Genomic DNA, 61,335 nt, shown 5'->3' on the forward strand with positions numbered 1-61,335 from the left:
AAATCATTATGTAAGTTCATCGAGAAGTAAAGCCTTACACTTCTCATAACTAAAGAAACAGAATAAAATTTAATGTTATCTTATAATTGTCCTTAAAGTATAAGACTGGGTATTTTCTCCTCTCATAGCTCTTATACATTTTGCTAAAGGTATGAAAGCTGAAGCTCACTGTGAAAAGTACCAGTCTTTTAGGATATAGATACTTGATAGTTCAAAGGCTTTTCCAGTTACTCACTGTAGGGGGGTGAGGCAGTTACAGGGTTGTCTTTCAAACATTCAATCCAATGCATAGTATTTTATGCTAAATCTCTACTTTTCATAAGTTATTCTTATTTGTGCCCAAAGTATTATTTCCAAAGTTGTTATTATTCATTTCTACTTTGTGTTTTTCCCAAGATATGCTAGATATACTGCTCTTCATAATTAATTTTATTTTACAATCACATAAACCAGTCGTACCCCCAATATATACAGTCTTTGCCCAGAAGCTGTAACCCAACAGAGTAGCCACCATAAATGCTTTAAAAAAAAGAGGGTATTAACTTGACTCTCACTGGGATTAAACATGACAATAGGTCTGATCTGATTTCATCATCATTTAAAAAATCATTTATTATTTTTCACTTTATGTTTCTGTGTGGGAGCAAACTGTTGAAATCTTTACTTAATGTATGCTAAACTGATCTTCTGTATATAAAGAAAATCGAAAATGAATCTTGATGTGAATGGAAGGGGAGAGGGAGTGGGAGAGGGGAGGGTTGCGGGTGGGAGGGACGTTATGGGGGGGAAGCCATTGTAATCCATAAGCCGTACTTTGGAAATTTATATTCATTAAATAAAAGTTAAAAAAAAGAGATGTAACATTCTTAATACTCTTACATCTCATCATATTAAGATCTGAGTTGATCATTACTCATTGAATATATGTATAAAATTATCACACCTTATTCCATAAATATGTACAATTAAAATAATAAAAATATTGTGGTGCACACCAAGCAATTTTAAAAGGATTATCAATGATCTTTGTATTTTATAAGAAACTGTAAGAAAAAAAGTGTTTCCAAAAATCAAATAAATAAAAATTTGAAAGCCAAAAAAGGGTATTTTTAAGGCAACAGAAAATAACAAATGAGAGAGAATAAAAAAAAACCATGTCCTCTGACATCACAAAGCTGTAGATACTGACTGTGTCTTTTCAGTGTGTCTATCACATGTTAAACAAGATATAAATGCACTACCATACAAATCAAATTACTGTTAAAAGCTATGAAGAAAGTCAAATATAGAAGAACAGAAAATTAATTGTAATTATGGCTAGAAAAGATCTATGGCAGAGGAATCAGGATATACAGGTTATGTTTTCTGCATAAAACAGCTAAGACATACACTATTCTGGCTTTTTAGAAAAGTATCTGAGGGACAGAGAGACAGAGACAGAGATGCCACCCACTGATTCACTCCCCAAATGCCTGGAAAAGCTGAGGCTGAAGCCAGGATCTCAATCTAGCTCTCCTTCCTGCATGGCAGGAACCCAGTCACTTGGGCCATCTCTGTTGCCTCACAGGGTATAGCATTGGTGGGAACCTGGAGTAAGAATCAGGAGCTGAATCCAGGAAGCAAACCCAGGCACTCTGATGCAGGATGTGGGCCTCTTAATCACTAAGATAAAGGCCCGCTCCATAGAGAAAATGACAAAAGAAGAATATGAAAAGCATGTCAAGTGGCACAAGCAAGAACCAAGCATTTCAAAAAGGAAACACAACCACTGACATCTTAGTAACATGCTTCTATTAGGGGGTCAGAGTTGTGGCAGAGTTGGTTAAGGGGCCACTGGGACACCTGCATTCCTCCCCAGAGCACTGCTTCCTATCCAGCTCTCTGCTAGTGCACTTAGGAAGGCAGCAGAAGTCAACCCTACCACCTGGGCCCCTAGCTCCCACACGGGAGATCAGGTGCAAGTTCCTGGCTATAGGATTCGGCCTTGACTAGACCCAGCTGCTGTAGGCACTTGAGGAGTCAGTCAGCAGGATCTCTCTCTTTCCAGCCCTTTCTCTTGGCCACTGTGCCTTTTAAATAAAGCTAAAAAAAAAGTGTGTGTTTTTTGCCCACTGCCTCATTTTAACAATGATTTGTTATTTTTCAGTTATTCTCTCAAAATTTGTTTTGCTCCAATTCTCCACTTTCAAACATTCATATTTTACTTCTTTCTAGGGAGAATCAGCTCATCAAATACAAAACAAATTTCTAAATATGGAAAACAGACCCAGTATAAACTGTGTATGTCAAGTTAGTACAGCTGGGTTTGATAAGGTTTCAGATAATTATCATGTTGCTTCCCTTGCACTGCTACTGATTTTTCTCTTTCAAGGAAACACTGAATGCCTCATTTTAGGGCACTGTCTCAACAGACCATCAAAGCCTCACATATACTGAAATTTTTTTCCATCAGAAATAGGAGCTTTGGGGGTAAAAAATTAATTTGAGATTCTCATACACAAAAATTCCTAAAAAAAAAAAAAAAACAAAAACTAGCACCTCTGATGAGATGAAGACCCAACATGGGCAAACTTTTTTCATTCAGGACTGGAGTGGAAGGCAAGAAAAGCATTTTCAATCTGTTGAAATCTTTACTTAATGTATGCTAAACTGATCTTCTGTATATAAAGAGAATAGAAAATGAATCTTGATGTGAATGGAAGGGGAGAGGGAGTGGATAAGGGGAGGGTTGCGGGTTGGAGGGACGTTATGGGGGGAAGCCATTGTAATCCATATCCTGTACTTTGGAAATTTATATTCATTAAATAAAAGTTTAAAAAAAAAGAAAATAAAGCATTTTCCTCATGGATTTACACTTTTCTCATCCCCAAACCTGGCAGAACCAGGAGGTTTAGGCACAACCCGCGGACCCCTCCCAGAGGACTAAGGGACCTGCATGGAGCAGGCCTGGGGACACTGTCCACTCGCACCCCACCCCGGCCTGCGAAGCCCACCGAGTAAGGTGCGGTTGCTGGTGACGGGCCCACTGGGCCTCTCAGAGCCCGAGCCGTCGCCACTCACGCTTGCGGTGGGCGGCGGGCACGATGGCGGGCAGCGCAGCAGACACTGCATTACCGCACAGACACCTACTCTGCGACTTTGCTTTGGAAGCAGAAGGGAGAAGAGCGCCAGACCCGCGCCAGCCAAATCTGCCGGCCTTCTGGTGGCCACGCCTCCCTCTCTGCGCGCGCCGCCCCCCTGTCTGCGGACGTCACAATACAGGAGTTTCTCCCTCCTCCGGGTTGGCTGTGGCCCCAGCGCCCCAACTCTTCCCCCGACACCTCTCGAGGGCACAGGGAGACGTTGCATCCCGCTGGGCGTCGCGGCGGACCAAAGTGACAGCGCTCTCCATCCCAGCCTGGCAGCTGCTGCCTGAAGCCCGGCTCCGTCTTCGGCTCACCAGGCTCTGCAGTGAGAGGAGCGCTCCCAAGGCCAGTGCCAGGTGCTCCTCTTGTGGGAGTCCTGAGCGCTGGACTGGGAAGGAGGGTCGGGCTGGTGCTGTGTTCGCCTTTTGGTCCACACCAGGGTGCAGATTTGGGGTCCGCTCTCTGTCTCTTTAAACAGTTGGAATGGAGAACACTGATTTCTGCCCGAAAGCCTCCAGTTGGCGGTGTGTTGGCACTGATTTCAGCACCGGGCTTGTAAACCCTCTGTTGCCCAAGTGGCTCGAACGTTTAAAATTTATTCTGCAGATCATTGCCGATCTAATACGTGGTACAGTGGCAGAGTGGACAGGAGACAGAAACGCAGCCCGAATGCCCGACCTTGAGAATGTAGGACTAAGTGCAGGCACCTAAAGGAGTTGATCTTGGGGGAGATCTGTGTCAGATGGGGAGGGGCTGGGGAGCAGAAATCGCTGTTTTCATTCAGGGTGCGTAGGGATCTGGGGACTCCTGCTGAGATGTTTGGGGTCTTATTCCTAGTTTTTTTTTTTTTTTTTTTTTTTTTTTTTTTTTTTTTAATCATTGTTTGGATTTAAATGGTGAGAATTTTAAGGACTCAAAAATGTTACATTGATTTATGGAAAGTGATCATGGTAGGACTCATTTGCTAGCCTCTCCTATACATTTATGTTAGCATTTTTAGTAATTTCGTTGTGATATTAATAGAGAAAACTATTTTTAGTTCTTACTATGAACACCTCTCTATTGTGAATTTTCCTGTAGTGTAATATCCGTATTTCCAGGGACAAACATTCATTCCATCAGTTTACTTCAGTAAGTGGTGGGGGGGTCAGCTCAAGTTCAGAAGTCTTAGCTGCCTACCTGTGCTTCCCACACCAAATGTTCCAGTTCCCATATGATTCAGTGAAGTCCCACATCTCCTAGACGCCTTTTTTTAGTTTTTATTTTTGGTTTTACTGTTTGAATTAAATGTTCTTTCTCTTCCCAGGTAAGGGAATGAAATACATATATACACATATATATACGTACATATGTGTGTGCATATATAATAATTGAAAAATATTTCAGATCATACGATAGTACAGAAGGATAGCAATATGGCCTGTTTAAAACTTAATAACAAGAGGAGTGGATAAATAGTTAGTAGCTAAGCGACTGGTTGGAATGCCCATGTTCCATATCATAGTGCCAGAGTGTCTTTTTTTTGGCCAAAATTAGGTCCAGGCTGCTCACCATTAGACATGCAATTCACCAGAAATGGAGTCAGTGAAAGGCAACAGGTTCCTTAATAAGCTAGCACTCTTGGGAAAGAGCATATTTGGGATCAAAGAGGTCTGCTTTTTCTCTAAGAATGCTGGCTTCTTAAATAAAGCTGTCTCCTTGCACCAGTTCTCATTTCTGGTGAATTGGCTGTTCAGTGGGGAGCAGCCTGGGCCTAATTTTGAATGTAACAGATGGCGAGCCAGCCAGGAATGGGGTCTGGTCCTCACATGTTACTGGGAAAGGTGAGCACTGCTGTGTCCACCAGGCTGTTGTTGGTGAGCTGACCCATGGCAGGGATTCAGGGAGATCCCAGATGCTGCTGAGTCCATTTTCCTGGATGTCTTCCCTTCTGTCCTTGCTGTGACATCAGCTGCCTGTTATCACTTTTTTTTTGTACAAGTTAATGGTCCTTTTGGGAGTCCTGGGATTCCATGACTTGGAAGTTCAACTGGGTACACACTGGGAATCCTCTTCCACTGCCATTTGTTTGGGCTTCCTGACAGTGCAAGTTCCTTCTAAAAGCCTACTGAGCCCCATTCCAGCTCATTGGGGCAGCTTATAATTATCCTTCTATGACTGAGAACAAAATTGGCAATACTATATGGCCTTATATATGCACCAGATTCAAAAGATTGAGGCCCAGGGATTCCCCTTATTGTCTTTTTCTTTTAAAGAAAAAATAGATTTTTAAAAATTTATGTGAGAGAGGGAGAGACAGATAGAGAGAGGTCTTCCATCCTCTGGTTCACTCACCAAATGGCTTCAATGGCCGGTGCTGAGCCAGTCTGAGGCAAGAGCCACAGCCAGGATCTTCCTCTGGGTCTCCCATATGCGTGTGAGGGCCCAATTCCTGGACCTTATTCTACTACTTATCCAGGCCATAGCAGAGAGCTGGATCCAAAGAGGAGCAGCCGGGACAGGACCTGGCACCCATACGGGATGCCGACACCACAGGTGGAATCAGCCTATTTTGCCACAGCACCAGTCCCTCCCTTGTTCTCTTAAAGTGAGTTTGAAGTTGCCACAGAAGTCTCTGATGCAATTTCTGAGGTATCTCTGAACTGTCTTCAATAGTGGCTTTACCAGTTTGGAGATACCTCAGAAATCTGAATATAGCCCTACCAGATGACCCAGCCTTCCCACTCCTCGGACTTTACTCAAGGTAAATTAAATCGGTAAATCAAAGAGCTATCTGCACCTCCATGTTTATTGCAGCTCAATTCACAATAGCTAAGACATGGAATCAATCTAAATGCCCATCAACGGAAGACTGGATAAAGAAATTACGGGATATGTACCCCATGGAATACTACACAGTGGTAAAAAAAATGAAATCAAGTCATTTGCAACTAAATGGAGGAATATGGAAAACATCATGCTGAGTGAAATAAGCCAGTCCCGAAGGGACAAATATCACATGTTCTCCCTGATCTGTGACAACTACCTAACAGGAAACCTGGAAGCGAAACTGACACTATGAGAAGCAATGACTTGATCAGCCCTTGTCCTGTCAGGGAACAGCTTACTATTTTATTCTTCTTAGTATTTTCTTTTTATACTTAATACCATTGGTTGAAATCTTAACAAAAAATTATTCTTAGGTGTTTACTCCCAATCGAAAAATGATCCTTGTAAAGAAAATAAGAATGGGAATAAGTTCCACACATGTTCCCACGAACTGAACCTAAGGGTAAAGCTAAAAACTTGCCCTGGGACTCCAAATCCCATTAAGTTGGCAGGTGCTAATGCCATTGTAGTAGTAAAAGTGATCATTATAATGGAATGGGAGAGGGAGCAGGAGATGGGAGGGTTGTGGGTAGGAGGGAAGTTATGGGGGCGGAAAAAGCCACTGTAATCCAAAAGCTGTACTTTGGAAATTTATATTTATTAAATAAAAGTTGAAAAAAGTGATCATTTTAAGTGCATAATGGATCATAAAGTTATGAATATGTGTCAAAGGCCACACAGCAGGCTGATAGAATGACAAACGCCCAAAGCAGTGCTCTGCCACCAGAATCAGCCCTTAAGGCATTTGGATCTCGCTAAAAAACCCATGAGAACATTTCAGGCATGGAAAGCCAAGACACTCTGGCAAAAAATGGCCTACCTTAAAATCTCTGTGAGTGAGATCCCAGTGGAAACAAAGGATCAAAGAAGGAGGTATCTTTCACAGAAGGGAGGAGTGAACTTCTGCTTTGATTATGGCCCTGTCTAAATAATGTCGGAGTTTGTGGACTCAGAAGACTTCCATAGCCTTGGCAGCTCATGAAAAGCGAGCCTCAGGTGATCACTGATATCATAAATACAAGTGCCAATTGTTAAGTCAACAACATGAGTCACTGTGCCCTTCTACCTATGTAGGACCTCTGTCCTTAATATGTTGGACTATGAGAAGTAATGATAAAACTAGTCTTCAAACAGTACTTTATACTTTGTGTGTCTGTATGGGTGCAAACTCTTGAAATCTTTACTTAGTATAGAGTTGATCTTCCCTATAAAAAGATAATTTAAAATGAATCTTAATTAAGAATGGCTGGGAGAGGGAGTAGCATATGGGAAGGGAGTCAGAGTGGGAACCTGGTAAGGGGGGAAGAACCGCTACATTCCAAAAGCTGTACCTATGAAATTTATATTAATTAAATAAAAGCTGTCTTAAAAAAAGATGTCTCTGGTGCAATTGACAGTGGAGAATAATAATAATCATAATTCTAATGCCATAGAAAGCATCTCTCTTTAGAGTCTCAATTAAAGGCTCTGAAATTCAGGTCTTATTTTTGTTGCATGAGAAAATATTCAACTCCTTTCCTGGGATTATAATTATGACATAACTGATAAAATTACCTTTTTTTCCCTGCTGGTTCTAGCTGATATTTATGTGATAGTTTTAAACTGCTTACCATTTTTTTTTACTAAAAATAGTATTTAATTAAAACAACTAAGAGCAAGAAATAATTCTGATTGATTAATATTATAAAAGAAGAAAGGAAAAGTTTTTTTAAAGCTGGTCCAGGGGGAGCTGGCACTATGGTATAGTGGGTAATAGCCACATAATTTCAGAGCCTTTAACTGATGCTCTAATAGAGAAATACATTCTACAGTATTATTCTTATGATTGTTCTTATTATTCTCCACTGTCAGTTGCACCAGGGATTTCTGTGGTAACTTCCAACTGGCTATATGAGAACAAGGGAGGGGCCGGTGCTGTGGCATAGCAGGCTGAGCCTCTGCATGAGGTGTCCGAATCCCTTATAGGCACAGGTTCTTGTCCCTGCTGCTCCTTGTCCAATCCAGCTCTCTGCAATGGCCTGCGAAAGCAGTGGAAGATGGTGCAGGTGCTTGGACCCATGCACCTGTGTGGGAGACCTGGAAGAAGCTCCTGGCTCCTGGCTTAGAATTGGCCCAGCTCTGAGCATTGAAGCCGCTTTGGGAGTGAACCAACAGATGGAAAACTTCTTTCTTCATCCACCTCTCTGTAACTCTGCATTTCAAATAATTGAAAAAACTGTTACAGAACCGCTTGTTTTTTTTTCTTGTGATGCATGTTATATATGTGTTAATAAGCTATATGCTTTTTAGATTATGGGACTTCTATAAATCCTTGATAAATAGCTAAAATTTGTTGGTAAAATAAAGATGTCTTTATGTTTGTTAACATATGTTTGTGCCTGGGTTTACTGGCCAATCTGGATCATAGTTATATATGTTAGATAGTTAAGATCATGAAAATAGAAATCTAACCTAAGCTCATGTCAGAGTACCATAGTGTTCTGTGTTTCAGGAAAACAGTTTAACTTTACCATGCTTGCCTGATATTTCAGTTTTCATAGCTAATGTAACTATACTTGTTAAATATAAATTAGATGAATATAAATGTGATAAATATTTTGACATCAATTTAATACTCTTGGTTTCTTAAATTCTATAAAAACAGCATATTTGGGTCTCTTAACAAGTATGCTTGTATAATTTGTTGATATACAGAATATAAAGAAATCATCTGTAGCCCTTGTTTACAGCAGCTATTTCACAATAGCCGAGATATGGATATGCAAACTTTTGAAATCTGTACTTAACAAAGAGTTGGTCCTCTGTATATGAAATTAAACTAAAAATGAACCATAATTCAGAAGGGGTGGGAGAGGGAGTAGAAAGTGGGATGGGAATGGGGTTGGGAGTGTGGGTGTAGAAGAAAGAACCACTGTATTCCTTAAGTTGTACCTATGAAAAATGCATTCATTAAATAAAAGCATTAAAAAACTGTATATATTAAATACTTGAAATTGATTTCCTTTATTTACATTTTTTAAATTTAATTAAAAATTATTCCTACATAACAAACAATTCAAGTCTATTTCAGAATAACTAAGGGCAAAAATTCTATATGTAAAGATAATCAGGGAAAAGCAATGCAAAAACAAATAACAAATCAATTTAAACTGAAAAAGTAAAATGTATAAAAAAGTATAAAAGGTTATATGCACTTTTGTTCAAAATGTTTTATTCTTAGAGATTTTTAAAGAACTGTTTCAAATTTATATGTGAAAATATAAAATATATGTATAAATAAAAACTAGGAAGGTACTTTTAAAATATTTAAAAATAAGAGCATAACACACGTTTTTGATAAAGCTATGGGATACAAGGAATATGTTTTGATTAATATACTACAAGTAAGTAACAATACATTAAAAGTTTGTAAAAAAATCTATTGTGAGATTGGGCTGACTGAGATTAAATGAATATTACTTATATGTTTCTAAACCTTAAGCTGTTGTCAAAAGTACACTGATATAATGTTTGGTGAACCAACGGCAAAGGAAGACCTTTCTCTCTCTGTCTCTCTCTCTCACTGTCCACTCTGCCTGTCAAAAAAAAAAAAAAAAAAAAAAAAAAAAAAAAAAATTTGGTCCCCTGTCTTAAAGCAACAAGGTTTTCTTAAAATAGTGTTAGTAATGGGGTTGACATTGTGGCATAGTGGGTAAAGCCACTGCCTGCAATGTTGGCATCCCATATGGATACCAGTTCAAGTCTGCTTCACTTCTGATCCAGCTTTCTGCTAATTACCTGGGAAAGCAGTGGGTCTGCTTGGGTCTGCCACCAGTGTGGGACACCTGAAGCTTTGGTTCCTGGCTTCAGCCTGGCTTGATCCTAGCCATTGTGGCCACCTGGAGAATGAACCGTCTGCTGATGGAAGATCTCTCTGTCTATCTCTCCATCTATCTGTAAGTCTGCCTTTCAAATAAGTAAATAAATCTTTAAAACAAATTGCTGTTAGTAAATTTTTTATAAAGTGTTGATCTTAAAAATTTTTTTAAAGATTTATTTATTTATTTGAAAGTTAGTGTTACACAGAGAGAGAAGGAGAGGCAGAGAGAGAGAGAGGTCTTCCATCTGCTGGCCCACTCCTCTATTGGCTGCAATGACCATAGCTGTATCAATCCGAAGCCAGGAGCCAGGAACTATTCTTGATCTCCCACATGGGTGCAGGGGTCCAAGAACCTGGGCCATCTTCCACTGCCTTCCCAGGCCACAGCAGAGAGCTTGGTCAGAAGTAGAGCAGCTGGGAGTTGAATCTGTGCCCATATGGGATGCTGGCACCACTAGCGGTGGCTTTACTTGCTATGCCACAATGCTGGCCCCTCTTTAAAATATTTGTTAATACATTTTTGACCATTTTCTGAACTACAGCTTCTGCTTTGTTAGTTTCCATTTCATTGATAAATCTTCCCTCGATTTTTAAAGATTTATTTATTTATTTGAAAGGCAGAGTTACAGAAAAAGAAACAGAGGAGAGACACACAGAGAAGTCTTCCATCTGCTGGCTCACTCCCCAGATAGCTGCTAAGGACAGAACTGCTCCTGTACAATACTAGGAGCCAGGAGCTTCATCCTGGTCTCGCACATTGGTGCGAGGGCCCAAGCACTTGGGCCATTTTCTGCTGCTTTCCCAGATGCATTAATAGGGAGATGGATCAGAAGTTTAGCAGCTGGAACTGGAACCTGCACCCTTATGGGATTCTGGAGTCATAGGCGGTGGCTTTATCCTCTATGCCACAAAACTGGCCCCAACTTTATTTTATTTTTATAGGAATTTCTTTATTTGAAAAGTAAAGTGATAGAGAGAGGGAGAGGGATAACAAGACAGATGTTCCATCTGCTTTTTGATTCCCCAAATGGCCTTAACAACCAAGTGTGGGCCAGCCTGAAAGTAGGAGCCAGAAATTTCAGCTGGGTTTCCCATGTGGGTAGCAGTGGCCCAACTACTTGGGCAATCTTCTGCCTTCCCAAGCACATAGCAGGGAGGTGGACTGGAAGAGGAGCAGCCAGGTCTGGAACCAGCAGTCTAATATGTCTAGTAAGTCTCCACAACTCTAGCCCCTCTCCCTCAACTTTCTAGGCAGCTCCTGTAAGCAGTTTTCTCCTCCTGGTTCTGAGGCTGACAGGACACTAAAAATGCTCCTCTTAAAAGCCTCAGATAGGGGCCCATGCTGTGATACAGGGGGTTAAGCTGAGGCTTGCTACAGGAAGCTACATTAGCTTCCTGCTAGTGCATGTGAGTTTCAAGAGTTAAGATTATTGGTATCTGTTTTTAAAAATAGGTATGCTTCAAATTAAGTCCTTTGACAATGGGATATCCAGCTGGAATCCCAGAGCTCCTCCAACAATGTAGCTGTCACCTAGTAGAGTTGATTGCTAATTAGATAATTAGATTATATGTAAGGAGTATTGCCCTCTTGTAAACTCAGGTTAAATATAACAAATTTATACAGCTGTGTCATGGATATAAATATCCTACAGGTTTTACAACACTTATAAATATCTGCTGGTTCTGGTGTGATGTCATCAGTCATGACTTATCTTAATAATATAAAAGACCTTGTGACTGTAAAAGATCTTTGGAGTTGCCATTCCCTTCAAAAATCCAGAGGCTTCATACATTCACTCAGACTTACCCCTAGTGGGAGAGCTGGAAACGTGCCCTGGAACTGCAAATCCCATCAAGTTGGCAGGTACCAATGCCACCTTACTGGTTAAAGTGATCATCTTAAGTTCATAATTGATCATAAAGATAGGATTAAGTGGCAAAGAGATCACATAAACAAGACCTAATCATAATTGATAGAATTAAAAAGGAGAGAACAACCCAACATGGGAAACAGAATACACAGCATACTCATAGAATGGCAGATGCCCTAAACAGCACTCTGGCTTCAAAATCAGCCCTTAAGACTCTCAGATCTGGCTAAAAAGCCCCTGAGAGTTTCTCAGACGTGGAAAGCCAAGACACTGTTGCAAAAAATGTCCTAAGTTGAAGAACTCTGTGAATGAGATCCCACTGAAAACACGGGCCATCAAAGAAGGAGGTTCTTTTCTCTGAAGGGAGGAGAGAACTTCCACTTTGATTATGGCCTTGACTAAATAAGGTTAGAGTTTGTGATCTCAAGAGGCTTTCATAGCCTTGGCAGCTTATGACAAGAGCCACGGGTCATTACTGACGTCATAAATAAGAATGTCAATTGTTAAATCAACAACAGGAATCACTGTGCACTTACTCCCCATGTAGGATCTCTGTCTTTAATGTGTTGTACTATGCGAAATAATGGTAAAGCAGTATGCAAACAGTATTTATACTTTGTGTGTCTGTGTGGGTGCAATCTGTTGAAATCTTTACTTAGTATATACTCACTTGATCTTCTGTATATAAAGATAATTAAAAATGAAAAAAACTCCAAAGACCTCAAAAATTAAGTATTTTTGAAAACACTACGGTGCTTTTAAAATACTAAATACAATAGATATATGAATACATAAAATGGAAAATTAAAAATCTTCTAAATCTGACATTTAAAAATCTAAATCAACTTTTTTATTGTAATTTTACAGATCACAGTAGTATGCCTACAATTACATTATTTGTTGTGTTTCAGATACAACTTGATTTGTTTTACTATTGTTAGTTTTTTGTGTATTTTTCCTTTTAAACTTTTTTCTTTCAGCTGTCAATTCTACAATTATTCTATAAAATAATAATTTCCAGCCAGATTATGTTGGCCAAAAAAACATAAAAGTGTTTGTAAAACAGTCTGTCCTTGTCGAAATACTACATACAGGAAATATAACTAATCATCTCATAAACCAATCAACTATTACTGAAGTTTTATTCATGGTGATTTTAAGTCTTTTGTCATCCACAGTTCTGGTTCTTCTCTAAAAACATTTATAACCAAAAAGAATATAACAAATGCAGGTTTCTGACAGACTGAACTAACTAAATAATTCAAAAATTCTGATTAAAAATTTGACAGATTCATAAACCTGCTACCGTAATCACACAAGATAAAAGGATAAGTTCATAGAGACTGAATGGATCAAGTAGTAGCTTTCTGTGTCTTAATTAAAACATTGTTGGTTCTCTGCTTAGGTGTTTTGTCTGAAGGCTTAAAGATTTTTCTGCAACTGCTGGAGTTTATAATACTTTGGTGGACTATGTTTTATAAACAAAAATTTATAAACATACATTTACCTTTCCTTCCTACTAAGTTCCTCCAAATTCAAAAATTACTTAATGAGAATGATTTTCATGACAATGTAATTATTATCAAAAATTCATTAAAATGTGTTCTCATAGTAAAATACAACTTAAACACTGATAAATCTAAAAATAAACAAAAATGCCTGACTTCATGGACCCAGCATTTCAGTGAATAAATAAAATGACCCCTTAGTAATAGATCATGGGGCTGGGGTAGTGGTGTAATAAGTAAAGCTGCTGTCTGTGGTGCTGTTTTGATTCCAGCTGCACCAGTTCTGATCCACCTCCCCGGTAACATGCCTGGGAAAGCAGTGGAGGATGGCCCAAGTGTTTGGTCTCTTGAACCCATGTGGAAGAACCAGAAGAAGCTACAGCTCCTGGCTTCCACCCAAAACAGTTCTGACCATTGCGGCCATATGGGAAGTGAAAGAGTGGTTGGAAGATTCTCTCCCTCTCCCTTCTCTCTCTCTCTCTTTCCCTTCCTTCTTGCATCCCTTCCTCTCCCTCTTTCTGTCCCCCCCCCTCTGTCTCTACCATTCAAGTAAATAAATAATTCTTATTAAAAATAGAAAATAGATCTTAAAACTTAAATGATTAGTTAGTATAACATACAAAATAAGACTTCCTTGGTTAGGCTTCCTACCTTAAAACACTTTCTAAATCTTATTTTAAATTTGAATAATCAACTGTTTATTATACTTGTACAAACTCAGTTATAAAATGCCTATAGTTAGATGGGTTTTTGAGAGATTTATTTATTTATTTATTTGATTTACATAATTGAAAGGCAAAATCACAGAGAGGCAGAAGCAGAGATTGGGGGGCTGGGGGAGAGGTCTTCCATGCACTGGTTCACTCCCTAAATGGCCACAATGGCCAGACCTGGGCTGATCTGAAGCCAGAAGCCTGGCGCTTCTTACGGGTCTCCCAGGTGGATGCAAGTGCCCAAGTATTTGGGCCATCCTCTACTGATTTCCCAGGTCACAGCAGAGAGCTGGATCAGAATTACACTAGAAGGAGACTTGAACCAGTGCCCATATTGGATGTGGGAAGTGCAGGCCACAGACACCTCCTTTACCACAGGACTGGTCTGTTTATGGTTTTGAAGACACAAACTTGATTTCATGGTGGACTGTTGTGATTTCTTTCTTTGGAGCTTCATGCCTGTCACCAGTCAGCATTCTACAAAAATCCTTTTCCCAGTAAAATAATGCTGGCCTGATTCTGACATGATGATGATAAGTTCTTGCCTACAGAAATTATTAAATTCAATTTAGCAATATACTGCAAGTAAATTTTGTCTAAAAACCCCTTCTTCTAAAATCTCTGTGTTACTCAAATATGTAGCTAAAGGGTTTATAATACTGACTCTGGGTTGTCAACTTTTTCCACCCCAACATGGACCAAATCAGAACAAACAGCAAGAGAAAGTCTACCCAGAGCAGAAGAGCAAATAGAATATGAAAACAGCATGACAGATCAGCAGTGTTTTCATTAAAATAAAAAAAGATGAAAAGGGGAAGAGCATATTAACATCAAGATATTTTTATTAATGCCAATATTAAACTATATTAGACCAAAAGGATATTTAAAAATTGTCATTATACACCAATACGAATATCCAATAGCAAATTTGCCCTAAAAATCTACCAGGACTACAACCTCTACAGAGGGCTACCTATTGCAGAGATGATCTTCAGAAGGTGCAGTTTTTGCATTCCCATGCTTTTATGTCCTTCTGCCCACCTGTGTGCCTCTGTTGTCACCAGTGTTCTGGTAACCAACAGGCCCACTTGCTTGGCCTGCTGCCCACAATCCAGTTATGCTCATGCTTGGCTCTGAGCCACTTTTGTCTGTAAACCCACATAAGCAACTGGAGGGCACAGCTGGACATGGCTATTGGTGGATCAGCTGTATGGGGGTGTGTGGCTATGTGTGGACATGTGCAGATGTCTCTGTGTGATTCTGATGCTGCCATGGACACAATGTGGATATCTTCTGTGGCCCCATTGCCATCAGGGTCTAGTTTCTGCTCCTTATGCACTTCTCCTCACCACTGTGAGTAAAGAAAGCTGGGCAGGACTCCCTGAGACCCAACATCCAAAGGACAAGGGACCAACAGATGAAGAAGAGGCAGATGCTGCAGTTTCTGGAGCCCAATCACAGCCAACAGGATGTGGAGACACAGCTACATAGACACCTCCAAAGGAAGTCAGAGAGAAGACAGCTCAGCCATTGGCAACTTAGGAGAAAAGAATATTCAATCATAACAGTTGCTTCATGGTCTTTTGACACTGGGTAATACTTGGAGGGTGTAGGAGAGGGGTTATCACCCTCCAAGTATTACCCAGTGTCAAAAGACCATGAAGCAACTGTTATGATTGAGTGGACAATTCAGTGTTATTGCAGGTTTCTGAGTCCTTCAGGGTTATGTGGTTTAGGGGTGGTCAGGTTCCTGTTGTTGGGGCTGGATACAAAGAAATGAATGTTTCTAACTTTGCACTCAGCCTTGCAGCCCTGACCCTGATACAGCCATATGTTTTGATTTGGTAATAAGTGGTTGAATGTAATGGCCGATGTTTGTAATAATATATGTGCTCCATTCTGTAAACATGGGATAATAACCTGTGATTCCCTGGGGTGATGGCATATAGACTACTGGACATTGCCCTCAACAGATGAATACAACCTGATGCCTACAAATACCGTGGTGGACTGCACAGTTTTGCAGCCATGACCAACCAATTGGCTTGTTCCATGTGCAAAAAGTTGCATGCAGCTTTACAACTCAGCTACTTTGGAAGGTGGCCAAAGCAATTGACCACACTGTACTTGCTTATGAAAGTACACTTTGACTCATCTAGAGACATTAGCCCAGGAGCAGAATAATGAATTTCAATGATGGTTGGGGGTGTTCTATGTTATGTCTTATACTTTCGCATTGTAACTTGCACTATTGTTACGGGCCTTTGGATTAAATGTTACACTCCCCATTGTACTCCTTGCCTTGTATTTGGATCTATGCGGAATACGAGGCAAACACAGATTGTACAGTGAGGATACTTGAAGTGGCAGAGAGTTGAGAAGTTGAACTTGAGAAGATGAAGGTACCAAGTTCCCGCACCCTCATGCCCTCCTTTCCTTCTTATCTATGTGCCTCTTGGACCAATAATGTCCTGGTAACCAAGAGGCCACCTGATTGGCCTGCTGCCCAGAACTCTGTTATGTAATTACCTGGCTCTGAGCCACTGAGCCACTATGGTCTGTAAACACACTTAGCAACTGGGGGTGTGGTCAGGCATACAACTGTTGTAAGTGGCCGTATGTGGATGTTTGGCTATGTGTGGATGTATGCATGTGTGTGTGTGTCTAATTCCACCACAAACACAAATGTGGATAATGTGCTATGGCCAGAGTGTCATTGTGTCTAGTGTCTGCTCTTTGTGTATTTCTCTGAGCCACTGTGAGTTCAAGCAATGGACCAGGACCCCCTGAGAACCAAGATGAAGAGCCCAGGAGACACATTTGAAGCAGAGGGAGATGGTATAGTTACGGAGCCCAAGTACAGCCCAAAGGGCACGGAGAAATCTCAACACATACACATCTCAAAGAGGGCAAAGAGAAGACAGCACAGCCTGTGGCAGCTGGGGACAAAAGGAAATGCCATCCACACACTGGAAGGAAGGAGTCATCAGACTCCAGGAAAACCCAGTGCCAAAAGACTGCCCAACAAGTGTAATAATTGAGTCTTCTGGTGGTGAGGACAATTTGAAGTCTTCATGTTATTCTGATTCCAACCAATTTTGGGATTTAGAGGTGGGCGGGGTCCTATAAACCCAAAAATGAATGTTTGTAACTGTGCACTCAGCCTTGTGGCCCTAACCTGACACCTCCTTCTGTTTTGATTTGTTAATAAGTTGTTTAATGTAATGGCCAACGTTTGTAACAATATATGTGCTCCATTCTGTAACTATGGGATATGAAATTATGATTCACCATGGAAGATGGCACATAGACTTCTGGATTTTTATACTCCCTCCCCCAATCAGGTAGATAGAACCTGATTGCTACAAATACCCTGGAGGACTGAACAGCCTTGCAACAGTGACCAGCAGATTGGTTTGTTGGATGTGCAGTCATTTGCCTGCCAGCTCTGAAGCTCATCTACCTCAGAAGGTAACCACAGTCACTGACAACACTGGGCTTGGTTAGGAAACTACACTTGGACTCATTTAGAGACTTTAGCCCAGGAGGAATATAATGGAACCCAGTGAGGGTTGGGGGAATTCTATGTTATGTCTTATACCTTCTTGTTGTAATTTGTGTTTTTGATATGGCCTTTGGATATAATGTTCCATACCCCATGTGTACTCCTTCCCTTTCACTCAGATCTCTCCAATAGAGGAGGCACCTCTATATTGTACAACCATAATACTTGAAGTGGCAGGGTGTGGAGAAGATGAACTTGGGAAGAAAAAGATATCAAGTTCCAACACCTTATGCCCTTGTGCCCTTTCTGTGGTCCTTAATGGCAATCCATGTCTTGATAAACCACAGGCCCACCTATTGGCTAACTGCCCACTGGCCTGTTAGGTAAGGGCTTGGCCGCAGTTCACTATTTTCTGTTAACCCCCATAAGCAGGCAGGGGTAGGTGAAGCTATTATCAAACTCTAAGTTAGAATTTCCCACAGAAGCCCCTGCTAGAGTTGACAGTGGGGAACAATCATAATCCTTATGCCATGGAAAGCATCTCTCTATTAGAGTGTCAATTAAAGGCTCTGAAATTCAAATGTAGTTTTCATTGCATGGAAAATGTTCAACTGCTTTTTTAGGATTAGAGTTGTTTTGCCACATAAATGTTCAAGTTACCTTTTTTCCCCTGCAGGTTCCCTCTGAGTGTTGATAAATGATAGTTTAAAATTGCTTTTTTCTGCTTTTCACTAAAAACAAGTGTTTAAGAGTAGTAACAAAGAGCAAGAAAGAATTTATCCAATTAATATTAGTAAAAGAAGAAAGCAAAAAATTTTTAAAAGCTGTTATAGAACTTCTTGATTTTTCTCTTGTGATATGCAATACATGTAAATATGTTACATTATCCATGTTGTGTGTTGTGTCCACATAGTAAATTCCCTTAACAGCTATATTTTTATTGACTTAAAGATATTATGCACTCACATAAATTAAAACTTTTAAATTAAGACTTATGCCATTAAGCAATGGGACTTATACATCTCGGATAAATAGCTAAAATTTGTTGGTAAAACAAAATGTCTTTAAGTTTGCCAACTTACGTTTATGCCTGGGTTTACTGGCCAGGCAGGATCACATGTATGTCTGTTGATGTCTAAGTCCATAAAAGCATAAATCTAAGATCATGTCAAAATATAATAGTGTTCTGTGTTTCAAGGATAATAATTTGAATTGACTATTCTGCCTGGTATGTCAGTTTTTATAACTACTGTAAATATACCTGTTAAAATAAATTGGATAAATATAAATGAGAAATAGTTCTAAATATAACTTAATGACTGTTGGCTTCTTCAGTTTTATAAACACAGTATATTTGGGTCTGTTAACAAATATGCTTTTATCCATTGTTGATAAACAGCATATAATAGAGTTATCAGTATCTTTCTTTGTATCAGCTCAATTCACAGTAGCTAAGATATGGAATAAAACCAGATATCCATCAACTGATGACTAGATAGAGAAATTGTGTTATATAATTGTGTTATGTATACCACAGCCCTAAAAAAGAATGAAATCCTGTCTTTCACATCAGAATGTATCCAATTGGAGACAATTATCATTAATACTATCAGCCAGTACCAAAAGACAATCACATGTTTTCTCCGATTGGTGGTAACTAATATATCAAGTACAAATATATCAAGTAATGTATATGAGTTAAATTCACATATTGAGATTTGATTATGTTCATAGCCCTTAAGTTTACTCCTGAGGAACAGTGGTTTTTCTACTTACTATTTGTTGAATTCTATTTAATGGAGGGTTAAGCTTGTGATTACAAAGTAAATTGAAAGTATGTCATTGCACTCATAGAATGGCAGATGTCCTAAACAGCACTCTGGCCTCAGAATCAGCCCTAAAGCCATTCCAATCTGGCTGAAAAGCCCATGAGAGTATTTCAGGTATGGAAAAAAAAAAAAAAAACCTAAATGAAAGATCTCTGTGAGTGAGATCCCAGTGGAAAGAACAGGTCTTCAAAGGAGGAGGTACCTTTCTCTGAAGGGAGGAGAGAACCTCCACTTTGACTATGACCTTGTCTAAACAAGATAAGAGTCGGAGAACTCAGAGGGCTTCCATAGCCTTGGAAACTCATGACTGGAGCATAGGGAGATTACTGATGCCATAGACAGGAGTGTCAATTTGTAAAGTCAACAACAGGAGTCACTGTGCACTTACTCCTCATGTAGGATCTCTGTCCTTAAAGTGCTGTACATTGAATTTTAATGCTATAATGAGTACTCAAACAGTATATTTCACTTTGTGTTTCTATGGGGGTGCAAACTGTTGAAATCTTTACTTAATGTATACTAAACTGATCTTCTGTAAAAAAAAAAAAAAGAAATTATCAATTCCCAACTTGACTCTCACTGCGATTAAGCATGACAATAGGTCTGATCTGATTTCATCATCATTTAAAAAATCATCTATTATTTTTCACTTTATGTTTCTGTGTGGGAGCAAACTGTTGAAATCTTTACTTAATGTATACTAAGCTGATCTTCTGTATATTAAGAGAATCGAAAATGAATCTTGATGTGAATGGAAGGGAAGAGGGAGTGGGAAAGGGGAGGGTTGCGGGTGGGAGGGACGGTATGGGGGGGAAGCCATTGTAATCCATAAGTCGTACTTTGGAAATTTATATTCATTAAATAAAAGTTTTAAAAAAAAGAAAGTATGTCATTGCAAACATCAAAAGAAAAATGAGAGGAAGAAGGAGGGAGTGTGGGACCAAGGGAAAGAGGGTAGGAGGGTAGGGTAGGAAGTATCAATATGTTTTTAAAACTGCATGTATGAAGTACATGAAATTACTTCTCTTCATATAAATTTTAAAAGTTTAAAAAATGTTGATATATCACAAACCATTCACGACTACTTCAAATAACTATGGGTAACAATTCTATATGTAAAACCAAATTAAATAGGGAAAAGAAAAATCAAAATAAAAAATACTTCAAATTTAATATCAAAAAGGAAAAATATTTTTCAAATGAAAAATCTATATGTAATTTTCTTAAGGAAATGTTTTGCTCTTAGAGATTTTAAAGGATTTCTTCATATTGAAGGGTAAAATCATAACAAAATATAAATATATAAATGTATTGCTGGCATGTGGCAAGGTGGGTAAAGCCGCTGCCTGCAGTGCAGGCATCCTTTATGGGCACCGGTTCGAGTCCTGGCTGCTCCACTTCCAATGCAGCTCTCTGCTATGGCCTGGGAAAGCAGTAGAAGATGGCCCAAGTCCCTGGGCCACTGCAACCACATGGGAGACCTAGAAGAAGCTCCTGGCCCCTGGCTTTGGATGGGTTCAACTCCAGCCATTGCGGCAAGTTGGGTAGTGAGCCAGTGGATAGAACACCTCTCCCCCTCTCTCTCTCTGCCTCTCCTTCTCCAGCTGTGTAAAACTTTCAAGTAAATAAATAAATCATAAAAAGTATAAATAAATGTATAACTGAAAAGCAGGTATGAAAAATTTTTAAACTAAACAAAAATGTGTGTTTACTAAGTAAAGCTATGGAACATAATGGATATGTTTTGATTAGTAATAATAGTTATCTTACAAGTAATTAAAAATATATTAAAAGTTGTAGGAACAAGAAATCTTTTGTGAGATTAGGTTGACTGAGATTAAAAGAAAATTCTTTATATGTTTCTAAAACATAAGGTTTACTATCAAAAGTACATGTACATAAACTAAAATTTGTTCCCTTGTGTTAAATCAGCAAAGTTTTCTTAAAATATCGACCTTTAAGTGTATTTTAAAAAGTCTAGATCTTTAATTTTAAAATATTCACTAACACATTATCATCCATTTTGTAGAACATAGCTTCTCCTCTGGTAGTTTCCAGTTTACTGTGGACTCTTTCCTTCAACTTCTTTTATTATTATTATTATTATTATTATTATTATTATTATTTGAGAGGCAGAGTTACAGACAGAGAGGGAGAGAGATCTTCCATCTGCTGGTTTACTCCCCAAATGGCTGCAATGGCCAGAGCTCTGCCGATCCAAAGTCAGCAGCCAGGAGCTGCTTCCAGGTCTCTCACGTGGGGTGCAGGGGCCCAAGGACTTGGGCCATCTTCTACTGCTTTCCCAGGCTACAGCAGCGAGCTGGATTGGAAGTGGAGCAGCCAGGACTAGAACCAGCACCCATATGGGATGCCGGTTCTGCAGGCAGATGATTAACCTATTGCGTAACAGTGCCGGCTCCACAACTTCTTTTTTATAAAAAAAAAAAAAAAAAAAAAGTTAATGTATTTGAAAGACAAAGAGACTGAGAAAGAAAGGAGACACAGAGAGAGAGACAGAGAGAGAGAGAGACAGAGAGAGGGAGAGAGGTTAGAGAGCGAAAGGAGAGAGAGCACGAGCTCTTACATCTGCTATTTCATTGCCCAGACGGCCTTAACAGCCAGATGTGCTCCAAGTTAAAGGCAGGAACTTCATCTGGATCTCTCATATGGATGGTGGGGCCCAAGTACTCTGGCCATCCTCTGTTTCCTTCCCAAGAACATAGCAAGAAGATACATTGAAAGCAGAGCAGCCAGGACTGGAACCAGCACTCTGATATTGGATGCTGGCATTCCAGGTGGCTTAACCTGCTGCTCCACAATTCCAGCCTCCTTCCCTAAGCTTTCTAGGTAGCAGCTATAAGCATTTTTCTCCTCCTCCCTGGTTCTGACTCTGTTATGACCAGACACTAAACATGCTTATCTTAAAGCCTCAGAAAGGGACCTGTGCTGTGATTCAGAGAGTTAAGCTGCAGCTTCCAATCCTGCCAACACACCCAAATCTTAAGAATTAAGATTATGTGTAATTTTTTTTTTTTTTTTTTTTTTTTTTTTTTATGACAGGCAGAGTGGACAGTGAGAGAGAGAGACAGAGAGAAAGGTCTTCCTTTTGCCGTTGGTTCACCCTCCAATGGCCGCCGCGGCTGGCGCGCTGCGGCCGGCGCACCGCGCTGATCCGATGGCAGGAGCCAGGAGCCAGGTGCTTTTCCTGGTCTCCCATGGGGTGCAGGGCCCAAGCACCTGGGCCATCCTCCACTGCACTCCCTGGCCACAGCAGAGGGCTGGCCTGGAAGAGGGGCAACCGGGACAGAATCCGGCACCCTGACCGGGACTAGAACCCGGTGTGCCGGCGCCGCTAGGCGGAGGATTAGCCTAGTGAGCCGCGGCGCCGGCCAATTATTTGTAATTATTTTTAAAAATAGCTAAGTTTCTCTTTTTTTAGGAATTATTTATTTACTTGGAAGAGTTACATAGAGAGAGAAGGAGAACTAAGAGAGAGAGAGAGGTCTTCCATCCACTGGTTCACACTCCAGTTCACTTCAAGGGCCAGAGCTGTGCCAATCCGAAGCCAGGAGCCAGGAACCAGGAGCTTCTTCTGGGTCTCCCACGTGGGTGCAGGGGCCCAAGGACTTGAGCCATCTTCCACTGCTTTCCCAGGCCATAGCAGAGAGCAGGATTGGAAGTGGAGCAGTCGGGACTCGAACTGGCATCTATAAGGGATGTTGGCACTGCAGGCAGAAGCTTTACCAGCTATGCCACAGCATGGGCCCCATTAAGTATCAAATTAAGTCCTTTAACATTGGGATTTCCAGCTGGAAGCATGGAGCTCATCAAACAATGTAGCTATTACCTTGTAGAGATGATTGCTAATTAGATAATTAGATTGCATATAAGGTGTATTGCCCGGTTATAAACTCAGGTTAACTTTAATGTTACATTTCTCTAGGTACATCATGGAGATAAGTATTCTACAGGTTGTTTAACACATGTAAATGTCTGCTGCACCTGATGCGGTGTCATCTGTCATGACTGTTATCTTAATAATGAAAAAGACCTGGGGACTGTATAAGGTCTTTTCAGTTGCCCCTCCCTTCACAAATCCAGAGGCCTCAAAAATTAAATAGTTTTTTGGGGCACCGGATTCTGTTCCAGTTGCTCCTCTTGCAGTCCAGCTCTCTGCTGTGGCCCGGGAGTACAGTGGAGGATGGCCCAGGTCCTTGGGCCCTGCACCCGCATGGGAGACCAGGAGGAAGCACCTGGCTCCTGGCTTCAGATTGGTGCAGCATTTGGGGGGTGAACCAAGAGAAGGAAGACCTTTTCTCTGTTTCTCTCTCTCACTGTCTAACTCTGCCTGTCAAAAAAAAAATAGTTTTGCAAGAGGGAGGGGGAGAAGGATTGGAACACGGGTGGGAGAGAGAGTAGGGGGAGAAGTGTCACGATGTTCTTAAGTCTGTATATATGAAATATAGAAAACTTGTATAACTTAAATAAAATAGAGAATAATAAAATATTTAAAAACACAGGATTAAAAAATTAAATGGTTTCTAAAACATTACTGTGGTTTTTGAAATACTAAGTATAATACCTTTAAATGCATAAAAGTGGAAAATTTAAAAATTTCTAAATCTGAGTTTAGTCTGTAATGAATCAACTTTTCCTATTGTACTTATACAGACAGTGAAAATATGCCTAAAGTTACATGGTTGTGTTAAGATATAACTTGATTTGTTGTACTGTTGTCAGTTTGTTATGTATTTTTCTTTTTGAACTTTTTCCTTATCACCTATCAGAATTCTGCAAAGGAATAATTTCCAACCAGATTATGCTGGCCCAAAAAAAAAAATCACAAAAGAGTTTGTACATAAGTTATGCCTATATCGAAATACTATACACAATAAATATAACTAGGTCACTTTGTTAACCAATCAACTGTTATTCAAATTTTAATCAGGGTGATTTTAAGGCTTTTGTCATCCACAGTTCTGGTTCTTCTCTAAAATCATTTACAATCCAAAAATAATCTAATAATTATTTATAAATAGAGGTTTCCCATAATGTGAACTAACTAAATAATTTTAAAAAATTCTGATTAAGGAAATCTGACTGAATCATAAAATTGCTACTAGAGATCACACAAGACAAAAGAATAAGTTCATAGTTACTCAAGCTGGTATAGTTGAAGGTTTCTTTGTCTTCTACTTAACACATTGCTGGTTCTCTACTTAAATTTTTTTTTCTCACGTCTTAAAGATCTACTGCAATATCTAGACTTTATAACGCTCTGGTGGACTATTTTTATAAACAAAAGCCAAAACATTTGCCTTTCCTTCCTTCTAAATTCCATCAAACTTTAGAAACTGCTTATGGGAATTTTTGGTTTTCGTGACAATGTAATTATTTTTAAAACTTTGTTAACAGAACCAGTTCAGCCCATAACTGAATATAATTTAAATTATTGATATGTCTAAAACTATACACAAAACACTTGACTTGCAGGATTCCCAGCCTTTCAGTAATATAAATAAATGATTCAGTAAATAAAATGAATACTTATTAGCTCTTAAACTTCAAAAGGTTTAGTACTGTAGCATTAAAAAAATCTCAGACATCCTTGATTAGGCTTCTAAGTTAAAACATTGTATAAATCTGAGATTAAAATGAGAGAAATCAACTTTCTTTATGACCTTGGACAGTCAACTGTAATATGACTGCAGTTAGATTGGTTATGGGTTTTAGGTACAAACTTGATCTGCTGTACTGTTGATGATTTGTTATGTGTTCTTCCTTTGGACCTTCATGCCCATAGACTGTCTGCTTTGTTCAAGAGTTCAGTTCCCAGCCCAAGAATGTTGGCCTGATATTTTGACATGATGGCTTTATATATGGAACTGATTATGTTAATTATAGGAATAGACTGCAAATAAGTTCAATTTCTGGACCCTGTTCATAAACCTTTAGGCTCCTCATATATGTGACTTAAAAGGGTTTATAATAATGGCTCTTGGTTGTCAACCATGTTCTCCCCAACCTAGGACCAATTCACAACAGTGACCAGGAACAGATCCATCCTGACCAAAGACACAAAAAGAACACACGGCTACAGAATAATAGATCAGTAGTGTTTGTCTTTGTTTTGTTGTATGTTTTTTGTTTTTGTGAAAAGCTCAAGAGAAAAACAAAAAACCAGATAACAAACCAAAGGTTGTTTGAAAGTTAATAGAGAATCTCTGGTGTCAACTTTAAGATATACAATTCCAAGAAGTTCTTTAAAAAGTGCTCTCTACATGAATGTCTGATTAGTACCTATGACAAAGGACTCTGCCAGGACTAGAGTGGGTACATAGCCATCTTTCAGAAGATGAACTTGGGAAGGTGTAATTTTCATGCTTCCACACCAGAATGTCCTTACCCCCTTTCTGTGTACCTCTTTGGCCTCCAATGTCCTAGTAACCAACTGGCCCACCTGCTTGGTCTGCTGCACACAACACTGTTATGTAATGGCTTGCCTCTGGGCCACTGTTGTCTGTAAACACATGAGCAACTGAAGGACACAGCTAGTTGTGGATCTTGGGGTATCTGCCCTTACGTGGATGTGTGGTTATGTGTAGAAGCATGCAAATATCTTTGTGTGTATGTGTGTGTGCCTCCAGGGACACAGATGCAGATATCTCCAGTGGTCTCAGTGCCATAGGGGTCTAGTGTCTGTTCCTTGTGTATTTCTCACTGCAACTGTGAGTAAAAGCAGCAGACCAGTAAACCAGGAGAGCCAAGATGCAGAGTTCAGGAGATGCACAGCTGAAGCTGAGAGGGAGCCTGAGAACAGCCCACAGGACATGAAGAGACAACAATGCAGCCACACCTGAAAGGAGGCAAAGAGAAGACAGCTCAGGCAGTGGCAGCTGGGGACAAAGGAAAATGCCATCTATTCCCTGCAAAGGAGGTATCCTCACCCTGCAGGTTTCTTTCAGTGCCAAAAGATACCCCAACAAGAGTAATGATAGAGTCCTCCAGTGCAGGGGACAAATTGAGTTCAGTGTTATTCAAGTTTTCTGATTCCACCTGATTTGAGGGTTTTCATGTTTCCACACCAGAATGTCATTGCCTCCTTATCTGTGTGCCTCTATGGCCACTAATGTCTTAGTAACCAACTGGCCCACCTGCTTGGCCTGCTGCCCACACACTGTTATGTAATGGCTTGGCTCTAGGTCACTGTTGTCTGTAAACACATGAGCAACTGGAGGACACAGCTAGCTGTGTATGTTGGGGGATGCACCCTTATGTGGATGTGTGGTTATGTGTGCATGCATGAAAATGTCTTTGTGTGTATGTGTGTCTGCCTTCAGGGACACAAATGCAGATACCTCTTGTGGCCTCAGTCTATAGGTGTCTAGTGTCTGTTCCTTGTGTATTTATCACTGCAACTGTAAGTAAAAGCAGGAGGCCAGTACTCCTGGAGAGCCAAGATGCAGAGTTCAGGAGACGCACAGCTGAAGCTGAGAGGGAGCCTGAGAACAGCCCACAGGACATGGAGAGACAACAATGCAGCCACACCTGAAAGGAGGCAAAGAGAAGACAGCTCAGACAGAGGCAGCTGGGGGAAAAAGAAGATGCCATCCATTCCCTAGAGGGGAGAGATCCTCACCCTGCTGGTTTTTCCCAGTGCCAAATGACAACCCAACAAATGTAATGATAGAGTCCTCTAGTGGTGGGGACAAATTGAAGAGTTCAGTGTTATTCAAGTTTGCTGATTCCACTTCTGGGGTGGATGGAGACCTCTTCTTGTGGCTAAACATCAAACAATGAATGTCTCTTAACTTGCACCTAGCCTTATGTCCCTGAACTGACAGCAACTCATGCTTTGATTTGATAAGTGTTTTAATGTACTGGTCAGTATTTTAACCATATATGTGCTGCATTCTGTAACAATGGGATGATAAGCTGTGATCCCCTGCGATGGCAGGTAGGCTACTGCACTTTTGCCCTCATCAGATGAATGCAACCTGATGGCTACTCAACAGATTTGCAGCAGTGACCAAACGATTGGCTTCTTGGATATGCAGTAGTTGCCAGCTCTGCAGCTCACCTACCTTGGAAGGAAGCCATAGCCATTGACCACACTGGACTTGATGATCAAACTGTACTTGGATCATTTTGAGATTTTACCCCAGGAGCAATATAATGAAATTCACTGAGGGTTGGGGGGTATTATATGTCATGTCTTATACAGTCTTGTTGTAACTTGCATTGATTTAATGGCATTTGAACGTACTGTTCCATACCCTATGTGTATTCCTCAGCTTGCTCTTGGATCTCTCTGGAACAGGAGGCACCTATAGATTGTATGGCAATGATAATTAAAGTGGAAGAGTGTTAAGATGAACTTGGGAAGAAATTCCCACACTTTTATGCCCTTGTGGTCTTATCTGTGGGCCTTAATGGCAATCCATGTCCTGGTAACCATCAGGGCACCTGCTTGACTAGCTGCCTGGAACTCTGTTACATAAGGGCTTCCCTTCAGGTCACTATTGTCTGTTAACCCATAAGCACCTGGTGGTTGGGGGTAGGTGAAGCTGTTATCAAAAACTGCTGAGACTTCTACAGCACTACATACAATAGATTTCAGTAAACCTACTTGTTAACCACTAACGTGTGTCTCAAATTTTCATTAGTGTGATTTTAAGTCTTTTGTCACCTGCAGCCCTCCTCACTACAACATTTACAATCCAAGAAAGCATTAAAAATATTTGTAAATATGTTTCTGACAAAGCAAACTAATTAAAATTTCAGAGATTCTGCTTTAAAAAAAAAAGCCTGACAGATTCTTGAAACCTTGTAGATCAAACATGACAGAAAAGTAACCACATAGAGACTGAAACTTGTCATTTGTAGGTTTCTGTGTCTGTTACTGACAACATCCTTACTTCTCTCCTTAAATGTTTTGTCAAGCCCCAAAGACTTTCCTGTGATCTGTAGTTTATAACACTCTGGTGGACTGTGTATTTATAAACAAAAGCCAAAACATTTACCTTTCCTTCCTACTGAATTCCTCCAGATTTCAGAAACTGCTAATGGGAATTTTTGGTTTTACGACAATGTAATTGGTTTCAAAACATTGTTCAAACAATTTCTTTAGTTCATAACAAAGTAGTAATTAAAACACTTATGTGTCTAAAAATATCCACAGAATAACTGACTTCCAGGGCTCTCAGCCTTTCAGTGAGTACACACAATGAGCACTTGTTAGTAGTAGTTTTAAACTTCAAAAAGTTGGTACTTTAGCTTTAAAAAAATATAAGCCTTCCTTGGTTAGTCTTCCTGAATGGAAACATTTTCTAAATCTGGATTAAAATGAGAGAAACCAAATTTTCATACTCACCTTGGACCATCAACTATAATGTGAATACAGTTAGATTGCTTATGATTTTTTAGGTACAAACTTGATTTGCTGTTGATGATTTGTTATGTGCTCTTCCTTTAGAGTTTCATGCCCACCACCTATGAGCTTTGTACAAAAGTCCAATTCCCAGCCAGATAATGATGGCATGATTCTGACATGATTGCTCTTGTGTACAGAACTGATGATGTTAATTTTTAGGAATAGACTTCAAGTAAAATTAATTTGTGGCTCCTGTCCATAAACCTCTAGGTTACTCCTATATATGGCTGAAGGGGTTTATAACACTGACTCTTGGTTTGCAACCATGTCTACTACACCAGGGAACCAAATCAGAGCAACAACCAGGAATGAGTCCACTGTAACCAGAAGATCATAAAGAACAAGGCTAAGGATGAAAGATCAGCAATGTTTTTGCTTTTGTTTTTCTGGTTTTGTTGTTGTTTTTGTTGGTGGTGGTGGTTTTAAAAAACAAATGGCAACAAAAACCAGATGACAAGGGGGTGAGCCTATGAAAGTTTAAGAGTCTGTGATCTGGGCCGGCGCCGCGGCTCACTAGGCTAATCCTCCGCCTAGCGGCGCCGGCACACCGGGTTCTAGTCCCGGTTGGGGTGCCGGATTCTGTCCCGGTTGCCCCTCTTCCAGGCCAGCTCTCTGCTGTGGCCCGGCAGTGCAGTGGAGGATGGCCCAGGTGCTTGGGCCCTGCACCCCATGGGAGACCAGGAAAAGCACCTGGCTCCTGGCTCCTGCCATCGGATCAGCGCAGTGCGCCGGCCGCAGCGCGCTGGCCATGGCGGCCATTGGAGGGTGAACCAACGGCAAAGGAAGACCTTTCTCTCTGTCTCTTTCTCTCACTGTCCACTCTGCCTGTCAAAAAAAAAAAAAAAAAAAAAAAAAAAAAAAAAGAGTCTGTGATCTGGGGTTGGCACTACAGCACAGTGGGTTAAAGCCCTGGCCTGAAGTGCCGGCATCCCATGTGGGTGCCGGTTTGAGTCCCAGCTGCTCCAATTCTGATCTAATGCACCTTGGAAAGCAGCAGAAAATGGCCCAATTCCTTGGGCCCCTGCACGCACGTGGGAGACCCAGAGGAAGTTCCTAGCTCCTGGTTTCCAATCAGCACAGCTCTAGCTGTTGCAGCCCTTTGGGCAGTGAACCAGCAGATGGAAGACCTCTCTCTCTGGCTCTACCTCTCTATCTGTAGCTCTGTCTTTCAAATAAATAAAACAAATCTTTAAAAAAAATCTCTTTTAAAAAAAGAGTCTGTGGTCCAACCTTAAATTAAGATATACAAATCCAAAAGGTTCTTTAAAATGTGTTCTTATGTATGATTATCTGATAGGAACTATGACAAAGGACTCTGCCAGGACTGCAGCCTCTACAGAGGTCTACCTGTTGAAAAGATGGACTTGGAGTTAGAAAGGTGCCAGGGGATTCCAACACAATTCCATCAAAGTGGCATGTACCAATACCATCTCACTAGTCCAAGTGATCAATTTCATTTCACAATTTATCACACTGATAGGTCTAAGAGTCAAAGGGATCACACAAACAAGACTAGTGTCTGCTAATACTAACTGATGGAATCAAAAAGGAAGAGAACGATCCAACATGGGAAGCGAGATACACAGCAGACTCATTGAATGGCAGATGTCCTAAATAGCACTCTGGCCTCAGAATCAGCCCTTAAGGCATTCAGATCTGGCTGAAGAGCCCATGAGAGTATTTTAGGCGTGGAAAGCCAAGACACCCTGGAAAAAAAAGACCTAAATGAAAGATCTCTGCGAGTGAGATCCCAGTGGAAAGAACAGGGCCATCAAAGAAGGAGGTACCTTTCTCTGAAGGGAGGAGAGAACTTCCACTTTGACTATGACCCTGTCGGAATAAGATCGAAGTCAGCGAAATCAAAAGGCTTCCATAGCCTTGGCAGCTCAAAACTAGAGCCTAGGGAGATTACTGACACCATAAACAAGAGTGTCAAATTGTTAAGTCAACAACAGGAGTCACTGTGTACTTACTTCTCATGGGGGATCTGTCCTTAATGTGTTGTCCAATGTGAAGTAATGCTATAACTAGTACTGAAACAGTATTTTACACTTTGTGTTTCTGTGTGAGTGCAAACTGATGAAATCTTTACTTAATATATACTAAATCAATCTTCTGTATATAAAGATAATTGAAAATGAGTCTTGATGTGACTGGAATGAGAGAGGGAGCGGGAGATGGGAGGGGTGCGTGTGGGAGGGAAATTATGGGGGGGGAGCCATTGTAATCCATAAACTGTACTTTGGAAATTTATATTTACTAAATAAAAGTTAAAAAAATGGACTTGGAAAGGTGAAGTTTTTATAGAAGTTTTTAGAGCCTGAGAACAGCCTACACCATGTGGATAGACAACAATGCAGCCATATCCAACAGGAGGTAAAGAGAAGATAGCTCAGCCAGTGGAAGCTGGGGACAAAAGAAAATGCCAAACATGCCTGCCATCCTCCCCTGGAAGGGATGGCAGATAGACGACTGTACTTTTGCCCACATAAGATGCGTACAACTTGATGTCTACAAATCCCCTTGTGGACTGAACAGCTTTGCAAATGTGACCAACCTATGGGCTTGAATGTGCAGCGAGTTGCCTGCCAGCCCTGCATCTCAGCTACCTCAGAAGGTAGCCACAGCCACTGACTATACTACAATGGACTTGGTTAACAAACTTCCCTTGGACTCATCTAGAGACTTTAGTTCGGGTGCAATATAATGAAAGTCAATAATGGTTGGGGGTATTTTGTGTTGTATCTTATGCTTATGCTTTCTCATCATAACTTGCATTGTTGTTATGGTTGTAATGTTCCACACCCGTTGTGTACTCCTGGCCCCACACTGAGATCTCTTCAGAGGAGGAATCAAGCCTAGATTATATGGCAAGAATACTTGAAGTGGTAGAGTGTTGAGAAGATGAACTTGGGAAGATGAAGGTTTCAAGTTCCCACACCTTTATGCCCCTGCACCATTTTCTATGGACATCAATGGCAATCAATGTCCTGGTAACCAAAATGCCCACCTGCTTGGGTAGCTGCCCACAAACTTGTTACATAAGGGCTAATATTGTCTGTAAATCCACTGTGCAACAGGGTGGTACACCTAAGCATGGGTGTTTGTGGATGGTTTTATTGGTAGACGTGGTTGTATGTGAATATATGGGTTTTGTTTCTGTCTCAGGATATATATAGATATATCTTGTTTATTTCTCAGTTCCAGTCTGATTTAAAGAGATATAAACTCATAAACAACTACAAGTTGTTATCTGGGTGTTCAAGTTCCATCTCAGCCCCAGACTCAGATACTGGTTTCAGCTTCCTGATAACATGCAGCTTGTGAGATAGCAAGTAGTTGAATGCCTGCTGCTCACATGAGTGATCTGGATTGGTTTCCCAGCACTTGGAAGCTGCCCTGGTCATTGCAGGCATTTGGGGAGTACATGAAATGATGTAGCTAACTCTGTCCACTCTTAAATAGTAAGTAAATAAATTACTAATAAAAAAATTCAGCATTATTGTCAGTTAATCATTACACAACAAACTGATTACTGATGAAAAATTTAATAGAAATTATTTAAGGCAGTGTTTTTTTAATGCATTTATTTATTTATTTATTTATTTGAAAGGCAGAGTGACAGAGGGAGAGACCAAGAGATCCTTTGTCCACTGGCTCATCCCCCCATATACCTACAACTGGATGGGTCATGGTAAAGTCAGGAACCAGACATTCCATCCTGGTTTCCGGTATGCGTGGCAGGAACCCAACTAAATGTGCTATCACTACCTTCCCAGGTGCATTAGCAGGGATTTGGGTCAGAAGTGGGGCAGACAGGACTCACACTGGCACTCTGATATGCTGACATTACTACACTGCAACTCTGACTTCACAACAGAAATTTCAAAAATACATTCATTATGGCACAGCAAGATAAGCTTCCACTTGCAACACAGACATCCCATATCAGAGAGCTAGTTAAGGTGCAGTCTGGTGCACTTCCAATCCAGCTTGCTGCTACGTACCTGGGAAGGCAACAGAAAATGGCTCAAGTGCTTGAGCTCCTGCCACTCATGTGGGAGTCTCAGATGGAGTTTCAGGCTCTTGGCTTTGGCCTACACCAGGCTGACTAGTGGGACCATTTAGTGAGTAAATCAGTGAATGGAAGATCTCTCTCTCTCTGTCTCCTTCTTTCTTTCATTCTGCTTTTCAAACGAATAAATAAAAGTTTTAAAAATACACATATACACACACATACATACATACATAAACCTTTAAAAAAATCACTTCATTGATGTATGATACAAAAATAGGGTGCATATTTCGTATAGTTATCTTGCAGTGTTTTGTGATAAATATACACCTGTGACATTGCTACCACATTCAAGGCCATAATCATATCCATCATATTTTGAAGTTTCCTCCCACTCTCTTCACAATTTTCATTAGTGTTTTGTTGTTTTTTTGTAAGAATATATAAGCTTGACTCTCTTAGCAACTTTAGTTGTTTAAACATTATTGCTATAGTTTGGATATTGGTTTGTGTGCCTCCCAGAGGGCCATGTGTTAAAGCTTGGTCCCTAAAGCCCTTAGGTTAATGGTCACTGAATTGATATTCATGACTAGTAGATTATCAGATTTGAACCTGCTATGGTGGTTAGAAGGTGGGTCTCATGGTATTTAGCAAGTGGGCCTAGTGGAAAATGCTTATATCTTTGGAGGCATGCTCTGCAAAAGTACTTCTCATGAGAGAATTGGTTGAATAAACCTGAGTCTAGCCTAGGCACTCTTTCACTGTGTCCTGGATTAACATTTGATAGTTCTCATATATTCTGCCATCTTCCAGCATCCCAAGATCGTTGAACCAATGAGGCCTGCCCAAATGTGAACTGTGAATCTCTGAAATCATGAGCCCAACCAAATAAACCTCCTTGCTTCATAAGTAGCTTCTATTAGGTAGTTTGTTATAGTAATGAAAGGATGGTTATCACAGTGTTTCAGTTGTAAGCACTATGTTATATAGTAGATCATCAATATCATTAGCTATTTGTTTTGTTTGGATATTAATCTCTTATCAGACATATAATTACAAATATTTTCTCTCATTCTGTAAGTTGTCTTTTCATTACACTGATGGGCTTCTTTGATCTGCAGATTCTTTTTAGTTTGATGTAATGCCACTTGCTTAGTTGTGCTTTTGTTGTCCCATCCAAATACCACTGTCAAGACCAATGTCAAGGTACATTTCTCCTATGTTTTCTTCTAGGAGTTTATTATTTTGGGACCCTTGATAAACTCTTGAATCCATTCATGTTGATTTTTGTGTGTGTGATGGAAGGCAAAGTACATTTTTTTCTTTTGCAAATGAATACCCAGTTTTCCCAATATCATTCATGGAATGGATTATCCTTTATCTATTGTGTATTCCTGGTGTCCGTTTCTAAAATCAGTGTGTCTGTTTATTTCTGAGATTTTTATTCTGTTCCATTGCTCCATATTGTGGGGAGCAACTGGGAGCAACTCGGACTAGACTAAGTTACTGGAATTAAGACTCATTTTATGCATCTGCTCTCCCACAATATGGCACTGGGAGAGGAGGAAACAGCTTCTACACAGCTGCCTCCAGTTCAACCAATAAACAGCAGGACCTGCTCCTGATTGGAGGAGAGCAGCGTACTCGGCGTGTGGGTAGCAGAGTTGGGATTGGTGGAAGAGGACTATAAAGGAGGAGAGAGACAATATGCACCAGGAACATCTATCTGAAGGAACACCTGTGCAGCCCCCGAGAGAGCCGGCCGGCGGTGTGCCGCTCCCCCGCGGAAGTGGGGAAAATGGCAGGGGGAACCGCCCTTCCACGGAGGTGGAAGGGTCGGTAGCCAACCCGGGAAGAACCAGCAGCAAACCCGGGAAGGGCCGAGCAGACAAAAGAACAGCGCAGGGTCCTGTGTCGTTCCTCCACAAAGAGGGGGAGCGACACATATGTCTACTTTTATGGATGTACTTTGTGGTCTTGTTTATTATAGTTTTGTAATATAATTTGAAATCAGTTATTGTAAAGCCTCCAGCTTTGTTCCTCCAGTAGACTGCTTTGGCTGTTTGGTATCTTTTGTTGCTCCACATGTATTTCAGGATTTTTGCTCTCCTTGTGAAAAATATCATTGTTTTTTGATAAGCATTGCATAAATCTGAAGATTATTTTGAGTAGTATGCGCATTTTGACTATATTGATTCATCCAGTTAATGAACATGGGATATCTTTTCATTTTTTGTTAGATACAATTAATTTAATTTTATTTTATTTAACTTTAATTTCTTTCATTAGTGTTTTAGTTTTCAACATACATGTCTTTTAATTCATTGGCTAAAATTACACTTAAGTATTTTGCTCTTCTTTGCAAAGAGATTTATTTATTCATTTGAGAGGCAGAGCAACAGAGTGAGAGGTAGACACACACACACACACACACACACAGAGTGAGAGAGAGAGAGAGAGAGAATCTTTCATACGCCAGTTCACTACCAAATGGCTGCAACAGACAGGGATAGTCAGGCTGATACCAGGATCCAGGAACTCCATCCTGGTCTCACACATTGGTGGCAGGGGCCCAAGTCCTTGGCCCATCATCTGCTGCCTTCCAGTCACATTAACAGGAGGCTAGATTAGAGGGAAAGCCGGAAGTGGCATTGGGGCACCATGGGCTAAGCTGCAGCTTTAAATACTAGCATCCCATGCGGGTGCAGGTTCAAATCCCAGCTGTTCCACTTCCAATCTAGCTCCCCACTGATGCACCTGGGAAAGAAATGGAAGATGGCCCAAGTTCTTTGGCCCTACACCCATGGAGGAGAGCCAGAATGAGCTCCTGGCTCCTGGTTTCAATCTGGTCCAGCCCTCACCTTTGCAGGCATTTGGGGAATGAACCAGCAAATGGAAGATCTCTCTCTTTCTGTCTCTCTGTCTCTCCCTCTATCTGTCTGAAACTCTGTATTTCAACTAAATAAAATAATTTAAAAAAAAAGAAGCAGAACACCTAGGACTCCATTCAGGAACTTCTGTATGTGATGTTGGCATTGCAAGTGATGGCTTTACCTGCTATGCCACAGCATCAACTCCTACATTATTCTTTTGTATGCCATTGTAAATGTTATTATTTTCTTAACTTATTTTTCAGTTTGTTATTAATGTATAAAAATATAAATGACTTTTCAGTGTTGATTTTGTATCCTACAGCTATACTGAACTTGTTTATAAATTCTAATATGTTTTCAATGTCCTTAAGATTTTCTATACATGAGATTGTGATATTAGAACACAGAGGCAATTTTATTGTACATATGGAAAAGAAGTTATTTGAGCTATATCAGGAAAATATAAAGCTACCAAGATGCAGAAAGGATAAACAGTTGGACAGGCATGCCAAATATTGTAAGATTATCAATTTTCTCAGAATTAGTCTATTAATGGAATATAGTCCCAATTAACCCCAGGCTTATTGCGGCTCAATTCACAATAGCTAAGATATGGAATCAACCCAAATGTCTATCAGCTGAATTCTAGATAAAGAAATTATGGGATATGTACACCATGGGACGCTACACAGCAATAAAAAAATGAAATCCTGTTGTTTGCAGCAGACTAATGAAACTGAAAAACATTATACGTAGTGAAATAAGCCAGTCCCAAAAGGACAAATACTATAAAGTTCTCACTGATCTATAGTAACTAATAGAGCTCCTAAAAGGTAAAAAAAAAAAAAAATCCCAATAAGTTACACTTTATTCAAAATGTTTAAATATCCTAATTATGCTTTAAAATTTCAAAACATAAATTCATGAACACAGTAGAATAGAAATTCAGGTATATTAGGGATTATTAAAAGGGGAAAAGTACTGATTCATAACCACCTCTATCAAATGCTTGATATCACTTAGAGTGACAGAAGTTACAACAGTAAGTTGCCAGCACAGACAAGGACAAGCGAGTCAAATCATTTGCTGAATAATTTGTTATGAGTATGCAGGAATTGTTTCCCCAAAGTTCATGCAGCTATTTACACAGTGATGTCTTAATGGTTATGGATTAGGGGTAGAGATTGATCTAATTGTGGTGGGTGGGAGGTAGTGCTAATGGGAGCTCTTTGGGTCCTTGGGGGAGTCTCCTTCAAGGGTGGGTCTCAAGAAAGTTTTGATCATTTGAGTTCAGGTTCTGCATAACTGTTGTGTCTCCCCTTTCATTGTGGTCATGCTTCCACACCCATGAGCAACCTCCATTCATGATGAACTGCGGGACAACTGGATCCTGTCACCTCCAGCTGTGAGCTGAAAGAAACCTTTTCTTTCCCAAAGAAGCTCCTCTCAGGTATTGTAGAGAAAGTAAGGAAAAGTGTAGTAATACATATCCTCAGTTATTTGGATTTATTTCTGAAGCAGAATTAAACTCTAGGGGAGCAAAAATGTCACACCTACTTGAGAGAAACATATATGAAGGGTAACATGACATTTCATATTAGTTAAAAATCATTGTTTTCAACAGAAGATATTGAAGTAACTGGTTATATTTGAGAGAAAATTTGGCTGGTTTTCCCAGGATTCCTCCTGCCAAATTGTAGGCAATTTCCCAAAGGGAAAATCCAAATGACTAACATAAGGAAGTGCCCAGCATTTCTTATATTAAGAAAATACACATTAAAAAAATTTAGCACTTTTATCCATGATATTAGAAAGATTGTTACATGACTAAATTGTATATAGTGCAGATAAGAGTCTGAAATTGAAAAGCCTCAAAGAACAACTTGAGAGTATCTTGTAAAGTTGCTGATGTGCATAGCTAAGATCCACCAACTCTACTGTGGGACAGATTTTAGAAACCTGTTGTGATGAAATACATGTCAACATCATGAATTGTGGAGTATCCAGATTAGACATTACTTCTTGGTGTGTCTGTGAGGTTGTCTTTGAATGAGATTAGACTTTGAATCAGCAGAATTAAAAGTACATTGCTCTCCTCAAAGTGGTTACGTGTCATCCAATCCATGGAGGTTTTGAACAGAACAAAAGCAGAGGAAAGAAAAATTCGCCCCTTTTGCTTCCTGCCTGCTTTTCTGAGCTGAGACTGGTTTCCTCGCCTTTAAACTGAGACTGGCACTACTTGCCCTGTGGGTCTCTGAATTTTGGATTTAGGTTGGAATTACATCATCAGCTGTCTTGAGTCTCCAGTTCCTGATGGCAGATTGTGGGACATCTTGGACTCCATAATTGTGTGTCAATTCTTTGTAACAAATCTCTTCCTGTTTGTGTCCTATTCATTGTGTTTCTCTAGAGAACCCTGACTAATATTCCCTCACATACATGCGTACTATGAGACATACAGGAATATTTTTAAAAAGATTTTTTGTTTAGCTATTTATTTGAAAGGCAGAGTGACAAAAAAAAATCATGAGCCAGGAGTCCAAGTACTTCAGTCATCTTCCCAGACACAGTAGCAAGGGGCTGGATGGGCAGTAGAGCAGCTGGGTCTGGATCAGCACTCCAGTATGGGTTGCTTGTATCACAAGCATTGCACCACAATGACAACCCCATGCAGAAATGTTAATAGCAATACTCCTCGTAAAATAAAAAGCTGGATGCTCATCAACAGAATGGATAATTACACTGTGTTGTGCTCATAGAATGAGATAGCTTTCAGGCCAGCGCCGCGGCTCACTAGGCTAATCCTCCGCCTAGCGGCGCCGGCACACCAGGTTCTAGTCCCGGTCGGGGCGCTGGATTCTGTCCCGGTTGCCCCTCTTCCAGGCCAGCCCTCTGCTGTGGCCAGGGAGTGCAGTGGAGGATGGCCCAGGTGCTTGGGCCCTGCACCCCATGGGAGACCAGGAAAAGCACCTGGCTCCTGGCTCCTGCCATCGGATCAGCGCGGTGCGCCGGCGCAGTGCGCCGGCCGCGGAGGCCATTGGAGGGTGAACCAACGGCAAAGGAAGACCTTTCTCTCTGTCTCTCTCTCTCACTGTCCACTCTGCCTGTCCAACCTGTCCAAAAAAAAAAAAAAAAAAGATAGCTTTCAAAGGTATGAATGATGTATAAATAATCAACATGAGAAGACTTCAAAATCTGCTGGATTTTTAAAAAGCAAATTATACAAAACTAAGTTTTTGATAAGACATTTAGTAACTCATAAAATACATTTTGCTTTTTTTAGCAGTTTTATGGCAATACCACTGATGCACAATGAACTGCACATATTTAAAGTATATAATTTTATGGTCTTAGTCTACAGTATGCCATTCTAACTATCACCACAATCCAGAGGGTGGACCATCTATCACACACACAGTTCCTTGAGTTCTTTTGTAATCTATGCTGTCTCTTCCCAGCTCTGGCACATCCTCAAAGAATCACTGATTATTTTGTCAAAATAATTTTCTTTGCATTTCCCAGCACTTCTTCCCTCAGCATCATTGTTTTAGGGTTAATCATGTTTTTGGATTCGTTGCTCATTTTGTTTTATTGCAAGTAGTATCCCCCCATATAGATTTATCACAATTTGTTTGTTAACCCCATTGACACAATATTGATTTGTTTATTACAAAGAAAGGTGCTATCAACAATCCTATACAACTCAAGTGGATTTGTGCTTCCATTTCTCTAGGAATGAGACTGCTATGTAATGTGGAAGATGAAGTCGTAACTATTTAAGGACCAGACAAAATGTTCTCCCAAATCATTACATATCTGATCAAAATTCTTTCCCATGTCTTAATTGGATTGTCTTCTTATTGAGTTTTAAGAACTCTGAAGATATTCTAGATCCCAGTGCACTGGTAGATACATGTTAGATACATGTTTTGAAAAACACTTTCTCCTAACTGGTGGCTGGACATGTCATTTTCTTTTTTATTTTTATTTTTATTTTTATTTTTATTTTTATTTTTTTGACAGACAGAGTGGATAGTGAGAGAGAGAGACAGAGAGAAAGGTCTTCCTTTGCCATTGGTTCACCCTCCAATGGCTGCCGTGGCCGGCGCACTGCGCCGGCGCACCACGCTGATCCGATGGCAGGAGCCAGGTACTTATCCTGGTCTCCCATGGGGTGCAGGGCCCAAGCACCTGGGCCATCCTCCACTGCACTCCCTGGCCACAGCAGAGAGCTGGCCTGGAAGAGGGGCAACCAGGACAGAATCTGGCGCTCCAACCGGGACTAGAACCCGGTGTGCTGGCGCCACAAGGCGGAGGATTAGCCTAGTGAGCCGCAGTGCCGGCCAGTCATTTTCTTAATTGTTTTTCAAAGAGAAAATATTTTCATTTTGTATGAAGCCAAATTTATCGATTTTTCCTTTTGAGTTCATGATTTTTATATTTTTTGTAGAAATTTTCTTTTAATTATTTTTAAAGACAGGGTTAGAGAAGGTGGAGGGAGGGAGAGAGTAAGAGTGAGAGAGAGACAGAGACAGAGAGACAGAGAGACAGAGAAACAAAGAGATCGATCTTCCATCAGTTGGTTTACTCCTCAAATGGCTGCAATGACTAGGGCTAGACCAGACCAAAGTGAGGGGCTAGGAGTTCTTCCAGCTCTGCCACCTGGGTGCAGGGGCCCAGTGATTTGGGCTATCTTCTACTTCTCTCCCAGGCACATCAGCATGGAGCTGGATTGGAAGTGGAGCAGCCAGGACTCGAACTGGCACACATATGTGAGGCTGGCCTTGAAGGTGGCAGCTTTACCTGCTGTGCCACAATGCCAGCCCCACTTTTTGTATTCTATTTAAGACATGTTTGCTTAACCTGAAATCTCTAGTGCATTAAATCTGTTGGTGTAAAAATAGAGGGTTAAATTTCTTTATATGTGTAAATGAGTGAGGCAAATGCTTAGACAAGTTATTTTCAGTGGAACAAAAGCAGTACTGATTCTGTTTTACTACCCCAAGTCAAGTAATAGTGCATATATTGTAGCAAAGAGGGGTTTATTTTGTTAAACCATCAAATATGATGGAAGAAAATACAAGACAAAGCTTTGACTAGATGTAAAGATGTTACAGGAAGTTTGAGTTTTCTAACTGTTGCATTCTTATATTTAGCTTCAGAGGCCAGTAGCAGGATTTGTGTCTCAGTAGACTGCAATATGTTATAGATTTGGGATGAGTTGACCCTATGCAAACTATTGACTTATCCATGCTCATCAGTGGAGGAGGTGTGACCATCCAGCCACATAAAAGGGATTATGGTGTCCAACAGATAGAGGAGGTAAGTCTGGATTAGATCTTTCAATGCTACACACAAGATTTTATTTTGAAAAAGATTATTATATTATTTCAAAAAGAGAGTAACAGTGAGAAAAGGAGACAGAGATAAAGACAGAGAGCTGATACCTTCTGAGTTTCACTACTCAGATGGCCACTATGGCCAATGCTGGGCCAGGCTGAATCCAGGAGCTTCCTCCAGGTTTCCCACATGGGTAGCAGGTGCCCAAAACTTGGACCGCTTCTGTTGCTTTTTCCAATCCATTTGCAGAGAGCTGTATCAGAAGTGGAACAGCCAGGACTCCAACTGGTGCCCATATGGGAGCTGGTATTGCAGGCAGTGGCTTTGCCCACTTTGCCACAACACCAGGCCCAATAGAAGTATTTCTTGATTACCATATAATAATACTCTGTCCCTTATTTTCATCTCATTTGAGGTACATCCATAAGAAACCATCAGCTATGGTTTTGGAAAGCCACTTTGTTGTCATGGGCTTTGTCGCCTGGTCCTAAATGCTTTTCAGAGAGGCTAGCTTGCTCACTCACTTCCTTTGCTTCTCTGCTCAAATGTTTACATATGAAGACAGTCTTTTTGACAGCTTTCTGTAACAGAGAATGTGTACCATCTTTTTTTTAAAGATTTATTTATTTATTTTAAAGTCAGAGTTACACAGAGAGAGAAAGAGAGAGAGGCCTTCCATCCATTGGTTCACTCCCCAAATGGCCACAACGGCTAGAGCTGCACCATTCTGAAGTCAGGAGTCTGGAGATTCTTCCAGGTCTCCCATGCTGGTGCAGGAGTCCAAGGACTTGGGCCATCTTCTACTGCTTTCTCAGGCCATAGCAGAGAGCTGGATCAGAAGTGGAGCATCCAGGACTCGAACCAGTGCCCATATGGGATGCTAGCAAGGCAGGCAGCAGCTTTAACTGCTGTGCCACAGCACCAGCTCTCTGTACCCCCCTTTCAGTCTTATTTTGTTTTATTCTGCTAGGAGAACTTTTATTAGTATTTACATGAACATCTGACTCATTTTTTGTTGTTGTTGTTCCTTTTTTTTTTTTTTTTGACAGGCAGAATTAGTGGAACAAAGACAGAAAGAAAGGTCTTTCTTCTGTTGGGTCACCCCCCAAAAGGCCACCACGGCTGGTGCACTGTGCCAATCCGAAGCCAGGAGCCAGGTGCTTCCTCCTGGTCTCCCATGCGGGTGCAGGGCCCAAACACTTGGGCCATCCTCCACTGCCTTCCCAGGCCACAGCAGAGCTGGACTGGAAGAGGAGCAACTGGGACAGAATCGACGCCCCAACCAGGACTACAACCCGGGGTGCCGGTGCCACAGGCAGAGGATTAGCCTTGTGAGCCACAGTGCTAGCCAATGACTCATTAAGTTTTGCATTTATGTTTTGTTGTTTCTTTGCTGGAGTTTAGGCTCCTCTAAAGACAGGTATTTTGATTCATTCCTTTATTTTCAGTATTGCAAATATTGTCTCATGAAGTCACTCAGAAAGGAGCAATCCAAATCCCATCCCAATTGCAGTAAAGAAGTTTTATATTTGTTGAATCAACCAGAAGTTCATAAGAAAATAACTTTTTGTACTGTTTCTGCTATATAGCTGTATAGGTAACTTCCTGTCCACTAGAGGGAAGCATATATTTATGGGAAAACTAGATTCCTTTGAAAAAGTGAACCTATTGGTAAATACTTTCCAAATGAAATAATTTGAAAAGAGAAAACCAAATACAAGACTAAGCCTCATTTGTCTACCCAAGCTATATAAAGAAATATACAGGTATGTTAATATACAGGAATCTCCATGACCTTAAACTTCACATCCCATGGTCCTTGAGGAGTATGTGTATTAAACCAGCAAAAGTAATCCTGAAAAGTCTGCCCCAGGGCAGTAATTGAGGAGTTACACATTGTTTGCAGCTGTGTAAATTGGTTTACCTTTTCTGGATTTCAGGTTTGTAGTAAACAGTGCACAGTAAGACTGCTTTGATTTTTCAACACAGAATTAACCAATTTGGGAATGTTTGTCCCCAAGAAAAAGCAAAATGAAAGAAGCCTGATATAAAGACATTCCTGAAAGTGCTGTTTATGATGCTGAAGATATAGGAACCTAACCAATGGCCAAGAAAAGGGGATGGTTAACCAGTCTATGAAGTAGTAATTAAATTCACAAGTAATATAGCAAGGCATTTTCTTACTGAATTAAAAGTGCTTTGACTATAGAAAAGTGTTGTAGTGTGTAACATGTTCAGCTGCTGCTTAGGATGGCTAAATCCACAATGGAGTGCCTAGAATGGAGTCCTGCATCTACTTCTGATCTAGCTTTCTTGTAACGCACCTGGGAGGCGGCAGACGATGGCTCAAGTACCTTGATTCCTTCCACTCACATAGGAAACCCAGATGTAGTTTCTAGTTCCTGGCTTTGGCCAGGCCCAAACCTGGCTCTTGTGGGTATTTGGCAAGTGAACCATTAATGGATGATGTGGCGTCCATATTATGATGTAGTGGGTTAATTTGCCTTCTGCAATGCCAGCATCCCATGTGGGTGCCAGTTTGATTCCCAGCTGCTTCATTCCCCATCCAACTCCCTGCTAATGCACCTGGGAAAGCAGCAGAAGTCAGCCCAAGTGCTTTGGCTCCTGGTTTCAGCCTGGTCCAGACCTGGCTATTGTAACTGTTTGGGGAGTTTACCAGCAGATGGAAGATTCTCTCTCTCTCTCTCTCTCTCTCTCTCTCTCTCTCCCCTCCCTCTGTCTTTGTAATTCTGCCTTTCAAATAAAACAAATCTTAAGAAATACACACCAATCTTTAGATGTGAAAAATGTGAGACAATGCATCTTAGAATTGATGTAGTATTTATGAAACACATGAAAAATTCATAATTAAATGGAACTTGCCTGGGAGCTAATTTGCTTCAACTACACCAAAGTGTCAAACAATTTGCATTGCCTCAAGAGTGGCAAGGTTCTCATATCATTGCTAGTAGATTCATTTTGAAAATAGGAAGTATAGTATATAATGACTAAAGATGATTAAAAGCTGAGATTTAAAATATTTGCTACAATATTTTCCAATGCTGAACTTTCTAGGAAACGGTTCCCTTATTACTATTTTATTTTCAGTTTCAAGGCTCTAATAAAACTGGTGAATGCAGTCAGCATGTGTTGTCTTCCACCTTTCTCCCTGAAGCGCAGATTCAGATACTTGGTATGTGTAGAGTACGCTACATGAAATGTAAAAACAGAGTGACGAAACCTGAAAGCAGACATACTTATTTATTTATTTACTAATTTTTAAAGATTTACTTATTTGAAGTCAGAGTATGAAAGATCTTCCATGCACTGGTTCCTTTGCAAAATGGCTGCAACAGCTGGGGCCGGGCCAGGTCCAAGCCTTGATCCTGGAACTCCGTCCTGGTCTCCCATGTGGGTGTCAGGGGACCAAGCACTTGGGCCATCTTGTGCTGTTTTCCCTGGTGTATTAACACTGTGCTGGATCAGAAATGGAGTAGCAGAGCCTTGAATGGGTGCTCTTATGGGATGCTGGCATCACCGCGGCAGTTTAATCCGTTACACAACACTGGCCCCTAAAGCAGAGATATTTACAATACAAATTACTGTTACATCATAGGTACTATGGAGGGAAAACACAGTTTAGAAAGGAATTCTGATGCCATTAATTTACTTTTGGCCACTGTATTTACTAACAGACTCTGGACATCATGCAGGGCGCTAACAACCTTAAGGCAAAAGTTAATATTGAAGTACAGATGGCTTCAGAACTAGCCATTGCTGCAATTGAGAAGAACGGCGGTGTTGTCACTACAGCCTTCTACGACCCGAGAAGTCTGGGTAAGCTTGCTGTGTGGTCGTTTTCTTCTTTCCCTCTTTGTCTCATATTGCCTGCTGCTTTTGAATTAGTTGGTGAAGAGTAAACCTTGGTAGTTGTTGTTGGGCTGCAGTATCATGTGGGCTATTATGATGTAATGAGTGAAGTGTGTTGCTGACTGATGGGCCAAGGGGCAGAGAGCCTCTGGTCTCCTCCTCTGCGCTCCAGATTCTGCCCGGCACCTCCCCCTCAATACCTCACAGGGTTCTCAAGCCTAGTGTTTCTGGGGTATCTTTTTTCTCTTTCACCTCCATGTGTTCTTGCACACTGAGTAAATGGAGTAAATGACAATGCCATTTTCCTGTTTTTTTAACCCAAAATGTGGAGTCCTCTGGACTCTTTCTTTTATACCCTACACATCCTGTGAGTTCTGTCCAGCCTGTCCATGATCGTCCTGCCTCTCCAGCTGCTCTGGCCTGGATGTCTGTGCTCCCTTCTAGCTGGACTCTCTGCTGCCACCCCTGCGTACAGTGGAGTCACACAGCACAGGGCTTCTCTAAGGCATGGACTGTCACTCCTCTGTGCAGAACCTCCAGTGGTGTCCATGCCATGCTATGAGGCTGGGTGTAATCTGCACCACCTCCTAGCCCTCCTAATGCTCGCTCTGCTTGTTCAGATCTGTTGCAGGCTGCCTTGGCCTTTCTCCACAGACTGCGCTCCTTACACCTTCACACCTCTGACCCTGCTGTTTCCTCTACCTAAAAATTCTTCTGCCTGTAATCTCCAGGGCTCTGCACCTCATTCTTCCAGGTCTCTGCTTATTAGGGAGATCTTTCCTACCTGTGCTAAACAGAAGATGCACAGGTTCACAGACACACACACACACACACACACACATACACAGTCATGTCCTATCCCCTTGCCCTACGTGGTGTTTGCCTAGGCAGCCCTCACAAGGTGACAAAGTGTGATATTCTCTGTCTCCTGTTTGTTCTGTGTCTCCCATCTTGATGATAGCGACCTTTGATCACTGTTCTCTCTCTGGCATGGAGAGCAGTGCCTGATGTGTAGTAGAGACTCACTTAAAATTTGTTGAATAAATGAACTGGATTTTTATAAGCTACAGAGGTGAAAACGAAATGGCTAAATGTTTTTACAAGGTCTTGGATTTTCTTATATTCAAATGGGAGTTAAACTTTTCCCACTCAAATTGCTCACTGAAAATTCTTTTAAAGTCGACATATAAAAAGGAAAAAGGAGTGTATTCATATTCTCTGAATGTCAAAGTTTGAAACAAATAACCACCATTTCATTTCCCTCATAATTGAAAGCTTTCTAGAAATATTCACCTTAATACTCATTTCATTCTAGTTTAGCATAGAGGAACTTTTTTATAGAAAGCTTTTATTTAATAAATATAAATTTCATAAGTACAACTTTTGGACTATAGCAGTTCTTCCCCACATATCCGATCTCCAACCCCCAAACCATCCTACCTCCTACTCCCTCTCCCATCCCATTCTTCATTAAGATTCATTTTTAATTATCTTTATATACAGAAGATCAACTCTATACTAAGTTAAGGTTTCAACAGTTTGCACCCACACACACACACACACAAAGCATAAAGTACTGTTTGAAGACTAGTTTTACCATTAATTCTCATTTACCATTAATTTTACATTAAGGACAGAGGTTAGAGCAGCTTTTCTTTGGTCCCATCATTCACAGTTTTCGGAGTGAGCTGCCTCAAATACAAAAAGGATTGTTTCTTTGTGTGTATGTAAAACAATCACTGTCATTTTGGAAGGCCTTGTGGCATAGAACATTTTTCAAGTCATTGTCATTACAGAGTTTGGCGTGCTGGTTGTGCAGTAGCTGGCCAGCACCTGGCATCCTGAGCTGGAGGCCTGGGCAAAGTCATCACCCTCAGACTTGGGCCTGGTCCCTGGGCAGCTCTGAAGTCATCCTGGGAGCTGTTCATTAAAAAGCAGTAAAACAAGCCTTATCACAGGCTGACCATTCAGTTGTAATTTCCCACCTGAAGAATTTACTTCATTGTATTTTAGTTTTCTAAGTTATGGAGGAAAATTTTTTAAAGATTTTATTTATTTATTTGACAGGTGAAGTTACAGTGAGAGTGACAGACAGAGAGAGAGATAGAGAAGTCTTCCTTCTGCTGGTTCACTCCCCAAATGGCTGCAACAGCCAGAGCTGGGCCAGTTGGAAACCAGGAGCCAGGAGCTTCTTCCAGGTCTCCCACTTGGATGCAGAGGCCCAAGCACTTGGGCCATCTATTGCTTTCCCAGCCATAGCAGAGAGCTGGATTGGAAGTGGAGCAGCTGGGACTAGAACCAGCGCCCATATGGGACTGGCTTCATTTTCGTAATTCTTGGTCTTGACCCTAGCAGGCAGCTTCCAGTTCTCATTTCTCGTTTGCTCTGTGTTGGTATATTGTTAGAACATGAGCTGTGTTAGAGTAACTGTCACATTCTTGCATTCAGCAAATATTTAGTCAGTGGTCAGTGTTTGTCAGATACTATCCAATAGGATGGAGAAACACTAGTTAGAGTTGGGAGGCTCCAAGTGAGCGTTAACCATTTACCTTATTGAATACCGGGTACTATGTGTGTAGGAATGGGTTAATACATTAAATCAGATAGATTTTTATAACAGCTGTGTGAATATATGTGCTGTTATATTAAGGTTCTCAGTAAGTTCTTTAATATTGTTTTGATTTATGTGAACTATTTTGTGTTTTCAGCTGTGGGTAAAGCAGCCTTGTATAAAACACGGCCTGTAGGGCATTGTTGCTTTCATAGAGTTATCTATTTGTGTTCTAAACCAGTGAAAGGCCTCATAGTATCTATATATTTTATATGTAGGCCTTTTCTTGCTACTTCACTCTCAGAACACTTCTTGTTCAGTTTAAAGTTCCAGGTACTTTAAAAAATTTAAAAGCCAAACCAAGATTGGGCAGTATCCCTCTGTTGCTTGGTATCACTAAGCTATCTTCACCTGCTCTTTAGTTAAGAGAATTCATTTTTGTAACATTGTTTTTTTTCAGAAATCCTAATGCTTCTTCCTAATTTCTAAACTGTTGAGATACAAATGCAGACTTAGTAAGTCTTCATGGTTGGAGGCGTCTAGCATCACGGTATAGCAGCAGGTTGAGCTGCTGCTTGTGACACTGGCATCCCATATCCAATCGCCAGGTTGGGTCCTGGCTGCTCTGCTTTTGATCCATCTGCCTGCTAATGTGTATAGGAAGGCAGCCAGTGATGGCCCAAGTGTTCAGGCCCCTGCTGTCCATTTGGGAGATCAGGATGATGTTCTAGGCTCCTGGCTTCAGCCTCACCCCACTGTGGCTTTTGTGGGCATTTGAGAAGTGAACCAGTGGGTGGAAGAACACTCTGTGCCTCCATAGTTCTGCCTTTCAAGTAGATGAAAATAAATAAACATTAAAAAAATTATAATAGTCATTATGTGTAAAGTCCATAATTGTGTTCCTTTTTTTTCTTTTTTTTATTAGAAATTCCGTGCATACCTGTTCCATTTTTTTCTGTGTGGACAGCCCATCCCAAAGCAGATGCTTACACGTACAGCACTGGTGCCTTATTACACTGATGCCAAAAACCACGGTTACCCGGCAGATCGTGCCAAATTTCCTGAAGCAAGACTTGAACTCACCAGGAAGTATGGCTATGTGTTACCTGATATCATTAAAGATGAACTCTTCAAAATGCTAGTACACTAAAGGATCCAAGGCAGAATCCTCTTTGGTCTTGCCCAAGGATGAGTAGTAAATATGGCAGATAAGAAAATCCTGAAACCTGCAGATGAAAATCTCTTCAAATACTATAGTTCATGAATCCCCTTTCAAGAAAGCAGAGCATGGAAATAATACAAGAAAAGAAACCAGACCATACAGATTTCTCATTGTATTTTCCTAATGTATAATTTTCCAGATGTCAATGTCAGTTTTCAGTGCAATCATCTTTTTTTTCATTTTCATCTAAAATTCAAATAAACCTGCAGGCAGCAAGGACTGCATGGAGGAACTGAGTCTATGTCTCAAAGGCATGCTCAGTTGAAGGAAGATTGTAACCATTTTAAACCATAGGACAGTATGACCTTTCTCCTACAGGCCTCCTCTTGTTCTTATTGCAAGTCAGAATGCAGCCTCAGTAGAATGGGGCTGATCTGTAGGCTCAGCTGGGATTGGAGCAGATGCCCATGAACTGATCAGTGGTAGCCCTGGGGTAGCTCTGCTGCCCAGTAGCAAGGTAGCAAACCCTCAGCCTCTGAATTCAGGAATGTGACAAGAAGATTTCAGACTGAATAGTTTCTAAGTCGTACATTTGCAAGCTAGATGGGAGTTAAGAAAAACAAATTCCAAGTGAATTTATTTTATCTCCTTGGTTAGACAATAATGATCAAGCTGCTAACATTTTTCCTTGAAGAAAGTGTTATGATTCAAACTGATATATGTTTACTTACATTTTGTAGACCTTTGTACTTGTCATTTCAAATGATCTAGGAAAAATTGTTCAGTGATTATGTAAGCCACAAGAACAATCAGTAATGTGAAAATTAAACATAGCTAATGTAGAAGATTCAGCAATTATTAACCATAATTAAAGATTGATCTCAAATAATTCATGTTAATTCTACCACAGTAGAAATAAAATGATTCCTGGTTGTTTTTTTAACATGAAAAGTATAAAAACCTAAACAAGTGTAAAGTGTGAAAACCTAAACAGGTGCTTAGCCTAGCTATTAAGATGTCTGCACCCCATATAGGATTACCTGAGTTTGATAAGCAGCTCCAGCTCCTGATCCAATTCCTGCTAATGCAGACCCTGGGAGGCAGTGGTGATGGCTCAGGTGTTTGTCCCTGCCCTCTACCTGGTAGATCTTGCTTGAGTTGTGGCTCCTGGTTGTGGAGCAGCCCAGTCCTGGCCATTGTTGTTATTTTGGGAGAGAACCAGTGAATGGGAGCACTGTGTCTCTCTCTTTGTCCCTCAAATAAATAGAAAGCTCGTGTATCAGTGCAGAATTCTTTGGGCCTAAGTCTACCATTCTGGAGTGCTACCTTCAAAAGTTACATAGTAGTCAGTAGGTTGATTAGTTATCAGTGGTGGCATGCAAAATGTTTTCATAGCAGCATGGTGACAGAGCACTGGAAACTGATAGAATCTTGGCTAGGCAGACATTTACAAAGAGGCCCCTGCCCCACTACCTGGAGTTGAATCTTGGAGGACCTGAGAAAAGTCCAGGAGTTGGCTTCTGTGAAGGATGTTACTGTCATGTGCTAGTCCTTATAATCAAGATTTTTCTGTGCTGTTGTAAATGATTTAGATTTCGAAAATTTTAACTCATCTTGGAAAGTTCCATGTGCTTTTTTGTTGTATCTGTTGAGTCTTGATTAGAGCTTTTACTCAGCTTTGGGTCTTATAACCATATAGAACTAAGAGCATGGACAAAGAAGAATGTACAAAGAAGTTTCTCGAGGAAAAAAAAAAAAAAAAGCAGAGAGAGCAAAAGTGAAAGAAACATCTCCCAGGAGCACCTAGCGGGGAACTGAAGAAGGCACCCACTGAAGACTGATTGCCAAGACTGATTGATTGCTAGAGACTGTAAAGGGGAAAGTTCCTGATCGGTCTGCGAGAAGGACAGTTTTGATTGGTTAGCTGAACCCTAACAATTAGAACTGCAGACTCCTGCAACAAAACCACCTGAAAAGTGGCACTTAGGTTTTCCTTTGCCTGCTTTTTCTAAATATTTTAACCATAAAGGTACCTAGCACTTCCTGTGTTAGGCATGTAAAAATTATACTTGAATATAGTTTATGGAGGAAGAGAAATGACAGGATGCAAAGACTTTTGCAAAGAAAAATGCCAAAGTACAAAGAAAATATAGTTTTACTAACTTTGTGCACCATTAAGTCAGGAGTAGAATTCATTTCTTCTTAAACCACAGCTGAGAAATGTCCCCCAAAACTTTATCAGTATAATAGGAGTATGCTTTTTTCACATTTATGTAATGTTGAAATATTAATATAGCTGATGTTATGTAACGGTTGTAAAAAAAAATTAAAAGTCCAAAGGAGATAGACCATGTTCTGAGCTGATTTTGAAAGGAGCCAAGAGCCACCATAAAAAAATGGGGCTCCTGAGACAAACCGTTCCAGAGACGGCCTTGGGAAATGGGGAGTAAACCGGTTCACAGAGAAAGCAGTCAGCTACTAACCAGAGATACACAGAACACCTGCCTTGTAGATAAGCCCCTTCCCTACGCTTGCTCAAGGTTAACTAAGAAAGCTGCAAGGCACGTAGCAACCTATTCCTCTCTCCTAGAAACCCCCTCCCCTAATGTATCCCTTTGACCTAGTACTTTTCCACCGACATTACCACTTTTAGACTGCCATACAAGGCCCGCTACTGAAAATTATCCAATGAACTTACGCCAGCCTATAATATGTTAATTTTGTGATTTTGCCCTTTAAAAGCTGTGTGAGATAGCTGCTCGGGGCTCCTCTCGCTTTCTCGCTGCTTGCAGCAGCAGAGGGCCCATTTGTACAAATGAAATAAAATTACCTCCTGTTCTATTGCATCGTCTGGTCCGGAGTCTGTGTTTCTGGGGTCGTCACAAGAGGACACCGCTTTTGGGGTCCTACAATTTTACATCAAGAATATTTTTAAAACTTTTTTCTGGTGGCTTTCTATTGGCATGTTTAAACTGTGCTCCCTATTCCTAAGCCATTTGAAATAATATCTATTAGATAAGTCACTTCACCTTTCTTAAACTGTATAGAGTGTCAGTCTTTGCCACCTACAAGGCTTATGTAAGATGACTTCTGAAGTCCCTTCCAGTCAGTGATAATGCTTTGATGTTAAAGATGTTTTTTTAGGCTTAAGAGCACTCTTTGGCCTTAACCTGTGTTCACAAAAATGAGCTCCTGTTCTTGGGGCTGGCATTGTAGTGTAGCAGGTAAAGCCACCAACTGCGACACCAGATCCAATATGGGTGCCAGTTTGAGTCCTGCTCCACTTGTGATCCAGTTCCCTGCTGATCACCCGGGAAAAGCAGCAGAAGATGGCCCAAATGTTTAGGCCCATGTCACACATGTGCGAGACCCCGATGAGGCTCCTGAACACCCTGCTTGTTACTGCACTGCCTTATATATGCTTCCCTTTTTGATTCAGTACTTTTGGAGAGGCTGGTACTGCCTCTATAGCAAAATTCTTCATGGGAAGTGGGAGAGAAGTTAGCTACCTAAGGGAGACTGAACAGGCAACAGTGTACTTTTGAGGGCCCCTGTGCTCCTCTCTGACCCCTGCAAGTAAAATGACAACACTCATGGAAGGAAAAAGAGTTAAACACAAGACTTGCTTGCTTGTGGTTGTCTTAGGTAGCCTCCAGGTGAAAGGAAATTGGGAGAGAATGATAAAGGGAAGGAGGAAAACAGGAAACAGATGTGCAATGGTGTGTCTTGCTCAGACAGTACTTACTCAGGGAGCCTAAGCTTAGTCATCAACAGCTGTATCCTGGTCTTCATATTGAAATCATGTGGCTCACTGTTGGCCAAAACAGGCAAGGTCCACAAAACCCATCCATTCTGTTTAATTAAGGTAATCCTTAAATAACTGGAGAGCAGGAGACACGTTTATTTTAACTGTGTGACCATCTGGACTGTAAACTGCTGGTATCCCATTATCATTAACAAGGGTTGTATGGAAAGAGCATATGGTAGACGGTAGCTTTATATTTAAAAAAAAAAAAAAAACCTCTATATATTTGAAAGGCAGAGAGACAGCATTCTCCATCCACTGGTTCACTTCCAAATACATACAACAGTTAAGGCTTGTCTGGGTTGGGGCTGAAGCCAGGAGCACAGAACTCCATTGAGGTTTCCCATGTGTGTAACAGGGATCCTTGCAGTTTAGCCATCACCTGCTGCCTCCCAGTGTGATCAGTACTGTGATCAGGAAACAAATCAGAAGTATAAGCCAGGACTTGAACTCAGGCACTCCAATATGCCATTCAGGCATCCCAAGCAATGGCTTAACTGCTGTGCCAAATGGTTACACCCCAGTAGCTTTATCCTATGAGGACTTCACATCACTTGGAAATCTAAGTATAAATGTAAGAGGTCTTCAGTCTACGTCTTAGTCCTTTCCTGGTATGTGGCATCAGCTGTTCTTAGTTTACATAGCTAGTTTATTTCTAAGAACAAAACCAATTGAGTTTAATATGTGTATTAAAAGATTTCACTCTGTTGTGGAACAATTACTATGGATTTCCTGCTTATTGTGTTCCTGGTTTTTCTTCTTTTTTTTAGTTATTTATTTTTTAAAGGTTTATTTTGTTTGGTTTTCTTTTTAGCTTGAAAGAGTTACAGAGAGAGACAGAGAGAGAGAGAGAGAGAGAGAGAGATCTTCCAACTGCTGGTTCACTCCCCAGATGGCTGCAATGGCCAGTGTTGGGCAAGCTGAAGCCAGGAGCCAAGTGCTTCTTCTGGGTCTCCCACATGGGTGGTGGAGCCCAAACACTTGGGCCATCTTCTGCTGCTTTTCCCAGGCCATCAGCAGGGAGCTGGGGCAGAAGTGGAGCATTTGCAACTTGAACTTTGATGCCACAATGCCAGCCCCGAATGTCCCCCCCCCAATTTTTTTAAGTGTAATGTTACTCTCTATTCTTTGGGAAAATAGAGTGGTTCAGCAATATCAGGGAAACATCAGAAAACAGTGGTTTAACCCACTTTGGTTTGCATCAGAGAATAAAGTGTGCTTTCTGATACTAATACAAGTCCCAGACCAGCTGTGTCTTCAAAGGCTTTGCTGGCAGAATGTTAGCACAGTGGAACTTGCCTGCTCTTTTTTCATGATACATATTATCTGTGAACTTTTTGATGATCTCTTGTATGTATGGATTTCAAAATGCTTATGCACTAAAATCAACATCTCTTCAATCTGTTTCCCATGAACTTGTTGATGTGCCCTCATATGTCCTTATAGCTTTGGCATTGAGTCTGCCTTTCCCTTCTACTACCTGACCATCCCCTTGTTGACCTTCTGGCAAATGCTTTCCATGGTAGCCCCCTCCTATTAGAAAAGCAATTCCTTCCTCCTCCTCCAAGAGGCTCTCTTTGGCCTGTGTCTCCAATAAAACCCACACCCTCTTCTTCTAAAAAGTCAGGTTTATAAAGTAATTTACCTCCATTAAAGATGTTCTGGGGTACAACTGATTTGTAACAAATGTCTATAGTTATGTAAGCACAATCACATTAAGACAGGATGTTTCTGTCACCTTCAACATTTATGTCTAGTCCATCTGCAGTCAATTTCTTCCCCCAGGGCCCAGTACCTGGTAACCACTAATCTGATTTCTGTCCCTGTAACTTTTGTCATTTCCAGAATTTTCTATAGATTGAGCCTGGCTTCCTTCAACTTCGCATAATTAATTTCAGATAACCACATCCATGTTGTTGCTTCTGCATGTTGTTTGTTCATTTTTATTGCTGAATCCTGTTCCCTTGTGGAGATGTACTACAGTTTGGTCACCTATGTACATTCAGTACTTGTGATTATTAATAAAATCTACAATTATAAGTTGTTTTGGATTTATCCATGTTGATATGAGTTTAATTTATTCCTTTTTATTGAGCATGTGTTCAGTTAAACACTTTAACAATTATTTAGTTGAAAGCAGAGTGACATAGAGAGAGGGAGAAACAGAGACAGAGACAGAAGCCTTCCATCCACTGGTTCACTCCCCAAATGGTCACCATGGCCCAGGATGGATCATGCCAAAGCCAGGAGCCTAGATCTCCATCCAGGTCTCCCACATGAGTAGCAGGGCCGCAACCACTCAGACCATTTGCCTTCTCAGGCATGTTAGCAGGCAGCTGTGTTGGAAGAGCAGCAGCTGGAACTGAACCTATGCTCTGATAAAGGATCCTAGCATTGTAGGCAGCAGCTTAACCCATGAAACCACAATGTTGTCCCATTAAACACATTATGTATTCATCCTTCTGTTGATGGACATTAGCAATATTTACAATTTTTGTTCACTAGAGGGCAATGGCTATGAACATTTGTGTACCAGTCTTTGTTTGTATGGTTGCATGCTTTCCTTTTGTGTGGATAAATTCTTGGGACTGGAATATCTGGATTGTAATCCAACTGCTTTCTAAAGTGATTGTGCTAATTTACATTCCCAACAACATGTGAGAGGTCCAGTTCTGCCTCACTGTTACTACTGCCAAATGGGCTTTCTATTTCAGCTATTGTAATAGGTGTGCAAGGTCATCCCATTGTAGTTTTAATTTACATGTCCCCTTAACATCCAGAATATATGAAGAGCTCAAGAAACTCAACAACAACAAAACTAAAAATCCAGGTAAGAAATGAGCAAAGGACCTGAACAGGCATTTTTCAAAGGAAATACAAATGGCCAACAAACACATGAAAAAATGCTCAGGAACATTAACCATCAGAGAAATGCAAACAAAAACCACAGTGAGGTTTCACCTCACCCTGATTAGAATGGCTATCATCCACAAATCAAAAAATAATAAATGCTGGTGAGGATGGTGGTGGGAATGTACCCTAATGTACTGGAAATATAAACCAGTACAACCATTATGGAGGACAGTATGGAGAGTCCTCAGAATCTGAAAAAATAGATCTACCTTATGACACAGCCATCACACTCCTGGGAACTTACCCAAATGGAATGAATTCATCATATGAAAGAGGTATTTGTATTGTCGCTCAATATACAATAGCTAAGATATGGAATCAAGCCAGATGTCCTTCAACTGATGACTAAATAAAGAAAATATGGTATATATACACTTTGATATACTACTCATCTATAAAATAGAATGAAAACCTGTCTTTTGCAACAAAATGGGTACAACTGAAAACCGTTATGCTTAGTGAAATAAACCAGTCCCAAAAAAACAAATATCCTATGTTTTCACTGATATATAGTAGTTAGTATAGAATACAAAAAAATGTATAGCAGTGAAATGGACATCTTGAGATTTGATTGTTTTTTTAGCCCTTGTTTATATTCCTGTGGAATTGTGGTCTTTCTATTTCTTTTCTATTTTTTTTACTTGTTGAATATTATGGTTAGTGGTGAATTAAGCCTGTGATTATATAGTAGACTGAAATTATACTTTTGCAAGTTCAAAAAAAAAAAAAAGGAAGGAAGGAGAGGAGGTTGAAGGAGGGAACTAGGAAGGGAGGAAAGTATGATTATCTTCTTAGAATCATATCTATGAAATACATGATATCTGTTCTCTTTATATTAATAAAAATTTTAAAATTTTACATGTCTGTAATGTCTAATGATCTTGATATTTTTACATGCTTATTTGCCCCTTACATATCTTGAGTGAAGTATCTCTTATTATTTTTTAAATATTTATTTATTTATATGAGAAGCAGAGTTATAGAGAAAGGGAGGGAGAGAGATATCTTCCATCCACTGGTTAATCCCCCAAATGGCTGGAGCTGGGCCAATCAGAAGCCAGGAGTTTCTTCTGCATCTCCCACATGGGGGTACAAGGGCATAAGCACTTGGGCCATCTTCTGCTGCTTTCCCAGGTCATTATCAGGAAGCTGGATCAGAAGTGGAGAAGCTGGGACTTGAATCTGCACCCATATGGGATGCTGGTGGTGGAGGCAGAGGCTTGGCCTACTGTGCCACAACACCAGCCCCCCCCCTTATTGTTTTTTTTTTTTTTTAATATTTATTTATTGGAGAGGCAGAGTTACAGAGAAAGAGAGAAAGAAGTTTCCATCTGCGGATTCACTCCCCAAATGGTCACAACAGCTAGGGTTGGGCCAGACCTTAGCCATGAGCCAGAAGCTTCTTCAGGGTCTTCCATATTGGTGGAGGGACCCACGCACTTCAACCATCTTCCACTGTTTGACATTAGCAGGGAACTGGATTGGAAGTGGTGTAGCGGGGCTTGAGCCAGCATACACATGGGATGTTGGTTTCACAGGCGGAGGGTTTACCTGCTATGCCATTACACTGGCCCCTCTTCCTATTTTTGCTCTTTAAAAATTGGATTGTTTTGTTATTGTTCACTTTTCAGTGTTTTATGTGTACAGTATACTAGTCCTTTATTTTATATGTATTTTGCAACTATTCTCTGCTTCTCTTCTCATTTTCTTAACACTATTTTTTCCCAAAGAAATCTATTTAAGGAATACGAATTTCATAAGTACAACTTTAGGAATATAGTGATTCTTCGTACCATAACTGCCCTCCCACCCACCCTCCCACCCCTCCACCTCCTCCCTCTCCCATTCCCAGTCCCATTCTCCATTAAAATTCATTTTCAATTAACTTAATACACAGAAGACCAACTCTATACTAAGTGAAGATTTCAATAATTTGCACACACACACAAGTGTTTGAGAACAAGTTTTACAGTTAATTCTCAGTACAACTCATTGAGGACTGAGGTCCTGCATGGGAAGTTAGTGCAAAAGTGACTCCTCTGGTTAATTAACACTTTTATGTATGATGTCAGTGACCATAAGAGGCTCTTGACATGAGCTGCCTAGGTTATGGAAGCCTTTTGAATCCACAAATTCCATCAGTATTTAGACAAGGTCATAAACAAAGTTCTCTCTCCCCTTCAGAGAAAAGTGCATCCTTTGATGGCCACTTCTTTCCACTGGGATCTCACTCTCAGAGATCCTTAATGTAGAACATTTTTTGCCACCGTGTTTTGGCTTTCCATGCCTGAAATGCTCTCCTGGGCTTTTTAGCCAGACCAGAATGTCCTAAGGGCTGATCCTGAGGTCACAGTGTTACTTAAAGCAATTGTCATTCTATGAGTCTGCTGTTAACACTATTTTTTGTAAGATACACTTTTTTAAAAGATTTATTTGATTTATTTGAAAGACAGGGTTACAGAGAGAGGCACAGACAGGAAAAGAAGTCTTCCATCTTCTGGTTCACTCCCCAGATGGCTGCAATGGGTGGAGTTGCGCTGATCCAAAACCAGGAGCCAGGAGCCTCTTCCAGGTCTCCCACGTGGGTGCAGGGGCCCAAGGACTTGGGCCATCTTCCACTGCTATCCCAGGCCATGGCAGAGAACTGGATCAGGAGAGAAGCAGCTGGGTCTAGAATCGGCACCCATATGGGATGCTGGAACTTGAGGCCATCGTTTTAACCTGTTGTGCCAACAGCACCGGACCCTTGATACACTTTTGGTTATGAAACAGACTTGCTTATTATAATTATTGTTTTTGGTGCTACATCTAAAATATCTTACTCTAATCCCAGACTCACAAAGATTTTTCTCCCATTTTTCTTCCAGAAGAGTTCTTAGTTTTAGGTTTTAGTTTAGGGCTATGATACATTGGGTTTAGGTTGTGAAAATGGGTAAAAGTGTCTTAGGGTATTTTCTTTTTCTTTTTTGCAAACGGATGACAATTTTCACCTCATGATTGGTTTAAAATACAATTTTTTGTACATTTGGCAAAAATTAATTGATCACATGTGTGTGAGTCTGCTCTGTTTCTGACTCTTCTACTGATCTATATGTGTGTTCCTCTGTCCATATTACACCATCTTGATTACTGGAGCTTTGTAGTAAGTATTTAAATAAGATATTAGTTCTCCAACATAAATATTTTCAAAATTGTTTTGGGTATTCCAATTCCTTTGTTTTTTCTTATAAATTTTAGAATTAACTTGTCAGTTTCCATGCTTTAATGAATGAATAAATGCTCTACAAATGAGATGTTATTGGTCTTCAACAAACTAGGATTTTGCTGGATAAGTTTGGGGGGAGAACTGATAGCTTCACAGTCTTCAGTCTTCCAGCCATTTATGTAGGACAGCTCTCCTTTTATTTAGGTCTTACTGATTTCTTTCATGAGTATTCTATATTTTTAAGTACATGGGTCTTATACATGTTTTGTTAGGTTTATATCCAGTATATGCTTTTTTGTTGCTAATATATATGGCACTGTTTTTAAATTCTATTTTTGTGTGTTCATTGCTAAATGTATTTATGAAATCAATTTTATAAAATATTGACCTTTTTTTCCTGCAACCCTGCAAAATGCAATTATTAGTCCTAGTAACATTTTTGTGAATTTTGTTTGCACTTTCAATGTAGACAATCATGTCATCTGCACATAGTGACATCATTCTTTTCCAATTTTTATGCTTTTTATTTCTTTTCTTGTCTTAATGCCCTAGCTAAAACATCCACTATGATAATAAATATAGAAGCAATAATGGCACACATTTTTGCACTGTCCCAGACTTTAGGGGAAAGTACTCTACATTGTTAAATATGATATTCACCATCGATTATTTTTACCTACCCTTGGGGAATTTTAGCAAGTTCCTCCTATTCATCAGTTGTTGAGAGTTTTTGTCATGGATGTTAGTTGATTTTGTCAGATGCATTTTCTACACTTATTGAAATGATTACATATTTTTTCTTTAGTTTCTTGATATAAAGACATTGATTTTCTAATGTTGAAGTATGTTGCATTTCTCAAGATTTGCTAATATATTGTTAAGAATTTCTTGCCATCTATTCCCATGTGGAATATCATTTTATAATCTTTTCTTGTAATATTTTTAAAAAATATTTTATTTATTTGTTTGTTTACTTGTTTATGTGAGAGCAGAATGACAGGAAGACAGAGCGAGACTACCATCTGCTGGTTCGTTCTCCAAATGCCCACAACAGCCAGGGAATTCCATCTGGAAGGTGGCAGGGTATCAGGAACCCAAGGCTGGACTATCATCCATTGCTTCCCAAACACATTATCTGGAAGCTGGATCAGAAGCACAGAATAACCAACAGTTGAACCAGCAGTCTGACATGGGGTGTAGTTGTCCCAAGTGGTGGCTTAATTTTCTGCACCATAATGCCTGTCCCTGTAGTTATCTTTGTGATATTTTTAAATTGTGTATTCAATGTCTTTAATAGACACAGGGCTATTCACATTATTTCATTCTTCTTAAATAAGCTTTGGTAATTTGTAGATTTAGAATAATTTGACAAATTTATGGATATGAAGTTATTAGTATTTCTTTATTATTATTTTTGTTATGTAGGATCTATGGAGACGTTCCTATCCAACTCTCAATAGTAATTTGCATTTTCTCTTTCTTTGTTTATCAGATAAACTAGAAGTTTATCACTTTTACTGATCATATCAAAGAATCAGTTTTCATTTTATTGATTTTTATCTATTTTTCTGTTTCCAAAATCATCAGTTCCTGCTCTTATTATTATTTCCTTTCTTTTGCTTACATTGTGTTCAATCTGCTTTTTTCTACAACATTTTTACTTTTTAAAAGTTGTTTTATTGAGAGGATTTACATATCATAACATTCACTGTTTCTCAGTGAGAATTTAATGATTTTTTTTTAGAGTTATGCAGCCATAAGCACAATGTGATTCTAAAACACTTCCATCACCACAAAGGTAACTTCATACCTATTAGTGGTCACAGCCTCTTCTGGCCTTTCTCCATCTAAAGGTGACCATTAACCTAATTTCTATCTCTACTGATTTACCCTTTAACAATAAAACAAAAATCTCTGAGGTTTGAGAAGCAACTTATTTTTTAATTTAAATTTATTTTCATTTTATGCAGAAGGCAGAGATTGAGAGAGGTCTTCTATCTATTGGTCCACCTCCATATGCCTGCAACAGCCAGACTGGGCCAGGCCAGAACCAGGATCCAGGAATTCCATTTGAGTATCCTACATGGGTAGCAGGAACCAAATACTTAAGTCATCACCTGCTGCCTCCCAACGTGTGTATTAGGAGGAAGTTCGGGCCAGCGCCGCGGCTCAATAGGCTAATCCTCCACCTGGCGGCGCCGGCATACCGGGTTCTAGTCCCGGTCGGGGCTCCAGATTCTGTCCTGGTTACCCCCCCTTCCAGGCCAGCTCTCTGCTGTGGCCAGGGAGTGCAGTGGAGGATGGCCCAAGTGCTTGGGCCCTGCACCCCATGGGAGACCAGGATAAGTACCTGGCTCCTACCATCGGATCAGCGTGGTATGCCGGCCACAGCACGCTGGCCGCGGCGGCCATTGGAGGGTGAAGCAACGGCAAAAGGAAGATCTCTGTCTCTCTCTCTCTCACTGTCCACTCTGCCTGTCAAAAAAAAAAAAAAAAAAAAAAAAAAGGAAGAAGTTGGATCCCAAGAGGAGTAGCCAGATTTCAAATCAATACTTTGATAGGGGATAAGGGTGTTCCAGATGATGGATTAACCCACTGTGCCAAATGCCCTCCTCCTTTGCCTTTTCTGGTCATTTCACATAAATTCTGTTATATAATCTGTCAATTTTTTAGTGTCTTTTTCCTTTCACTTAGCATAGTGATTTTGAGATTCATCCATATTGTAATATGTATCAGTATTTCATTCATTTTTTTATTGCTGAATACCACTGAATATATATAACACATTTCATTTATCTGTTCATTAGTTTGTGAACATTGGGTTGTTTCACTTTTTGGCTGTTGTGAATGATGTTGTCATATGCATGAATGCATATGTTTTTGTGTGCAC

General features: G+C 40.4%; 1 protein-coding gene across 1 annotated transcript; it reads left to right on the forward strand.

The window, feature by feature from the left end:
• Positions 1-31,049: 31,049 nt before the first annotated feature.
• Positions 31,050-48,624, forward strand: LOC108175399 (large ribosomal subunit protein uL15m). The gene is given in 5 exon segments (XM_089336187.1): positions 31,050-31,087; positions 40,756-40,921; positions 44,653-44,776; positions 48,286-48,308; positions 48,310-48,624. Coding segments are annotated over 5 exon segments (666 nt in total).
• The last annotated feature ends 12,711 nt before the right edge of the window (positions 48,625-61,335 follow it).

Source organism: Oryctolagus cuniculus, chromosome 6 (genome assembly GCF_051225735.1).
Source record: "Oryctolagus cuniculus isolate XC-2025 breed Fujian yellow rabbit chromosome 6, ASM5122573v1, whole genome shotgun sequence".
NCBI lineage: Eukaryota > Metazoa > Chordata > Mammalia > Lagomorpha > Leporidae > Oryctolagus > Oryctolagus cuniculus.